Raw genomic sequence first — 72089 nt, 5'->3', positions numbered from 1 at the left:
GCATTGAAGGGTTAACTAGCAATCACATGCGGTGATGATGCTTTTACGTTTGTTTCAAAGATCCAGAGAGAAATATTTCAACCACCAGCTAACGCATAAGTTTCACTGAAATGAGGCATTGAGATTTGTATTTTGATTTGGTCCGGGTACATATTGGTTTCTTAGGTAATTGGATACATATCAGTACCGGGTTTTGGTACCCAACCCTAGTAATAAGCAGATTGTACGTGCGTGTTGGACCTGCCTATACAGTATGCACACATTACTAATACGCTGTTTAAATAACAAAAACAAAAAAATTGCGCATTTGACTTTAGGTCAGGTTTCAGTTGGTAAATGGCGCAGATTATTTCAGTTCCTCAAAATACCAACGCTCCAGCAATTCGCCTGATCACACCTCGTTTTCAGAGCAGCAGCCTAAGGGCGCACAGAGGAATTTGCCATTTAAACAATGTGGTGTATAGGACGAGAAAATGAAAACTGCGTTGTCCTGAAGTAAAAACATTTGTGTTGCGCCTGGCATTGCACTGAGCTGGGCCTTTATTGTCAAATTGTGTATATTTTGGCCTATGACACAATTTAAATAATGCAGACATTTTAAAAAGTAATACAATTACATGAACTGTTCTATATGGTGTGTAAAAACATTTATTAGAAATGTTAGTATTGTACTTACCGACTGCTTGGAGTTCGTGGGCTTTATTTCAAGTATGGTTAGCGAAGCAGTGTCTTTGGGAGGCTTGTGAGGGAATGGTATTGTTGTTACTTCAATGGTGGTCTGCTTAACACATTGCACATCGAAGTCGTCTTTGTCCTTGAAGCCTGTTGTAAAATCAAGGTGTTTGTTATTGTATTGTTGAAATTTACATGTGAAAAAAGTATTAAAAATTCTACTTATTATTATTATTGCAAAAACACAATATTGTTGTATTGTTATTATTCAATTATGTATGTTAGGTGTGGGTTATACTTACTGATTGTTACTGATTGTCTTCTGGGTCTGCTTGTGGTTTGTTGTCCATTTTGCACTTTCCCTGGATTGATTCACAGGATTCAATGATCAGGGTCCCGTTCTTTGTACGTTGCTTAAAACATCCGAGATCAAATTGCGCGTTCATGCGCTGGTTTAAAAGGGGATATGTATGATAGTAGAAACATTGATGGCTGCTCACCGTGGCCAAATAGCGCGCTCAGTTTTTCTCATAGATATATGGGTGATTATATAATTAGGGGTACATTTCAAGTCCATGGGTTGTATTTATCATTTTTACTTAATATTCACTTCAAACAATGATCACTTTTATATTTAGGCACATATTTATATTCTCTTTATTTCATGCAGAAGAGTAAACCAGTTCCAGAAGTTAATTAGGAGAAAATGTATATGCTATACTGGAAATTGCAGTTTTTGTGCTGTCCGATTTGCTAAAAGTCAAGTTTTGCCTTTCAAATTAACACTAAAATACATGTTTTTGTATATTATTTTCATCATTATTTGTTAATAATAATCATTAAAACAAGGCAAATGTATTTTAAAAACTAATTCACTCATTTATATCTATTAAATTATTAACTTTGTGTGTGTCCGAGAAATCATTGTCAACTATGTTACCCATTGACAAAACCCCCATAAATCAGCAATGGTTTATTCCAAAGTCACATGTCCAACATCATGTGATGTCACGTCCTTCAGTGGCGGGAATTTTAAATACAGTGTGGTAAGTTTCTACTCCTCCTCTTCAATTTTTAATCATTATTATTGTCTACACATAGAGTAGATGAATTGCTCATTAACTGTGTTATCAACATGGTCTTGTGTACTTACTTTAGATATTATATTTACCAAAATGTATAGAAAATGTATAAGAACACAAGTTGATCAAGGTAATGTGGGGACATGTTCAAGGTCTAGTTAGCACAAGGTTCTAAAATGGAAGAAATGTCAACTGTGTTACTCGTCAACTGTGTTACCCATCAAGTATAACACAGTTGACAGGGATTAACATGGTTGACAATGTTGGCTGGTTTCTTGTCATAGTTAATGCCTATATTGAGTATTGTTGATAAAAACATTCATTAACTATTGTTATTACACAGGAATGACATGGTAAAATATGAACAAGTGTAAATGCATAGTAATAGTTATTTTATAAAAACATGTGATTCACATTAAGGGATTAATTTAACTAATCTTAACACTATTATATTATATTACACTGAATAAATAATTACACTCCTAACTAGACTTAACTACATATGATTAAAGGAGCATTCCATAGATTTTTCAGCAAAATTTATATCATCTCTAGAAATATACACTCAAAAAAATGTCTAAACATAAGATTTAGGTATTTGAAGTAGTGTTGAAGTTAATGAGATAATTAAGTGTTGCTTGAGCATTAATGATGAACACCTGCTGTTAACAAGCAGAACCACTGAAGGAAAGAGAAACGCAAGAACTATAACTGACTTCCAGACAGTCTTAGATGAAATCAACTGAAGATAAAATAAGATGTTAAATCTCTGAAGATCTCAGCAGAGGAGGATTAAACAACTCCATAAACAGCATTACTTGCTTCACTTATTACTAACCAGATTTCCTTTAATTAATTTCCATTTTAATGAAATCAATAGTTGTATTTTAAGTCACCATGATGGTTGTCAGTGTTTGCTTTAGTTGGTGTCATGATTCTGCCCTCGTGTCCTTGATTTTCTCTAGTCTTGAGGCAGGATCATGACAGAATCATGTTTTGTGTGCAAGCACATGGTCTTGTGTTTTGAGCCATGTGCTTGTGTTGTCTCGTCACGTCACCCCGCCCCCTTGTTATCCTCGTCTCGTCATTATTGTTTAGTCAGTTTCACCTGTCCTTGTCTAGTCAGCTTCACCTGTCTTTGTCATTAGTGTCTCCCTATTTAATCCCCTTGTGTTTGCTGTCCTGTGTCGGTACATTGTCTAACTTTGCGTGTTAATCCCTGTGAGTATATTGTCTGAAGACCTGTTTAATCAGTATTGTGAGTTTGTTTCCTGTCAAGTCAGAGTCTTTGTTTGTCATCGTGTCTTAGTCTTGTTATATTCTGCTCCAGTCCTGTTTTACCCCCTCGTGGGTTTTGTTTTCTGTTTTGGTCCAAAATAAATCATTTGAGTGTCATCTGCTGTCTGCGCCTGGGTTCTCCTTCCATCTTCATGACAGAATGTACCGACCAAGACAGAACCCAGCAGACAGTATGAGCTTTCCTGCCAAGCAACCTTCGGGCCCCTCTGATCAATGTTGGTTATCAACTTCCCGCGACAGGAAGAGCGTCAATCTGCCATGCTCGCCTGAGGGTGAGTGGATCCTAAAGAACTACGCTCAGGTTTTTGATCATTTCTCCCGGGAGGAGTCAGAGACGGCTTTCCCGTGGTTTGCGCCTGCCGCCTGCCTGCCAGCTATTCCCGAGGGTCGTATGATCGGCGTTGCGACGCTCGGGGACCAGGCTGGTTCTCTCACGACTCCTGGCACTCCATCTGCACCTGCTGACCTCCGTGGGAAGCGAGGGCGGCGGACCTCGTGGGACTCTCCTTCTGAGTCCTCAGCGTCGGAGTCTATCCGGCCAGAGATATCCCCTCCTTCGCCCAGCACAGTTACCACCGTGCTTCCCCAACCGGTCACAAACCCGGCTACGGCCTCTGCTTCTCGATCTAGGAGAAAGAGGAGAAAGAGGGGAGCCTCCTGTCCTTCGTCAAGTGTCGTCGCCGAGCCCGCTGCAGTCAGCGCAGTCGCCGAGCCCGCTGCAGTCAGCGCAGTCGCCGAGCCCGCTGCAGTCAGCGCAGTCGCCGAGCCCGCTGCAGTCAGCGCAGTCGCCGAGCCCGCTGCAGTCAGCGCAGTCAATGAGCCCGCAACTTCAAGCGCCGCCCATGAGCCCGCTCCAGCTAGCGCCGTCCATGAGCCCGCTCCAGCTAGCGCCGTCCATGAGCCCGCTCCAGCTAGCGCCGTCCATGAGCACGCTCCAGCTAGCGCCGTCCATGAGCACGCTCCAGCTAGCGCCGTCCATGAGCACGCTCCAGCTAGCGCCGTCCATGAGCACGCTCCAGCAAGCGCCGTCCCAGAATCTACTGAGAGACTTGCGGCCGATCTAGCCGCAAAAGAGGTTCTGAAATCGGTTTCTGCTCGTCAGGAGATGCCCATCTTCCTTGCTGCCAAGACCCTCTCTGATTATTTGTTGTGTCTAGCTAAAATCCTCGAAGTCCCTGTTTGTCCTGTCTTGTCTCCAGCCCCCGAGCCTGCCGCTGTGATCGCTGCACCCAGTCCTGCCCCTTCGCCTGCTATGTCCGCCGTCAGGAGTCCCGTTTCCTCACCCTCTGTCTCTGAATCTGTTGCTGCTACCACTGAAGCAGTATCCCAGTCTGTCTCCACTAATTCCCGGACTGTTTCTCCGTTCGTCCCTGTCTCCACCAGCCCCCGGACTGTTTCTCCGTTCGTCCCTGTCTCCACCAGCCCCCGGACTGATTCTCCGTTCGTCCCTGTCTCCACCAGGCCCCGGACTGTTTCCCCGTTTGTCCCTGTTACCACTAGTCCCCGGACTGTTTCCCCGTTTGTCCCTGTCACCACTAGTTCCCGGACTGTTTTCCCTGTCTCCACTAAGCCCCGGACTGTTTCCCCTAAGACCTCTCCTTGTGTGTCTCCGTCTAAACCTGCCCAGAGTCCTCGTCCTCAGCCCTCATCCCGTGGACCCAAGACCCCCAGTCCTCCCATCCACCCTGGACCTCCCCCCATGAACTCTGTTTTTCCTCCACCTCCTTTGCCTTGTATGTTGTTTTTGATGTTTCATCCTAACCCGGTTGTTGTGTTTTCGTGTTTGCCATTACTGTTATTTGTCATGTTTTGTTGGTTTGTGTCGATGTCTCAGTCTGTCATGTCCCGTGTTTGATGTCCCCTTGAGGAGCGTCTGGTAGCCGCTCCTTAAGGTGGGGGTTCTGTCATGATTCTGCCCTCGTGTCCTTGATTTTCTCTAGTCTTGAGGCAGGATCATGACAGAATCATGTTTTGTGTGCAAGCACATGGTCTTGTGTTTTGAGCCATGTGCTTGTGTTGTCTCGTCACGTCACCCCGCCCCCTTGTTATCCTCGTCTCGTCATTATTGTTTAGTCAGTTTCACCTGTCCTTGTCTAGTCAGCTTCACCTGTCTTTGTCATTAGTGTCTCCCTATTTAATCCCCTTGTGTTTGCTGTCCTGTGTCGGTACATTGTCTAACTTTGCGTGTTAATCCCTGTGAGTATATTGTCTGAAGACCTGTTTAATCAGTATTGTGAGTTTGTTTCCTGTCAAGTCAGAGTCTTTGTTTGTCATCGTGTCTTAGTCTTGTTATATTCTGCTCCAGTCCTGTTTTACCCCCTCGTGGGTTTTGTTTTCTGTTTTGGTCCAAAATAAATCATTTGAGTGTCATCTGCTGTCTGCGCCTGGGTTGTCCTTCCATCTTCATGACAGTTGGACTCTTTAATATTACATTTTCTCTGGCTGTTGTAAGTATGTTTATAAAGCACTGCTGATGCTGATCCTGAGAGAAGGGCTGCGTATTTACAGAAACACAGAGAGACGTGGCATGAGGACAAAAGCTAGGAAAGGTGAAGACAGTAAAAGATTTAAGTGAGAGGGAGAAGAGAAGGAAACGAGCATATTTGAGAAAAGCCCACCACCAGTCCAGAGAGAAAAAGCAAGGGATATAGAACCAGGTTACTCCGAGTCTTGAAGTTGATTCACAGCCTCAGCATTTTTTAAAGTTGATGTTTGTTTTCTCCATTGTTTCAAGAGAGTTAATTAATTACTTGTTACTGACACTCTTTAAGGCGAGACACTACAGGTGAATAGGGTAATTTTTTTAACTATCAGATATCACCATGAAACTTTGCCAGTTGATTACCTACATTAATATTAGAAAAAAATGTATTACAAGTTTTCTGTAATTTAATGTTTAAATATGCAAATGAGGCATTGTCTAATTAAATATGCGCTATTTTGCATATATTTTAAAAAACGAAATCTGAGTATTGGACAAAGCCAGGTTCAAGATTATTTTTTCATTGTGTTTACATTTTAGATGGGGAAAAAATTACAGAGGGATTTATGGATATCTACTTTTGTTATCCTGTAAATCAGAATATACTGCCAATAGCATTAAAAAGATGATTTTCGCCATGTTTTTTGGAATAAAATGCTATATAAATCAGGCTAGGAATAATATATTTACAAATCCCTCTGTAAATGTCTGCATAATATAACTAGGTACAAGACTGGAAAGTTTGGTGTAGGTGCTACTGAACTGGAGATTTCGGACTTGGAGTATGAGAGAAAAGTCATTTTGAGAAAACGGGCTTTAAAGATTTAGCATCAGCCAATGAGATTGCGCATTTAGAGTAAAATCCCCCCTTTTACTTTCACGATTGGTTGCTGATAAAAAGGAAATGACCATATTTGGATCCGGCAGTACTGTACAGCAGAGAGCGAGCTTTCTAACGATGTGTGTGATGACAGGGTGCAGATCGCGATCGTGGAGCAGAGGGATGATTTATAACGACAACTTTTGATGAATTTATGAGAAATCTACAGACGCAAACTGACAACGTGTAGTAAAATCAAGACCTAAATGTGTATTTTGGACTTTTTTTCACCACAAGTCTGAAAGAAGACGTTATTGAAGACAAATATCCCAAAATCTCAAAATTGACCAGTGAAAAAAAAACAATGTTTTTGCCTGCCGTGTCTCGCCTTAAAATAAAACCTTTTTATTTTGACAAAAGGTTTCTCTTTTTCTCCTAATGCATCCTGTCAACTGTGTTACTCCTGTCAACTGTGTTACTTTGTCAACTGTTACACGTGTGATTTTTGCATCATAAATCTTTAAATGTAGACTAAAATTTAATAAAATCATAAAAAGGACATCTCTAGAGTGAACAGTATTACATAAAGACGTTTAATAACTCTAAATTCAGTGTAATGGAGAATTATGTTGAAAAAATATCCATCCTTGATGATAGTATACCAAAGAATATCCGTTATTCAGTTTAAAATTCATATTTTTTAAATCTGTTATAGAGACAAGCTCAAAACCCCTGGTGAATAGACTCAAGAACTTTCAAGCAAATGTTTTATCATATGTGTAGTACTTCATTTATGTCTTCTATGACACCACTTTTGTCTGTAACACAGTTGACCAAACAATGAATCGAACATTTATTTTCATTTAAATATTTAAAAAGTAATTCGAGCTTAAGCTTGGCAACTAATGAATTTAGAACAATATGGGGGTATATTATGGAAACAACTCGATTATTTAGCAAAAAGCACACTGATTTCTTCACTTTTTTGTTGATCTGAAATGTACCCCTAATTATATAATCACCCATATATACCTGTGAGTTTTTATCCGCAGCAGAGCAAGAGTTATTGCTTGAAGGTTATTCTGAATTTGAAAGCTTAAAGGCCATGGTGCAGGTTAAACACCACTGTCGATTAATGGGTACATTAACTACAGTTTTTGTAGTTTTTGGTAAGTGACGGTTATTTTTTACGCAACTCGGCGATGACGTCACATAAGGTAGACGTGGTGGAAGGTAGCCTCAGCCTTTCGTTTTGTTTTTGCTCTTCTGATGATTTTCAGCTTTCACTTTCTGCAAATTGTGTAGTTGTGTATAGCGATATGACCCAGCACCCAAAATACTATCAAAACACTCCAACACAGCTTCCATTCTTCGCGAAAGATGGATAAAAAGGCGCACATGAAACAAAAACCTTGAAAAAATATACGGATCCGCCCAAATCACAGAGATGCCGATTCGCACGGGACTAATATTATCACTGGACCTCGGTATTCGGCAAAATATAGTAGGTAATTTGCGGGGGAATTTTTACTTTACAAATTACAGACATGGCCGATTCGCACGGGATTAAGATCTCAGACAAACTCCGCAATTATTACAAATGACTAGAGGTCACTAGGTAATACTTATCCCGTGCGAATAAATAAATGCATGGTCAGAGGAGAATGACTGGAGAGTTGGTGAAGTCTCCTGGTGAGTTGCTACCATTTAGAAACGCAGCAATGACCACTGGAGCTATTAGTCTATGAACAGCAGTGCATTCAATAACAACTTTTTTTTTTACTGTCAGTGAATAGCATCGAGTGAAAGTCAACATTTTCTTTATATCTAGTGACAGTGATTATGTCGTTGACTCAGATAAGTACCCTAAACTTAGTCAGAAGATCTATAAATAGAAGGTATATTATGCTAGCTATGGGCTAGCTCGACAGTCCCACCTGTGAACCCCTAGTGTTTATTTCTAAGCTTTTACCTTTTTCTCCGGTGAAAATGTTGTTTGCAAACGTAGCCGACGCCGAGTAGGCTGGTCATGTCTTCAGTGTGATTATTGTTGATTGTGCCAACTCGTTTTCCTCGTGATTGATTGTCATTGACACAGTCAGGCTTACCGGGAGAAGGAGTGAGTAGTAAGCGTCTGTGTCGCTGTGTTTGGCAGGTGTCTGTGTGGGCGGTGTCGTCCCATGGAAACTGTGGTGGAGAGCTTCTGTTGTAGGGAGGTGAGCGCGTTTTGGTCGCTGGTTGAGGCCTGCAGAGAGGTCTGCAGAACCTGCAGAATCGCAACACACCCCTTCCAACTCCCAGCGTTATCCATACCGTCCAGATCCAATGCTACCACATCTTTAAATTACTATTAGTATTATTTGAATTTTGAAGTTTATAAATATATTTTATATTATTCAACATAATAAAATACGTAGACCTTCACCACAAAACTAGTTGAGGATAAGTTATTTAAAATTGGGGAATTCTAGCGATATCGACGTGACAATTGCAGCCAAAACTTGAAATATAAATTCTCAGAAAATGCATTTAATACCAATAATATTGAAACGTCTGTTTATTCATAGGCTACCCCCTTAAAAGAGTCCAGACATTAGAAAAATATCAGTCTACACATGCGTTTTATATTTAATATGAGGGAAATACACACGCATCCATGTGTGACAAAAAAAATATAATATATATAATAAATATATAATATATTTTTTTGTAATTCTGTGAATTACACTGCGCAAATCAAAAGTAATACTACCCACCGGATTAAGAAGGGTTGGCCCTCCACAGAACATAAAATATTCATTTTATTTTATTTTTCGTGTTCGCATTTATGAGGAAAAAACAATGTTACGGACGTGACAGTTCTCCGTTACGGACGCGACCGCTCTGAAGCGGCACTAAAATACTGTTTTAAAACTTTCACAGAGACCTCAAACAGAAGACACAAAGCCTTTCTTTAAAGTGAATTTCGATTTGTACTAATTGTATCTTAATTTTAATAAATGTTTCATCAACCAATTGCCTGGATTTAATAAATAAGAAGGAAATATCAGACAATAGATCTAATCACGACGCGGAGGCGCCTGCGCGTGAACTGGAACTCGTCTAGTTGAGTAAAGTTGGCGATAAATTCACAGATTCGAAATTCCCGGGTCAATAACTCGTGAGCTAAACGTTGTTACTACACAAATAACCCCTCTATTTAATCGTAGTAACGTAGATAAGCAGCTACAACCTAATTTTCCTCGAAACGAGCTTTCCTTCGCAATGGATAAAATACATTGTTCTCTATATGCGCATGCGGCTGAGAGACAGATCCGAAGGGACCGTCTGCAAAGTGCAAACCCCGAAAAGCGTTACTACGAAAACAGTCAATAACTTCACTGTCACACACTATAGTGTCACCAAATTCAGTTTACACACAACACTTATTTTAGGGAAAAAATATTTGTAATTGAATATACTATTGTAAATGTATAATTTTAATGATTTTTATTATGACAAATATTCAATAACTTCACTGTAATTCACTGTATTGTTGCCAAATCCAGTTTACACATCACTGCTGTCCTGATGGTTATACTACAACACTTATTTTGGGGGAAAAAACTATTTTTAATTGTATATACTATTGTAAATGTATAATTTTAATGATTTTTATTATGACAAATATTCAATAACTTCACTGTAATTCACTGTATTGTTGCCAAATCCAGTTTACACATCCTTGCTGTCCTGTTGGTTATACTACAACACTTATTTTCGGGGGGAAAATATTTTTAATTGTATATACAATTGTAAATGTATCATTTTAATGCTTTTGATTAGGAAAAATATTCAATAACTTCACTGTAATTCACTGTATTGTTGCCAAATTCAGTTCACACATCACTGCTGTCCTGATGGTTATACTACAACACTTATGTTTTTATTAGATTTTTTATTATTACAAATATTCAATAACTTCAGTGTTACGCACTGCATTAATGCCTTATTCAAATACATCACTGATGGACAGTAACTTGATCTTTGTTGGAGACAAAGTTCAAGTTATTGCTTTTGCAAGAAACACATTCTTTTTTTTTTTTTTTTTTTTTTGAAATGCATCATAAAAGAGCTTAATTTTTCAGTAATGTTTATTCATTGTTTATACAAACATGAAAATCTATGAATACAAAACCTTACATTTTCTGTATTTTTCTATATTTTCCAAAATTGTAAAAACTACTTTTTTTTTTAAGTGTGCATGCTTGTCTCATGGCTACTGCCTATAAGCCAATCAAATGATAGTTGTAGGGGGTGACTAAACCTTTTAGCAACTTTCAATTAATCTCTATCTGTATTACTGCATGCCTACATCAATATTGCTCCTGATTGGCTAGTGAAGTCTGGTAGAGATGGACAATTTTTTTGTCTGTAAAAACTACGTTCGAATCTTTTCATACATTTTGAATCGTCTGACATTTTTTTCTTCGGTCAAGTTCCATCGGTACATGTAAGTAATCTTTTGTTTTTGTAGCCTATGTATTAATGTAGTTAGTTGAATTACTCTTATATACCTGTTCAGACTTAGACACAAGTTTTGTCTAACTATCTTTTGTCTATCTTTAGTCATTAATCAAATTATATACTTGAATTGGGGCTGCCCATCTAATGTTAATTTAGTTAGAAAATAACACAATTAACAAAATAACTCGCTAAAAAAATGAATGCGTTTTTCAATTCAGAGGGAGTGGGAATATTATATTTAAAGGGAAATTATCTATTGTCATTTGCAGGCTCTTAACGAGTTAATGACGTGTGCTTGACATTTTCATTGATATTAGCACTTCATGAACAGGAGTACCAGTAAGTGATTGACGTTTCAGCACTTCGTGAACAGGGACAGCGACCCTAGCGTAACACAAATTCCTGCCGCGCATTTGTCTTGTTGAAAAACAAGCGTAAAAAAACTTAGTTAGAAAGCAGTTGTTTTTAATTCAGTTGAATTAATAGCAACAATTTGCAAGGCAGTGTCTCGTAAATAGGCATTTCATAAATAACTAATTGTACAGTAAAAAGAGGAATTTAAAAGCTGTTTACTAGTAAATGTATTAATCATTAATGCACTAAGTGACAAAGTAATTTATGTTTGGATATTTTAATTGATAATAAAAAAAGAGTAAATTTAAAATGGGTTAATAAATGAGATATTAAACAATCAAAAGCAGTTCAAATAAAAAAAGAATACAAAAAAACAAACAAAACAGGTGCACCATAAAAAAAGCATGAATGCATTCATAATTAAATAGTGTAATTTAATGTTGAAAATGCATTTTCAAAATATTAATAAATAACTGGATTCTCAAAATGGATCACCATTTTTTTTTGCTCTGCATATTGATAAATAAACGTGCATTTATATGTAGGCTATATAAAAAGGGACATATGATCACCCTATGTATGAACAGGTCCTTGCACAGTTATGATTTATTATTATAACATTTGGTATTAAATTAATAAAAGGCTTTTTTGTGGTATCTAAATGATTCTGTCTGCAACAATAAGGCAATGTAACGTATTTTGGGACGTTCTTTCAGCAAATATCAATATGCAATTGTCATCATGTAATGTAATCATGTTGACTACTGAGTAATCAACATGAATTAATAAAAAATATATGTACTTTATCTGATGAATGATTTAAATCGATGGACAGCCCTAAATCATTTAAAGATTTTTTTTTAAAAGTGCCTACTGTATCTTTACATACATAGGGCCTACTTGTCTTATTGGCAAAATATTTTACAGCACAAACTGACTGTATCTTGACGAAAGGTTGAAGGTCTGTTCCCTTTGTCCTAGCTCCGAAAGGCAATTTGAAACAAAATGGGTCGAGTTAAAAAAGGACAGAGAGTTCAGAGGAAAAACTTGTGTGCAATGGCTGGTGGAATGGATGCTTTGGTCAGAATAATGAAGAGTATTAACATTTCAAAGAGAGATACAAGTTATTCCTCAGAAATCTGGTCTGAACTCTCTCAGACTCTGTTTGGTCAAGATCATAATAAAAACCGTCATTGGCTATGGGTCATGTGGACAACAAATCGAAATGGAGTAAGAGATTTAGTTAGTAAAACACAGATGAATGATGCTCAGGTAATGGATCAAAAAGCAACTGATTGTAAAACTGAGGAGCCATCAGTATGCAACACAGACAAAACTAATGAAGAGAGACATGTTACAGAAGCATGTACTCCAGACAGTGGGACGGAAGAAAGGAAGCAGTCACAGATGTTGAGGAAGTATCAGACAAAACTGATACAGAAGATGAACAGCAGAATGTGTCATTAGAGAGCAGAGTCCTATCTGAATGTGGAAAAACAGGGAACAAAAAACAATCGAGAAAGATGACAGTGGTTTCAAAAAGGTTCATAATTACAGTGAACAAAAAGAAATGGCAAAAAATTGTTCCACTGCACGGTTCAACGAAACTGAGACAACCGTGGACCCATATATTGTACAACAGTTTCAGACAGAAAAATCCCTGTTGTACCCTTGCCTTCAAGAGCCAGCATATTATAACTCATCAGAGCCGGAAAATTAATAGTCCATATTTAATTACAGCAGTTTGTACATTTCCATCCTGCAGTGCAAAATACTTCTTTAAAAAGAAAAAGGAGCCAGTGGGAGACAACCCAGTGAAGATATCTGTGCTACAAAGAGGAAAAATTGCACACAAAAAAAGTGAAAGAAAATTCAGACCAGCATCAAACACAAGAAGAGGGAGAATTGCAAGAGCCCTACACAAAGGAGTTAGCCAATTCTTCTACAGAAAACTTCAAAAAACACCCGTTCCTGAACTAATTTCAGGAAACATAACCCGAAGTCTGAACAAAAATGTCCTAAAAGTGATAAGCTCAGAGTTTAGAAAGAGTAATAGAATTCATGACGACATGTTCATTGAGATGTACCTCACTCAAAATATCATGAAGGAATGTGACATCAAATTTCACAAAATGCCTGGGTACACTTTCAAGTAGACCCCTTCGGTGTGCACATGTACACTGAAACAGGAGTAAGCATAGTTGTGCAAGACCTAAGAAGGAAGACTCCACTGGCCTTATACCTAGATGCTACAGGAAATGTTGCATCAAAAGTTACTGGTCAGACCAAAAGAGTCCTTTACTACTCTCTCACTCTGCCTGGATGTGGTCAAAATGCACCTTTCCTCACCGTCTGTGAAATGCTGACAAATGAACACTCTATACCACCAATCACATTCTGGATTGAAAACTGTCACAGTACACAAAACTAAGAGTTCATCAGATAGAAACAGACTATAGCTGGACACTACTCCAAAGTGTTCTTCTGGCATTCAACCGGGAGAGCATTGTCAGCTACTTGGACAGGGCTTTTGACATTTGTTCAAAACTGAAGACATGGAAGGATTTCAGAGCATTTACAGTGCTACACATTTGTTCTGCACATGTGCTGAAAGCTGTCTCTCAGTCATTTGGGAGAAAAACGGCAGACAAAGGTTTGAAGGATTTTGCAACATCTGCATTTGCCAGGTTGCAAAACATTACCTCAATGACCACAGCCCTCAAAATCTTCCGGTCACTGTGCACTCTATTAATTGGGAAACACAACACCAGTACTGTCAGAATCAATCTGAAGGCCATGCAGGACTTAATAAAAGAAGGCAAGATTCCCGACATGGAAGAGACTGACAATTTACAGAACAGCCCCTTAACTCAGGAAGAAAATGATGTGGACAGAACAAATGCCCGCACAATTGTTGGTAGATCTCCCTTCACATACGAATTCAAGAATGTCTTGAAGGAGGTACAGGAAGAGCTTGAAAAAGAGGATTCCTACAAATGACGAAGAAAATGCGTACTTCTGCCCAGGCATTGTTGATGTCCTTTTTGACAACTATCTTGGCATTTTTCCTTATTAATGTCTTATTAATTTATGTGAAAACAGTTATGTTTATGGAGGCCGAAACTATCAAAAATTGACAGTATGTGAGCCCTTTACTATGTTAAAAGGACCAAATGATAATAAGTCATGGGATAACTTAAACATTTTAATTATTACTTTATGCATAAAGGTACCTTGAAAATGAATTATGTATCATAAATCAACAAAAACAATATTTGTTACTTAGTAGAGAAGTGAAGATAAGTATCCTCAGCTGAACAGAGCTGATCACACATGTTCTGTTAAAAAAAAATAATAATTGGTAGGATTACAGAGAAAATTGTAACAATTATACATTTAAATTATACAGACATTTTAAGAAAGAACTTATTTACCTGTTGAGAGTGTGTTGACAGTGTGTCTTGAGCTGTAGAAAATCAGCTTTGACACCTTTGGATTAATGGTCCCTATTCATTTAAAGATTTGAGTCTTAATGGAATGGTATAATGATATGTAATTTTTTTTTCAACAGTATCTTCATGCCCTTTCAAACCACATTTTTGTGGTTGACCCTATGCATGGGTCAAACGAAGTGAAGGACTCCAAAAAGGCCTGCTACAAATTTGGGTAATATAAGATGGATTATGGAAACTATTGGAAAGTTATTAAAAATGGAAATGCAAATCACTATAATTTTTCTTTTTAGAGAGTATTTCAAGATGCGACGGAATAGACTTGGAAAGGAGGACTGGGTTAACATCAAGTGCCAGCCTGGAAAGATAACCCACACTTTCCAAAAAGATGCTACCAGTTGTGGGATCTTTGTGATGCAGGTAATTCTATGAAACATATTAACATTAGGATAGATGTGATAACACGTACTGTATTTTTACTGTATAAGACACAATACATGTTCTTATGCCATCCGTACAGATGGCCGAGATGACAGTGATGGAATTTCCAAACGTTCCACAGATGTTTGAGATTGACTCATCAAGGCAATCTCTTCAAAATCTAAGAAGAGAAATGGCTGAAGACATTCTAAAAGGATCAGGTATCATTGTATATATTACATTTATGTATACTTCTTTCAAACTTACAGTTCATATGTATGTATGTATGTATATATATATATATATATATGTATATATATATATATATATAACATTTATTTTGTCAGTTCCAAACATCGACTTCTGTTCCTTCTGTGGGAATAAAGACGTGCCAAAAACTGTGGATGCTGTTTGGGTGAGATTTATACTTTAATTGTTTTAAACTGTACAGTAGATAATGTAGTGGATAATATGTAACTACAGTAACTATTCAGATTCTACAATGATTTACCATGTTATAGAATGATTTACCTGTTAAGGAATGACAGAAGAAGGATGCAATTGCAAAGAACGCTGTTTAATATCTCAAAACTGTATCAAGGTACACACACACACACACACACACAGGACGCAACACAGAGGACTGGTCGAGCGGTCACCAGCGCTGGATGGGAGGTGACGCAGGGACCTCGGTGGGCAACAGGAGGTGGTGTTCTGTGATCCAATAGTAGTGCTCTGTGATCCAACGGTAGTGCTCTGTGATCCAGTGGAAATCCCAATGCGGGGCTCTGTGGTTCAGTGAAGGTGAAGACAATCCAACGATCCGACACGACGAGAGACACGGGGAATCCACAATCCAGGAAGACAGACACGGGAACAGGACCAGGAACAAGCCAGGGAAACCATACAACGATCTGACAACATGAGACAGCAGTTACTGACATATAAAGGGACAAACAAGTGGAACCAGCTGGCGCCGCTAATCAAGGTTAATCAGCGGCCACACCCACACTCACGCAACAGCACGCCGGACGAGAGAGAGACAGTGAATTGATCAACCGTGACAGTACCCCCTCCCCTAGGAATGCCTCCTGGCATTCCCAGATGGACTTACCTGGCGATTGTAATCATCGATCAGGGAGTGATCCAGAATGTCCCTAGCAGGGACCCAACTTCTCTCCTCCGGACCGTAACCTTCCCAATCCACCAGGTACTGGAATCCGCGTCCCCTCCTTCTCGAGTCCAGAATGCGATTCACCGAATAAGATGGTTCCCCATCTACGAGTCGCGGCGGGGGGGGGAACCGGGACCGGCGGATTAATGGGTGCATAAAACACAGGTTTAATTTTGGACACATGGAAGGCGGGATGAATTCTCCTGTACGCAGGAGGAAGTTTGAGTTGGACTGTCACCGGACTAATGATCTTGGTGACAGGGAATGGGCCAATAAATTTAGGAGCAAGCTTGTTAGAAACGGATCGGAGAGGGATGTTCTTAGTAGAAAGCCACACTTTTTGACCAACGACGTATATCGGAGGCTTCGACCGGTGGCGATCAGCCTTAGCCTTGGTGCGCGCCCGCACTTGGAGAAGAGTCTCACGGGCTCTAGTCCAAGTGTGGCGGCACCTCTGGACGAAGGCGTGAGCAGAGGGGACCGCGACCTCGGATTCCGTACTGGCAAAAACTGGTGGCTGGTAACCTAAGCTACCTTCAAACGGCGTAAGGCCCGTGGATGACACTGGTAACGAGTTGTGTGCGTACTCCACCATAGAAAGTTGTTGGCTCCAGGAGGAAGGATTCTTGGAAACCAAACATCGCAACACTCTCTCCAAATCTTGGTTGGTTCTCTCGGTTTGACCATTGCTGAAAGACTGACAGTCGCCCCCAGTAACTTACAAAACTCTTGCCAAAATTTGGACACAAATTGGGGACCTCTGTCAGAAACCACGTCTATCGGGAGGCCATGTAAGCGAAATACGTGATCAATGACAGTTACCGCTGTCTCCTTGGCGGAGGGTAATTTGGGCAAGGGAATAAAGTGAGCCGCCTTCGAGAACCGGTCCACGACGGTCAAAACGACCGTCTTGCCCTGGGAGGGCAGGAGGGCGGTGATAAAATCTAGCGCAATGTGGGACCAGGGTCTCGAAGGGACAGACAGCGGTTGGAGTAACCCATCTGGGGGTCGATTGGAGGATTTACCAGTGGCACAAACCGAGCAAGCCAAGACAAAACTGCGGATGTCACGAGCCATAAGTGGCCACCAGAATCGTTGCCTTACCAAAAAACTGGTGCGATTAGCTCCTGGATGACAGGCCACACTAGAACAATGCCCCCACTGAATCACGTCGGACCGACACTCCTCTGGCACAAATAAGCGATTCGGTGGGCAATCGGGCGGAGGCGTTACCCCTTCTAAGGCCTTCATGACCTTCGATTCGACCTCCCACCTGAGAGTGGAGACGACTAAAGTCTCGGGTAAAATACACTCGGGAGTAGACAGGCGTTCGGATTGGTCAAAAATACGAGATAAAGAATCGGGTTTGATGTTCTTGGAACCCGGGCGGTACGAAAGAGAAAAGTCAAAACGTCCGAAAAAAAGTGCCCATCGAGCCTGCCTAGAGTTGAGTCTTTTGGCGGTTCTAATATACTCAAGGTTCTTGTGATCGGTCCATACGATAAAAGGTACCCCTGACCCTTCTAACCAGTGACGCCATTCTTCCAGTGCTAACTTGACTGCCAACAACTCTCTGTTACCAATGTCATAGTTACGCTCAGCAGGTGATAAACGATGGGACAAAAACGCGCAGGGATGCACCTTGTCGTCTGTGGAAGAACGTTGGGAAAGAACTGCTCCTACCCCCACCTCTGACGCGTCAACCTCCACCACGAACTGACGTGATGGATCAGGGGCAACGAGGATGGGTGCCGAAACAAAGCGGCTCTTAAGTTTAGCGAATACAGTCTCAGCTGTATCGGACCACCTGAACGTCGTTCTGGGGGAGGTCAAGGCAGTCAGAGGTGCGGCTAGTTGGCTGAAGTTGCGAATAAAACGCCGATAAAAATTGGCGAACCCCAGGAACCTCTGTAGGGCCTTACGGGAATCTGGACTTGGCCAATCAATCACAGCCTTAACCTTGTCAGGATCCATACGCATTCCCTCAGACGAGACGATGTATCCTAGAAAAGGAACAGACTGTGCATGAAAAACGCATTTCTCCGCCTTGACAAAAAGCCCATTCTCTAACAACAACGTTCGACAAACGCGGCGGCGCGTTCACTTTAATTTATTTTTCTCATAACAGCTAAAAGAACTTAATAGGCTATAGCCTACTCCTTAATTTTTGGTCATTGTTGTGGAAATTCTTTCAACACCTTATACAACAGTTGAAGAACAAATGAAGATCACGAAAGTTATAAGTATACGTATTTATTTCTTGCAAGAAAGGCAGTTCACACACAGACAGAGTCTGACATGAGAAGGGCAAAAGTGTTCTCTTTTCACAGAGTTTATATACCCAAAAGATCACCCCTCCTCTGAAGATCTTTGGACTAAGGCCCCTGCACGTGGACAGTTTTCAGTTCCCCTACCCTTATCAATGCATCTCCACAGTCAGCACAAATGTCACTTTAAGAAACACCTAACCAAACATGTCTCACTCTTGATGCACTCTAAATTATCTATTGCTAATAAAAACTAATCATTCTGTCCCCTTGCACTGTCCCTTTGACCTCTTTGCAAAGAAGACACTATTGAACTATTTGCAAAGAATATTAATGCATCCTGCAACTTCCTCAACACATCTATGTTTTGTAAAACACACAAGCAGATATAAGTTTCAAAAGATACATTCAAAAGAAATTTCCATTACATTCCACCCCTTTTTCATATCTTGAAAATAAAAACAAAACAGAAATTTCATTTATAAACCATCTGGGGATCACCATGACCAAATTTAGAGGTATATTCAGGATTTTCACTTTTCCCTGCATTTTTTAACAGCCCGTTCTTTATGGCTTCTTGGTTACCCCCATAAACATCTTTCCAGGCACATGGCTTCTTACAAAAATACATAGCCTTTCCCCACTCTCTAATAGCTTCTTCATGTGCATACCCTGATGCTGAGATGGGGTCACATATTATTGTGAGTTTAGATCCTTTCCATTTTGTCATACCCAATTGGACACCTTCCTGTCCGAAATACCTGGAGGCACCCACTAATTAAGAGGATAACTTTTAGTAACATATTGCCACCTGGTATTACCACGCCAGGCCAAGAAATGTTCTTGTGAAAATGCTATGAGTCCTGTTTCCCTATGTATCGTTGGTCTCAGGGCAGGTCTAGTAGATATTATTAGACAGTTAACTGCAATGCCCACTCCGTCAAAACACCACAGAGTTCTTGACGCGGTACGTACTACTCCTAAAATTGCAGAATCGTCCTGTACTATTGATTCGTCCTCTCTCCAATGACGATGGTCTTCTAGTGAGTAACCGACAGGCTGACAAGCAACTTTGGTTAGTCTGGCACCTGTTTCGTACTCGTCAGCTGTGAATGGGATCCTCCTTCCGTTGCAGCTACCGCATGAGCTGGCACCGTTGCAGCTACCGCAGGAGCTGGCACTTTTCGACAGTGCGTCCCATGGATCCACGGCACCTTCTCTGCGACCTTCACAGCAATGTGAGTGACCAGTAGCACCTGGTATGGCCCTTGCCACCTCTTTTGTTTCCAGTGCTTCCTTCTAAAGTCCTTTATGACCACGAAATCTCCAGGCCGGATGGAATGCAGAGGTCCGTCTGCCACCTCCGGTACAGCTGCCTTTACCTGTCGAGATATATCAGAGAAAACCTTATCCAGTTCAACACAATAATTCAGCATATCTTTTTCACACAAAGCAGTGTCAGGCAATGTTCTTTGATCGTGTGGTTCCCAGCCCATATGTGGTGGTCTCCCAAAGAGGATTTCAAACGGGGAGAGATTTACCCTCCCTCTGTGTCTCATTCTCATGTGTGTGAGTGCTATGGGCAGTGCTTTTGTCCATGACAAATTCGTTTCTTCACATATTTTAGACAATTTTGTCTTGAGGGTCTGGTTCTCCCTCTCTATAGCTCCCGCTGATTCCGGATGGTAGGAAGTATGGTACTTCCATGACACCCCTAAATATTTTTCTACTGCGGAAATGGCCTGATTCACAAAATGTGTTCCATTATCACTAGAAATTTTACCTGGTATTCCCGACCTGGGAACAATTTCTTGTAGTAGAAGCTTAGCCACCCCTTTGCTGTCTGGGTGCTTTGTTGGCATTGCTTCGACCCATTTGGAAAACATGTCTACTGCGACCACACAGTATTTTTTCCCTTCACTTGGTGTTAATTCAATGTAGTCAATCATGACGTGACTAAAAGGTTTGTCTGGGCTGGGATGCCCCACTAGTTTCATTGCCTGACCCTTACCCACATTATTTGTTGCACAAATCATGCATCTGCTGCAATACTCCTGGGCCACTGTGGAAAAATCTTTTGTAAACCAGTTATTTTGCATACATTTCAGCATCCCTCCTTTTGACGTGTGGTCCAATCCATGCGTCAACTTAGCAAAAGCTGAAAAGAAATGTTTAGGTAAACATGGTTTGTCATCAGGTCCCCTCCAGATACCTGCAATGTAAGTAGCCCCTGCCTGCTTCCATTGTTTCTTGTCAATATCAGAGCTAAATTGTTGCATGGCTTGAACTGTACCCAGAGGTTCTGGGCGCACAGCCAATTTAACTGCACGAGTCACAGAAAGAGGAAGCAGGACTGCAGCTTTTGCAGCTAAATCAGCTTTTCTGTTACCCTCTGAGACCTCGTCTCGGCCTGTAGTGTGAGCCTGGCATTTGCAAACAGCAATGGCAGAGGGGAGTAGAAGAGCATCCAACAAATCTTTTACCAAGGAATGATTCAGGATCGGCTTACCATCAGCTTTCATGAACTTCCTGTGTTTCCATAATGCCCCAAAATCATGCACAACACCAAAAGCATACCTGGAGTCCGTGTAAATGGTGACACGTTTGTCCTCAGCCAGGGTACATGCAGTTGTGAGTGCTACCAACTCCGCCCCCTGAGCTGAAAAGGAAGGAGGCAAAGCTTCCTGAGCCAGAATATCAGTAGATGAGACCACAGCAAACCCAGCTCTATTTTTGCCAAACTCGTCCCGACTCGATGAGCCATCCATGAATAGGATGAGATCGGGGTTCATCAAAGCCTCACTCTGCAAATCCACTCTGGGGTTGCAAACTTCCTCCAGAACACTAATACAACAATGGGGCTCCCCCTCCCCCTCAATGGGGAGAAGTGTAGCTGGATTTAGCACTGTGCATCGTTTGACATGAACATTTGGCATTTCTAGCAACACAAAATTGTACCTCAACTATCGTGCTGTTGATAGATGTGATGTCTTTTGTTCTAGCAAAATCATGGCCACAGCGTGAGGGACTAATAAAGTCAATTCCCCAAACCCCACAAACTCATTTGAAGCCATGACAGCTTTTTCAGCAGCAGCTACTGCTCTCAGACAGGGAGGAAGTCCCTGTGCAACACTGTCCAGTCTGGAGGAGAAATAGGCCACTGGGCGCAGTTTTCCTCCATGCTCCTGTAATAAGACTGAAACCATATGCCCTTTTCTTTCATCCACAGTTTGTGTGAAAGGTCGGCTTGGGTCCGGTATCCCAAGAGTAGGGGCAGTTTGCAAAGCATGTTTCAAATCAACAAAAGCCTGCTCAGCCTCAGGAGTCCATGTCAACGTATCTTTTGCAGCCATACTGTTACCATAAATCATTTTTGTTAATGGTGCCTCTTTATCAGTATAACCTGAGATGAACGTTCTACAATATGATGTCATACCCAAAAAAGACATCATTTGTTTCTTTGTTATAGGTTTTGGAATATTCTGAATGGCTGTCACTCTTTTGTCTGAGAGTGACTTCCCTTCAGCTGACAGGACGTGTCCTAAAAATACGACAGATGTCTGTGCCACAGACACTTTGCAAGGGTTAACCTTGTGACCCTGCTCAGCCAAATGTGTCAACAGAGCCATTGTTGCAACTTTGCATACTTCCACTGACGGACAGCATAGCAAAATATCGTCGACGTATTGCAACAAAGCGACGCCTTCCGGCAGGTATAATGGCTCTAAGCTTCGTTTCAGCGCTTCGTTATAAATTGTTGGGCTTTCGCAATACCCTTGACACAATCTTGTAAACGTATACGGTTTTCCATTGAAATTGAAAGCGAACCAGAATTGAGAGTCTTTATCAACTGGTACACTGAAGAAGGCATTTGAAATGTCTACCACAGTGTAACAGACTGTCTTGGGCGGAATTTGAGACAGTATTTTATACGGATTTGGCACGTTCGGAGCTCTGGCCTGTACAGCGCTGTTGACCGCTTGGAGATCCTGGACGAATCTCCATTCAGTCGGCTTCCCGCTATCCCTGATTTTCTTTACTGGGAAAATAGGTGTTCTGACAGGTGAATCTGGACACGGCACAATCACGCCCTTTTCCAGTAATGAATTAAATACTGGAGTGATACCATCAATAGCCTCTTGTTTTAGAGCATATTGCATCTTTGGTCTGTAATCACTTTTTGGAGTGATTTTAACAGGGTCACACCCTTTAATCAGACCTACGTCGTATTTGTCACGTGCCCAGAGTCCCTGTGGAACTGCTTCTAAACCCTCAGGAATAGACATTTCCTCATTTTTGGTCATTGTATTATCACACAACACTTCAACAGTCCTAATCCCCTTTATTTGTTTTCTTAGTGGCTGTTTGTAAAACCCTGTGCTCTCAGATTGCCACACATTCTTGTCAGTGGCTGGAAACCAGTCTGTTAATGAGTCACACTGTTTCACAAAAGGCCCCAAATCTTGCCACTCAGCAGTGTGTGGTTTTGCAAGAGAGATGTGTGGGACGGCCCCCACCACATCATACAGTGCAAGCTGACTATCAGTCAATTCAATCTTTACAACACACCACTTATCTGACCAGAATAGCTCTGAGGACTGCAGTTCCTCAATCTCTATTTCAGTCAATTTTTCAGCAAAAATTTCATCTGGCTCACTGCTGACGTGACATGTACAATGCAAATCACTTTCTTCCATGAAAACATGGTTAGGAGACATCCTATTTGTGGCTTTGATTTTTAGCCCACTTTGAGGAGTGCTCCATTCAAACACATACAATATTTCAGCAGGCATTTGTATCATAGTCATATCAGCAGTGAGGCCATTGTCATCACAGTACAAATTCAACTTCAGCTTACACATTAAATCTCTGCCCAGCAGATTACACGGACAAGTTTTTGTCACAAGAAAAGCGTGCGCAAATAAGTGATCACCAATCTGACAAGATAAATCTGTAGTATATGGTTCCCTCACCAGATGCCCTGTGGCACTCCTGGAGGTTGCCCGTTTACCAGATAATACAGTTAAATCAGGCAATTCTGTATGCTTAATTACGGAGTTTGTTGCTCCTGAATCAATTAAAAACTTAACTTTTCTGCCCTCAACCTTTACTTCAATCATTGGTAATCTAGCAGATGCTTTATACATTTGTACAGTGTTTGCAAGCAAGATTTCTTCATTGCAAGAAGCAGAAATAGAAATGAGATTAGACATATTTACCACCTGGGAGTCAGACCTCTCACCGTCGCTCCCCTCCCCCTCTCAATCTCCTTGCTTCTCTGGTTGTTGATGTTGCTGAACTCCTTTTTGCCTTGGAGGATATGGACAGTCATTTTTCCAATGTCCCTGTTGTCCGCAGTTAAAACAGGCTTCAGAGTCTATTGCGGGTCTGTTACCCACTCCTCGTCCTTTTCCTCCTCGCCTTCTTCCTCTTTTACCTCCATCTCCACCTCTTCTCGGATGATTTTCCATCATCAAACTTCCCATTTTCAGCAGAGCAAGTTGAGTGTCTTTGTCAGTCTTTTTCTGCTTAGTCTTGGCTTGATCTCTTAGCAGCTGTTGTTGATGGGTTGCGTGTCGTCGGATTTCTTCCAGGCGCGCTTGATGATAGCCCACACAAGATGTTTTCACCTTTTTCCCTATTTCAGGGTCCAGGCCATCTAGGAAAACAGTTTTTAAATATTCTTCATACGTACTTATGCCGGGCGGGACCACAGCTCCCTCGGCTGGTGGACCTGGTTCAGTCAAACCACTGCACTGGTCAAATACTGCTTTCAGTCTTTGAAAAAAATCTTCGGTGTCCTCTCCGTCTTTCTGCTTACACGCTCTGATCTTGTCGGTGTGGACGTGAGTTGGAAAAGCTGTTGCAAGTGAGGTTTTTAGCGCGTTGATTTTGCCCACACAGGCAGCGTTGCCCGCGTCCTCCCAGATTGGGTTCACCAAGCGTGCGTTTGTGGGCCAGCGCCCAGTCATTTTTGACAGCTTGGTAGGACCATGTTTCAGTTTCAAAAGTCTTATCAGTTTATCAATGGTTGGTCTGAATTCTTTGCAGAATGCTTCAATTTCCTCACCCAGTTGTTTTCCTCCTGCGTCCAGTTCAGACAAATGACAGGCTGCTTCTTTGACGTCCGCCTGTGTCCATGGTCTGTGGATCAGGATTGGACCTTCGTGTCCCGCGACTTCGATCATGGGTGCTCTGATCATCATCTCCTCATACTCCTCATCTTCCTCCTCCGCTGTGTTCCAATCGTCCTCCGCATTCAGGATCAGGAATCTTTTTCCTGAATCACCTCTTGTCAATGATTTGGTTTGGGGTCTAATAACTCCTTTACCTCGACCTGTCCTTGGTGGTTTTTCCTGGAGCCCTCTTTTGAGTCCTCCTTTTGTCGGTGATTTAGAATCAGCAAAACTTTGTGTTGGAGGAGCATAGGCAGGAGGGGCAGAGGGAAAAGTACCTGAAGCTGTCAGGTTTGGATATACGGGTGTTGACTTGTCCTCTTCTTTGTCATCTTCGTCAGGGTCTTGTCCTCCAGCCGCCTCTGGCTGTCTTTGCGGTTCATTGTCGACTGGCAGTTGCGGTTGGAAGGGGGAGCGGTGAGCCGGACAGCGGTCATCCTCAGCCAGGCGGGTTTTCATGCATCTCATTTCCTCGGAAGAATAAGAAACAGAGTTTAGTAAAGTTTCTGCCTTTTCATTTTTATTATCTGCATTTCCTAATGGTGCTAATGCTGCATTTATCTGTTTTCTTTGTCTGATAATTGCCTCATTTAACCATATATCTATAATTTGACCATCGAGGTCATAATCATCTTTTTCTTTTCTTTTTGGACTTGTTTTTGTCCAATTTTCTTTAGTCTTTTGCAGATGGCTTACACTCAAACCCCCATTAAACCCATATTTTTTAATCATTTGTGGTATCCTGTGATGCCACCATGTTCCATTTTTCTTTGTCATAGAACTATAATTTCCTTTCGAGAAATTCACTGTCTCCAACGACTTTTTACTATTACTACTACCCATTTTTTACATTAATTAGCCTTTTTCCAGAGTATACCGTTCCGGAAATTTTCCGGTGTGGCCACCACACCCTGCCTAGTAGTCCGTCACTACTTGGTCTTTACTTTGAGACTTTCCCAGTGCGGCCACCGCACCCCGCCAATAATCGTCACTATTGGTCTTTACTGAGACTCCCACGTCTCACTGGCCCTTTTGGGAAATGTGCACGTCTCACTGGCCCTTTTAGAAATATCGTATTAATGTAAAAAATGTTTCTCACCGTGCTTTTTGCAGCGTGATTTCTTTTAATCAAGATCGCGTCCACCTAGGCCTTCCGTGGTGTCCACAATTCTCCCGTCCCTCAAAGTTGGGGGTTTGGAGCCATAGACTTTTTGTCTTTGGGGTGATCAGTCAATTGTTTCTCCCACGGAGGTCATCAGTTTTGCGACCCCATCCTCGTCGCCAGATTGTTGTGGAAATTCTTTCAACACCTTATACAACAGTTGAAGAACAAATGAAGATCTCGAAAGTTATAAGTATACGTATTTATTTCTTGCAAGAAAGGCAGTTCACACACAGACAGAGTCTGACATGAGAAGGGCAAAAGTCTTCTCTTTTCACAGAGTTTATATACCCAAAAGATCACCCCTCCTCTGAAGATCTTTGGACTAAGGCCCCTGCACGTGGACAGTTTTCAGTTCCCCTACCCTTATCAATGCATCTCCACAGTCAGCACAAATGTCACTTTAAGAAACACCTAACCAAACATGTCTCGCTCTTGATGAACTCTAAATTATCTATTGCTAAGAAAAACTAATCATTCTGTCCCCTTGCACTGTCCCTTTGACCTCTTTGCAAAGAAGACACTATTGAACTATTTGCAAAGAATATTAATGCATCCTGCAACTTCCTCAACACATCTATGTTTTGTAAAACACACAAGCAGATATAAGTTTCAAAAGATACATTCAAAAGAAATTTCCATTACAGTCATACAGATAAGATATCATCTTTTAAAACTGTAAAGGTATACAATAGGCTAACGATAAAATGTTTTCTCGCTCATGTGAGCGAACACACAAACGTTTGGACATTTCACTGAGACTTCATGGCCAAGTGCGCAGCTCTTTTTATCAATCTATCTAAAGCTTTTGATACTGTGGATCACAAAATATTAAAACAAAGACTTCTCAGTGTCGGGTTGTCAGAACAAACAGTTTGCTGGTTTGAAAATTATCTATCAGGTAGATCGCAAAGCGTATGGGTGGATGGTCTCACCTCCAGCCCTCTTAGTATATCCAAGGGTGTGCCCCAGGGGTCAGTGCTGGGACCACTCCTATTTATATTATACATCAACATTCTTGATCAAAATGTCTCCAACGCAAATTTTCATTTCTATGCCGATGACACTGTGATATACTGCTCTGCTGCAACACCAAACCAAGCTCTTTGTCAGCTACAACTTGCTTTTGATACTGTACAATGTAACTTGTTTGATTTAAAACTTGTTTTGAATAACGACAAAACTAAACTTATGTTGTTTTCAAATGCGAAATCAAAGCCACAAAACCTTCTACGCATTACTACTTCTCAGGGCTTCGAGATTGAGACTGTGTCCCAATACAAGTACCTTGGTATTCTAATCTGCTCTGCTGCAACACCAAACCAAGCTCTTTGTCAGCTACAACTTGCTTTTGATACTGTACAATGTAACTTGTTTGATTTAAAACTTGTTTTGAATAACGACAAAACTAAACTTATGTTGTTTTCAAATGCGAAATCAAAGCCACAAAACCTTCTACGCATTACTACTTCTCAGGGCTTCGAGATTGAGACTGTGTCCCAATACAAGTACCTTGGTATTCTAATGGATGATTAAAAAACTGAAGCTGAGACTGGTTTTTTATTTTAGAAACAAGTCATGTTTCTCCTTTGAGGCAAAAAGAAGGCTTGTTTCTGCCACTTTCATGTCAGTGCTAGACTATGGTGATGTTATATACATGCATGCATCCATTCAATGCTTGAAATCATTGGATACTGTCAGAGCCATATAGAGAGAGAGTTGCGACAACGGAAGTTCTAAATGCTTGGTTGTCACGTGATTCGCGTAGACCTCAGATAGTTCCAGGAAGTGCTTCGGCGCCAATTCAAATCAATTGAGTTAGAGAGCAGAACTGTGATTTTTGGTAGTTTGTAGTCAATAAATGCGTTGGTTTACAATATGTATATAATACATTGACATTTGGATGTAGTATGTGTATGTAGTTACAGCAATATTGTTTTTAAAAGATACAAATCTGCTAATATTTAATGTTTATTGTGGTCAACCAGCGTTGCCTGCCTTTGTTAACATATTTTCTGGCTAACTTTACCTTGGTTAAACACCGTTTTGCAGTTGTTTTGAAGTATTTTTGTGTTCTTAAACGTGTATGTTATTTAAGGGTTATCACGTAATGTTCACTATGGTTTCACAAGGACAGGAGACTTGTAGGAAACAGGTGATTGTAAAATGTAAAATTGCATTAATCTTAATGTTTACAATGCTTATGCACTTATTACTATATAAATAATGAATACATAATATATTTTATAGTCCTGTTATATCTTAAACCCCCCAAAATATCAGGTTGTGCAACTGTCCGCACAAATGAACAGACTAAAATACTAATTTAAATGGTGTTTTAAGAATAAAAAAATAAAAATGAAATTCTATGGTATCATTTTCACCGTTCATATAAACAAATGTTATACATTTCAGTAGATTTATAGCTGTTAAGATAATTGAAAACCTTTTCTCAAGCAATTTGCATGTCAGAATGGCACAACTGCAAACATGGCTCTCTTATTATGGTAATTACTGTATGCGTGATAAAGCATTGTCCAGAGGAGCCTTAATGATCCTTGTAGATCTCTATCAAATACTGGTAAAAACTGCTTTCAAGTATGAGTAGGTTGGTACACTTTCAGGTGAATTAAAACACTTAGAAATGTTCACAACTTAAACTTGTTTAAATACATTGTTCATGACACAAAAATATACATTACATCAGTTTTGAAAATATTTAAAAAAACATTTATTTGTCAATGACCTTTATATATATGTGTGTATATATATATATATATATATATATATATATATATATATATATATATACACACACACACACTTTTGCACTGATTTAGCACAAAGGGATTTATAAATGTCTAATAAACTGCACGTCAAGCATGTTGTCTGTCCTTTCCTCTATGTTGTTCTTGTACTGTCCGACACAGAGAGCAGAAATATCAGAATCAGAATCAGAATCAGAATCAATTTTATTGCCAAGTAGTGTTGTGCACATAAAAGGAATTTGCTTTGGTAATAAGATGTTACCGAGGCTGCTATATCAGCGCCAACTTGAGAAAAACATACAGCATGACATGAGGAGAGGTGAGGAGAAAAAAAGGCTCCTGTAAGGAGAACAGTCTGGGAACAGGAAAAAACACCTCAGCAACATTAGCACATAAACAGTACACTCTACAAACAAGACATTGCAACATGGTGGGGAGTGGGGGATGGAGGTAGTCCAGCCCAGGCAAGCAGCATCCGGTCCTGCAGCCATTATGGCGCTGGTCACAGACCCGCCTGTCAGACTGGGGGTACGAAGCGGCGAAGGCGTGGGATGGGGTGTGGGTTAGGTGCATATCTGTGTATGTGTAAGTTCATGTGTGTGTAGGCCTGGAGAGAGTCGCTAAGCCAGCATCCAATCGGCAGAAGACCTGTTATCATGGTGCCGAATAGGTAGATATCTTCAACGTCCTCCACGGAAAGAGCCGCCAGACACACGACCCGCCACCTCTCCCACGCGTCGATCGTGTAGCCAGCTGCGAACGTCCCGGCAGGGCAGTCAGGTTCCCCCGAACCCAAGCTTCTCGTCGAGAAGATGGTGTCAATTGCGTTGAGAGACCAGTTGATCAAATCCATAATTTCTTGGTTTTGGAGAGCAGTGCAGCGAGAGTCTCTCAAAGTACAAGACAGTAGACGTGACGAGAGAAGCAAAGCAGGAGAGGTGAGGGGAGGGAGAGGGAGAGAAAATGCGACCGCCTTCGTTGAGAGCCAAGAGGGAAATATGCTCAAGTCAGGAGCAATCTAAATAGAACTAAACATTTTGTGCTAATCATACTTAGGTGTATCTGCACTTTTTCACAAAGACCAACACTGGGAAGTTTAATGTTTATTAAAAATAAGGAGCAAGTAAAGTCTTGCAAAATCCAAGGATCTGAGACTGAAGGTGAGGTACAGCTTCAGTGCAGGAGTCTTCAGGATCCACTGAATCCCCTTTGTGCTTCTTGTGTTGAAAGAGAAACAAAGGAAAGGATACAAAAACGGGATCATTTGTATATAGTAGTCGGTATATAATACAGTTATGGTATTTATAACACCCCATTTAGCCTAGTGTGATTTGATCTAGAAAATGGCTTGCTGCCGTTTTAAGCATGGTTTTTAATCTTACTTATAAACTTCCATCTCCCTTTCCCATCAATACAAATCAGCTGAGCTGAAACATAATAGACAGGTAATAGTCAACAGAAACACAATAAATAAAAAAGTCTAACCATACGTTTTTGCTTACTCAAATATGAAATCTAAAATAAGGATTTTTTTCCCGTTATTGCACGCTTAATATGGAATGAAACCGCTATTCTCATTTTATCAATTACAACTATCACACTCCCCAATGTTATATTTAACCCCTGTTTAGAAGTCTTTCCCTCTTATTACACAACAAAGGATAAACATGCATTAATAGAACGGGTTTAACCATTAATAGGCTCTTCGTGGTTTGTTATGCGGTATTAACTTTATCCAATGACCTTTATTTTACCTGATAACGTCCCCTAAAACTACTAATTTAGAGAGCAATAATCAACTAGCATGCTTTAATACATAAGTTAATTTGATTCAGATGTACTGATAATACACAATCTTATTCTTTAAACGTCTTACCTTTTAAAAGTGCATCACAAACGGTCTGTTCTGCTGTAACTCTACCGCGCTGCTGCTACCTCCGGGAACTATTGAGAGGCCGCCATTGCAGTAAAAAAAACGTTCCATTGAAGTCAATGGAGTTGTCGCAACTCTCACTATATATGGCTCTGGATACTGTTTACCACGGAGCCCTTAGGTTCATCACAAACTTTAGAGCACTTACCCATCACTGCTCTCTGTATGATCGGGTTGGTTGGTCTGCATTGTCCACCCGTAGGCTTAATCACTGGCACATTCTTATTCATAAAGCTATTCTTGGTCTGCTTCCCCCCATACCTCCAATCTTATATTAAAAAGAAAGGCATAGGTAGATATTGTCTTCGTTCTGAGGACTTATTGTTGTTATCTGTCCCTCATGTCCGGACTGAACTGGGAAAAGGGTCGTTTATGTATGCGGCCCCCAGCGCTTGGAATCAACTCCAAAATGTCCTGAATCTTCAGGAACTGATATCACTGGTTGCTTTAAATTTCTTTTAAATGACATAGAGGCTACACATACTGGCTGTAGTTGTTATGATTAATTATTTGGATGATCCTTGCTGTTATTTATCATTTGTGACTTATAACTCAATATTTCTTACAAACCTTTTTTTAATATGTTTTATGTTTATGTTATATGTTTTTTATGTCAGCAACTTTGTTAATTGTGCTGCTGCCTGTCTTGGCCAGGACACTCTTGGAAAAGAGATTGTAATCTCAATGAGTTTTCTTCTGGTTAAATAAAGGAATATATATATATATATATTTTGAGTTGAAAGTATAACTTTATTGCTGCAGAATAGAATGCAGACTATTTAATCTTGTTTGACTTGTTTGAATTTTCTTGCTCATTGTGTTCAAGTCAACTATCGAAAATGAGTCATCATCAGATGAGGATCTACTTGCCAAGAACTGGAGTAAGGTACAGCTGAAAATGAAGGAACTTAAAAGAGAGAACAAGAGGCTAAAAGAAGACAATGTTAAAGAGATACTTGATGCCATGAGAGGTAATTATATAAATAATAAAAAATAAAATAATACTCTGCCCGTTTGAAGACAAGAACACACTCACACACTCTCACACACACACACACACACACACACACACACACACACACACACACACACACACACACACACACACACACACACACACACACACACACACACACACACACACACACACACACACACAGACAGACTGACTCTCCAGTCATGGCTGACAGAGCAAAACTACAGAAAGTGTTGGCTTTTACTTTACTTAACTTAATGAAAATGCAGCTAAAAGCAATACATTAAAAACGGTATACTGTGTGTTGGGGTAAACACCTGCAACCTCATGAAACGCTTACAATTACAACATTCTATAAATCTGAAGCAGTGCAGCATGTTTGACTGCTTTAGCAAAGTAACCGCTGCAACTAACAGTGTCCTTACCAGACGTAACTCAAATTAAACCTTTTTAATATTATATAAAGCATAAACAAGTGTTGCATGGCAACGATTGAATCAGTCACTGAGTATTTATTTTGAATACAATTTAAATGGTTTAAAAAAAAAATAATTTTGTTGCGAGCGATTTGTGATTTATTTTTGGCAGTTATGAAGCTTTTTCACAATTGTCTTATAATCATTTATATCTCCATTCTTTTAACAGAGCTTTCTGCAGTAGTGACAAAGTTTGAAAAAAGTCATTGGACAAATCACTCTTCAGACCTCACCTCCTGCATCCACCTGTGAAACAACCTCTGTTACCAACGACTTACCAGTTTCTGCATGCGTTTCTCCTCAAGTGTTGTCTGATGATATGGTAGCTACTGCACATGCATATAACTGTTACGGTCCATGTGGGAAGGTGATTATACAATGTCCCAGTAAATCAATTTGGCAGTAATTATACACATTACCTGAAAAATCTGCATATTCAATTGTATGGTGAATGTGCATGTTAAGTGGTTATTATGAATATTGCCTGACCACAGGAAATCTAGGAAGCATTCCCATATTTCCCTATGAAATGTTTAATGCTGTGGAGTCAATAAAAAGCAGTGTGGACAAGCTTTCTCCAACATTGCACAGGAGCATTTCGCAACCTTGTTAATTTTATTGGGAAAAGTGGGAATGCCTCTCAGATTTCCTGTTTGGTTGGGGAATAATAACTTTTATTTAAACTTTTAAAAAAATGTTGCATTAATGCACTGATGATATACAGTATATCCCAGGGAATGTGTTTCATCATCATCTCATTAGTGTCTAACAATTATTTTTCAGGTGTTTCTCGTGCCAGGCTGTGATGTCAAGGTCCCCAAGCGAAAGCTTAATGCTCTGCGGACGGCAAATCCGTCAGTGTACATCGGGGACCTTGCCGTGCTGGTCTATGGCAGGGAAACCCTGTCTCATCCAAGCTTGACCGGGAGACAGTCAGGGGCACACAAAGACGTGGAATCTAAGCCACAGCTTGATGGCACAAAACTTGATGCTATACTTGGTGAGTGTATTAAATTAAAGGGAAATTTAATTTTAAAATAAATTCCTACACATTTCTCATACACTTCTATTTTGCAAAATGATGTTCGACATTGGAGGTGACAGTGATTGTGTTAAATTACTGTCACCTCCAACATGGACCAAACAGGAACATTCCAAACATAATCTATAAAAGTTTAATTGGGATCATCAGTTTGGATTTGTGAATGTCACAAAAGAAAAAAGAAATAATCACACAATGGTCCAAACAAAAGAACCAAGGCCCCTTAGATGATGCCAAAAAAATAGCCCTATATGTAAAGTTAGACATTTAAAGAGTATTGTCAGCTGTCTTTTTGTAAATATAGAAATTGTTATTGTATTCGTGTTCAGAAACTTGAATTGCATATCACTACATGCTACTTTGACTGTTCTGGGGTGACAGAAAAATATGTAAAAGCAATGTTTTTTTCTGTGTGTGTGTGTGTGTGTGTGTGTGTGTGTGTGTGTGTGTGTGTGTGTGTGTGTGTGTATGTTTTGGGGCATAGAAGGACAGATTTCAAGACATTTCAAAGAGCAATGAGGACCCTCTGGTATGTGAGGACAGTTGGCTGTCCTCATAAAAATAAACCTTATAAAACCTTTTCTCAGCATGTTTTATTACCCAAAAAGTGGTTTTCTCAAAAGTGTTCATGTACCAAAAACCTGACATATTTTGTATATTTGTGTGTCCGACACTGCCCCCTATCTGTTGTCGGGGTCCCTGCATGTTGCGACACACAGGCGCGGGAAATTATACACAACGCGGGAAATTATACACAACGCGCGAACTGCGCATGCTCACATTTGAAAACTCATTTTGATTGGCTGGATAGGAGAGAGCTACGTCTGTCATCAGATGATTAATTTTCCCGGGAGATCTGAAAAGCAAGTCGTGGAGAGCAGGTAAGAAATCAATAACTAAACGTTTTAATAGGTTCTAATGACAAGTATTGTTATGGTTTTGGTGTTTAGCAGACGCTTTTTCGAAAGAGACATACAAATAAAGACAATACAATGTTAAACTTAACAGTAAAACGGGTCCTTCCGCAAATTCAAGGCCTTCAACACATTAAAAAATATATAATAGCGTTACATTTTATCGATTTGTTTAAAATATCCATGAAATAAAGACAGCTTAAAAGTTACAAGAAATTGTATTGTGCCATCTTTTTTATTTTATGACTATTTATCTACCTCATGTTCTGATATTTTTGTCATGCCTTTACAGACGCATGCATTACTATAAACAATAGTTTTAAGTAGAACTATGTTATAGTTTTCACACATGAGCAGTATTTTAGTCCTTTTCACTGGGATTTGCAAATGTTGGATTTTTCTTTTCAATCTTACATTTTCCATGAGGGTGATCACATGTCAATTAATAAATATATATATAGACATATTATTCAGTATACACTGGGGATATTTGTTTACATAATTTTAAAGTTTAACATTTTTTAAATTGCATTATATTGTTTTTTGCACTCTTATAGTTGTATTAGTGAAGCACATTACATTTCTAAGAGATCTAAAGCCCTGTTTCACAGACATGGTTTACACCAGTGATTCTCAACTCCAGTCCTCACGACCCACTGCTCTGCATATTGTGTATGTCTCCCTTATTTAACACATCTGATTCAGATCCTCAGCATCTGAATCAGGTGTGTTAAATAAGGGAGACATACACAATATGCAGAGCAGTGGGTCGTGAGGACTGGAGTTGAGAATCACTGGTTTACACTAAGCCAGGATTAAGCCGTAGTTAAATCAGGACATTTAAGCAGCTTTTTTAAACGTGCCTTAGAAAAAAAAAGGCTGGTGTGCATTTTGAGACAAAACTATGACTCTGACATATTTTAAGATCTGTCAATGCAAGTTTTTTTGAGTTAAAACAGCTCAGTCATGCATGTTAGTCTGGGACTAGCTTAAGCCTTGTCTGTGAAACCGGGGGCTAATGTTTTAGGGCATTGAAATTAGACCCTTTTGTCCATCTGTCTGTCGTTGTCTATCTCCTCACAGAACTTAAAAGGTATACTGACAGCAGGGAAATTTTATGTGAATGTTATGAAAGCATAGAACTCAGTTGAAACTGTTTAAATATCCATGGTATTAGTGAGATTAAAAGTAGTGTTGAGATGTGAGAAGATGTGTTGTTTACATTTTTGTTCTTAATTTCCTCAGCAAATTCAGTCATGCCACGGAGAACTACTCCCCTTCAGGATGCCACTAATCACATCCTTGCTGGAAGAGACAAGAGTTCAATGTTAGAAATTAAATATATAAATCCAGTTAAAGGTAAGTGACTTTGACACACTGTAGGCTAGCCTGAGGGGTTACACGTCACTGGTTCTTGAATTGATATTATCACTAATTGTTTTCAGTTTATGACTATTAATTTTACAAACATTAATATAAATAAGGTTGTGTCTGCAGGTCGTGGTATCTTCACTTTAGCTGTTTTCAATCAAGGAGACTTTGTGGTGGAGTACAGAGGGGAGCTCATTGATGCAGCTGAAGCTGAACATAGACGTAAACTGTACCACAATGCATGTTCGACCTTCATGTTTGAGTTTAAATGGAAGAGGAAGACATGGTGGTAGGTTCAGAATGACTAATATGTTTAGATTTCTATTGTGAGAAGTCAGGATTTCTGAAGTAGGGCTTATGCGTTGCGACGTTCGCCTGTTATAGGTGGGATAGGTGGGGATATTCAAATTAATTAACCAATCATACCATTGATCAGCTCTACCAAACTTGGATGTCTTTTTTCCAGTAATAAACAAACATTAAGTTGTTTTGATTGATACTGTGAAGCAGCTTTGATACAATCTGTATTGTGAAAAGCGCTATATAAATATATTTGACTTGACTTGACTTGACTTATAGGACAACTGAATAAACGAACAGACACTGATTAGCTACTTGCTCTACGTTTATTTAAAATTAACAGCAAGACAACTTGAAGTGAATGTGCTTTCCATTAAATGAATCACACACAGTAAACAAATCCTTAACACCAAAAAAACTTTGCAATTTAGACGCGCAAACTGCGTGCCGGTGCTGTGAGACGTAACTACATGCTCGGGCAAATTCGGCTTGAAGCCGGTCGTCCTCGGACGCGGCGCCACGCGCTGTTACAAAAAAAGGCGTGCACACCGTCTAGCGAAATGGAGTCTTGCCGTTCTTGCGCACTGAACGCGTCATTTTTGCCGCGTGCACCTTCACGCTCGTGCGGACGCGTCGAGTATAAACAAGGCTTTACTCCGTGTCAGCGGTCAACCGTGTTACTCTGATCGGTAAAGCGGCAGAGATTTCAGACCTCCGTTTATTAACCGGTCACAAACCCCTAGGTAGAACATTCAACATTCATGTTTGAACATTCAAACATTTGTCATTTTTGCACAGTTTGCAGTGCTGTTGCATGTTTTGTCTCGAAAAGCATATTTGACAGTGAGTTGACAGTAAATCTGCATCCTAACTCAAGCTAATACTACTATGTTAAATTTATGTTCATTAACAAAAACAGTAACATCTGTAAAAAAAATTAAATAAATAAATAAATATATATATATTTTATTTGGTAAAATGTAATATTCTGACTGTTTGATTTTTATTAAAATTAACCATTGGTCATTCAACATCATGCATTTAGATCATGAAAACCACAGATAAAGCCAGGCATAGCCTATACTTAGCACCTCACTATCATGGCAAATTGTAACTTTATGGTTTCTATGGTATTTGTATGAAAAACAGTAGCCTAAATACATTATTAAATACTGTAATTATATTTTTATTAGTCATTTAATACATTGTCTACATTAATAATATAATACAATTCAGTATATCCCACATTTCATGGTGCAGTTAATATTACTAGGCTAACATTACAGTAAATCTATGGAAAATGGATTCAGTATCAATTTAGATTCTGACTGTACCGTTGCGCACAGTGTTTCTCCTGTTCGTCAGCGCTGTTTCATCTGCCTTTAAACTGGTTTAAATCACTGAGACATTAGTGTTCTTCGCTGAACTCAAGCGCTTCTCACTGGATCTCGTGAGCAAGATGATGAGAGTAAATGCGTCTGCTCTGGTGAGCTTGCGCAGCGCTGCTGTTTGGACTTTGAGCTGAGCGGATAAATGCTCCGTGTGGTGCGCAATTCAAGTAGCCTGACTACGTCAGACTTCGTACTTCCGCTCAATTTCATTTCGCTTCTGTACATCGACATCTCTCAGTAGCGCCCCAGCGAGAAAGAAAACTTTTTAATTATGCCATGCCAGACTCTGTCTACGAAGTAAAGCGAATTCGCAGAGTTTGGTATTACCAGGCTATGGTTCAAGTGAGTTTCTTTCCGCTTTTGGCGCATAAACTTTATCGAACTGTTGATATCGTTTTATCGAGAAAAAATGCATCGAACAACTGTACTTGTATAATACAATTGGATGTTGGCATTAGTGCAGTTGCTTACAAATTAAAGTACAATTCAAAAGTGTGTCACTATAAACGTCTGTTTAGTACATGATGTTTGTATATTTTCAGTATTGATGGAGCTCTTGAGGATGGGTCTTTTGGACGATTGGCAAACGATGAACACAAGGCACCAAATTGCAGAATGAAGTTGATAGAAGTAGAAGGGAAGCCACATCTCTGCCTTTTTGCTCTGAAGGAAATTACGGCAGGAACTGAAATCACTTATGACTATGGTGGGAAAGAATGGCCCTGGCGTAAAGAGGTGGGTCACTTAGAATTTTTTTTTTTTTCCTATGAATTGGTGTCATGGTTTAAAGCCTATATTTTGACATCTTGATAACAATGCAATCATCTGTCTTAAAATCTACTGTGTGTTATGCTGTGTCAGTTTCATGATGCCACAGAGATTACACAATACCTATTGCTTGTTAGTGACAACATTTAGAACCAAAAAAACAGAAATCACTGCTTTGTGGTATTCAATCCGGTTTTCAGTCAATCTTGTCAGGTTAATCTCGACTTTGCATGACTCTCCCAGCTGATGCCACCAAGCTTATCTGTATGTTTTGTCCTGTATGTTTTTAGATTCCCCCTACTGTTACAAGCATTGCTGCCCAAGAGTCTATTAAAGACAGTGTCCAAGACCAAATCATGTCATCCACAGTCTTTATTGAAGGTCAGTGACTTTTTGACTTAATGTTTTATCTAGTTGTCAATGGTATGCTGTAGATGAGTAAGAAACTTTTATGCCACATATTGCCATGTTAACTGAGATGGTTTTACATTAGTTATGGTGGGCATATAAACTTATTGTGTCTATAAAGGATGTGAACCAGTGGTTGCTTCTAGAGTGATCCACAACCCCACACTCCCTGGCCTTGCTCATATTCTTTCCTGTATTCTACAGAGACCAGAGAGAGACCAGAACTCCAGTCCTGCAATATGACATCAGGCTGTTCTGCTTGTGAGGTTAGGTTGAATACAGTGTCTGTTAACGCAACATGTCCCATTGTTTTACAATGGCTAAGGAAAGGTCACAACACAAAGCACCACCACGTACACGTGGTATAGTTTTATTGGATGAGGGCACAGCAAAATGTAATTAATTATTCGTAAGTAACAGTTCTTCCGCAAAATATATTTTCTGTAGCTGAATTGTAGGCAAGTAATTCAAAAATGCAGACAGCGTAACTTTTCTAAGTTGTACTAACAAAGGAAAAAATGCAGCCAGAGATGTGATGTTATGGGAATTTTACAACATGATCTAATGTGATCCAGCCAATCATATTCAAGGGTCAGAACATTTTAAATTGTTAGTTAGTCTGTCTTAGTCAGGTCAACTATACAATAGCACAGTTGTGTAGGTGATGTCCAAGTTCACATGTGCATTTTCTGTTTAACTTGTTTAGACACAGCTCAGTGGTGCAAGCTTCCCTTCTGGCCAACACTCCGTTGCAGTGCTTGGTGACCACACCCATGACTTGGAACCCAATGTTTTCTCTACAGATTTATTCAGAAGTGAGTCCCTGCTTGAATAAGCAATGCCTGGTAAATACTGGGGTCCTGTAAAGCACTGTGCCTTCATGTCCTGTGTTCTCTTCAACAGACACCGAATTGAGAGCAGAGTGTCAGTCATTCAGTCCCACACAAGACAGCCTTGAGCATGAGGTTAGTTTGAATTCAGCTGTTTATTGCGGGATGTATGAATGTTTAGAATTGATGTATTTTCTTAAGGGACATATTTCTGAATTCATTATAATCATACTGCAGATACAGTCTGAAAATCTTTGTCTGTAAAGATAGATATTATTTAACATTTTGTTTCCCTGTCTACATCATTTTGAGTGTCATAAACTTAAAGGTTTGATTGAGGGTGTCCCTCTTAGGTGAAATGGACACTGTACCAGTTGATGCCTGTTCATCTTAGCATATTGCTGTTCTTTTTTTAGGTGCACCGTGTCAGAGGTCAATGTGACACTTCTGAGAAAGAGGGGATTGGTGAAGTTGATGTCCAGCCCCAGGAGGGCTCGCCCCCTGTGTCGTCAACAGACCCTGCCAGTGGTCAGTTATAGTTTTGAGTAAATGTTAACTTCTGGGAATGCATGTCATGCCTGCTAAGGGTTTACAGGGTCACCGTGATTTTGCCAAGTAAGACATGGTCCTGGATCAACATATTTTGTTGATCCTGGATTAATATTCCTGTCCCAAATTTAGTCATTACCCAATCCCTACCCCTAACCTAACCCTACCCATAATTTTTCCCTAAAATCATAGGGTAATGATAGGTGAAAAACACTGTTTAAGTACTTCACCCTGATTCTAAGCCTAAACTTGACATAAACTGTAAACTTGTCCCTCAAATCTGATTGGTTGATTGGAAAGTTGATCCAGGATCAACAAAGATGTTGATCCAGGAACATGTGGTACTTGGTGAAATCACGTTCACCGGGTTTACAGCATGAAAAACATCTGGCATTGTCAGGCTATTTTTAGATGATGATTTTATGGTTTGATGGATATTTTGAGTAGAACTTTGTCTATCAGGGATGCGAGTTGACTATGTTTTGCCTATATGTGGTTTTATGATATGAGGAAAGCCAAGCACTGAATCTCCCTGTGTTCCCTTGTACAGAGACCGAATCGAGATCAGGGTGTCACGCATCCAGAGCCGCGCCGAATGACTCTGCTTGTGCGGTGAGTTTGAATTCACCTGTGTTTTGAAATTGACCAATGGTTAGAAGTACTGGGATGTTCCTTGGAACAGTTTTCAGTGTTTTAATAAACCTCTTGCAGCTACGGTGGTTATGTCCTCTATTCAGTATGGATGGTCTTTTCTAATCGCGGTGTCCCCACAACACTGGAGTTTTTCTGAGTGTGCCACACACTGGGAGTTCAATAGTGGAAGTCTTAAAGTTTGAGCATGGATGTCATTAATAGTCCAAAGGAAAGTGTCCTTGCACACTTAGAGTTTGTCTGTTACAAACTGTCCTCACACAACATGAATATTCCTGTGTCACACACAGATGTAGAAACTACAGCATGTGCTTGTAAAGTGGCTAGTTAAGGAATAGGGGTTTCCCTATTTTATATACATTCTTAGTTGTGGCATCTATGTGTAACTATATGGTTCATGGACCATGGTCAGCTGTTTCTTGCGGCTTGATGGTAAAATTAGTTTTTTCAGTGACATGTCTCCCCTATACAAAATGGTTGCTAAATTGTTAAATATTCTGTCTTTGCATGTATGCAGTATTATCATCTGTACCAGTTGCTGCCTGTTCATCTTTGCATATTGCTGTTCTTTTTTTAGGTGCACCGTGTCAGAGGTCAATGTGGCACTTCTGAGAAAGAGGGGATTGGTGAAGTTGATGTCCAGCCCCAGGAGGGCTCGCCCCCTGTGTCGTCAACAGACCCTGCCAGTGGTCAGTTATAGTTTTGAGTAAATGTTGTTGACTTCTGGGAATGCATGTCATGCCTGCTAATGGTTTACAGCATGAAAAACATCTGGCATTGTCAGGCTATTTTTAGATGATTATTTTATGGTTTGATGGATATTTTGAGTTGAACTTTGTCTTTCAGGGATGCGAGTTGACTATGTTGTGACTATATGTGGTTTTATGATATGAGGAAAGCCAAGCACTGAATCTCCCTGTGTTCCCTTGTACAGAGACCGAATCGAGATCAGGGTGTCACGCATCCAGAGCCGCGCCGAATGACTCTGCTTGTGCGGTGAGTTTGAATTCACCTGTGTTTTGAAATTGACTAATGGTTAGAAGTACTGGGATGTTCCTTGGAACAGTTTTCAGTGTTTTAATAAACCTCTTGCAGCTACGGTGGTTATGTCCTCTATTCAGTATGGATGGTCTTTTCTAATCGCGGTGTCCCCACAACACTGGAGTTTTTCTGAGTGTGCCACACACTGGGAGTTCAATAGTGGAAGTCTTAAAGTTTGAGCATGGATGTCATTAATAGTCCAAAGGAAAGTGTCCTTGCACACTTAGAGTTTGTCTGTTACAAACTGTCCTCACATAACATGAATATTCCTGTGTCACACACAGATGTAGAAACTACAGCATGTGCTTGTAAAGTGGCTAGTTAAGGAATAGGGTTTTCCCTATTTTATATACATTCTTAGTTGTGGCATCTATGTGTAACTATATGGTTCATGGACCATGGTCAGCTGTTTCTTGCGGCTTGATGGTAAAATTAGTTTTTTCAGTGACATGTCTCCCCTATACAAAATGGTTGCTAAATTGTTAAATATTCTGTCTTTGCATGTATGCAGTATTATCATCTGTACCAGTTGATGCCTGTTCATCTTTGCATATTGCTGTTCTTTTTTTAGGTGCACCGTGTCAGAGGTCAATGTGGCACTTCTGAGAAAGAGGGGATTGGTGAAGTTGATGTCCAGCCCCAGGAGGGCTCGCCCCCTGTGTCGTCAACAGACCCTGCCAGTGGTCAGTTATAGTTTTGAGTAAATGTTAACTTCTGGGAATGCATGTCATGCCTGCTAAGGGTTTACAGGGTCACCGTGATTTTGCCAAGTAAGACATGGTCCTGGATCAACATATTTTGTTGATCCTGGATTAACATTCCTGTCCCAAATTTAGTCATTACCCAATCCCTACCCCTAACCTAACCCTACCCATAATTTTTCCCTAAAATCATAGGGTAATGATAGGTGAAAAACACTGTTTAAGTACTTCACCCTGATTCTAAGCCTAAACTTGACATAAACTGTAAACTTGTCCCTCAAATCTGATTGGTTGATTGGAAAGTTGATCCAGGATCAACAAAGATGTTGATCCAGGAACATGTGGTACTTGGTGAAATCACGTTCACCGGGTTTACAGCATGAAAAACATCTGGCATTGTCAGGCTATTTTTAGATGATTATTTTATGGTTTGATGGATATTTTGAGTAAAACTTTGTCTATCAGGGATGCGAGTTGACTATGTTTTGCCTATATGTGGTTTTATGATATGAGGAAAGCCAAGCACTGAATCTCCCTGTGTTCCCTTGTACAGAGACCGAATCGAGATCAGGGTGTCACGCATCCAGAGCCGCGCCGAATGACTCTGCTTGTGCGGTGAGTTTGAATTCACCTGTGTTTTGAAATTGACCAATGGTTAGAAGTACTGGGATGTTCCTTGGAACAGTTTTCAGTGTTTTAATAAACCTCTTGCAGCTACGGTGGTTATGTCCTCTATTCAGTATGGATGGTCTTTTCTAATCGCGGTGTCCCCACAACACTGGAGTTTTTCTGAGTGTGCCACACACTGGGAGTTCAATAGTGGAAGTCTTAAAGTTTGAGCATGGTTGACATTAATAGTCCAAAGGAAAGTGTCCTTGCACACTTAGAGTTTGTCTGTTACAAACTGTCCTCACATAACATGAATATTCCTGTGTCACACACAGATGTAGAAACTACAGCATGTGCTTGTAAAGTGGCTAGTTAAGGAATAGGGTTTTCCCTATTTTATATACATTCTTAGTTGTGGCATCTATGTGTACCTATATCAAGGATGGGCAACTTCTGTCCTGGAGGGCCACTGTCCTGCAGAGTTTAGCTCCAACCCTGACAAAAACTCTTTTCTAGTAATCCTGAAAACATTGATTAGCTTGTTCAGGTGTGTTTAATTCGGGTTGGAGCTAAACTGCAGGACAGTGGCCCTCCAGGACCGAAGCTGCCCATCCATTACATCCTCTATTCAGTATGGATGGTCTTTTCTAATCGCGGTGTCCCCCCAACACTGGAGTTTTTCTGAGTGTGCCACACACTAGGAGTTCAATAGTGGAAGTCTTAGTTTCAGCATGGATGTCATTAATAGTCCAAAGGAAAGTGTCCTTGCATACCTAGAGTTTGTGTGTTACACACGTACAAAGATTTTTACCTTTTTTTCACAAAATTACTTTAGTTTCTTAGAATTTTTTTTACTTTTCTTGCTTTGCCTAATTAGATAGTCCAGGTTTAATCAACCTATTTTCTTGCAGTTTGAGGTTATGTAGTGCTGTGGCTAGAAAGAAGAGGATAATCAGTTTCCTTGCCCCTATCAGTTAGTTGCCCGCTTTTTCGCTAGTGGTCTGTATTGTAGATTTTTTCATTTATTTTTTCCAACCTACAGCACTCGCTGTCTTCAAACAACAGGGCTATTGGTTGATTTACCCTGGACCTGGAGGTTAACTTTTAGTGTTAAGCAAAGCCTTTGATTGGTAGAGATCCCTGTTGTCATTTATTTATTTATTTATTTATTTTTTAACAGATAATAGAAGTTAAGCAGAGTAAATCTAAATTTGGCTTTGGACACAGGTTCAGAAACTAGATGTGTTGGATTTTTTAAATGCCAGATGAAGGTTTACTTCATTATTTAGAGGAATTGTTGTTTTTGCCATCGTTCCAAGTAGAAGTAAATCTTTCTCTTTTGTGTGTGTGATGAGTGACACCCCAACAGTTAACCAACCTAAACATAAGTCATATGAATTGAATAGATTTGCTTCGCTATTATATCTCAAAAGTAACTTATTTCCCCCTTTTTTATCTCTCCTGATTTAATTCCCCCTTGGTTGTGTGAAAGTAAAAAAGCCACACAAAAAAAATTAATTCAAGATATAATTTGTGTGTGTAAAGTTTTTATATTCATGTTTTAAAAAAATGTTTTCACAGTGTACAGTCCATAAGCTGGTTTTTGAACTGGTGAGAATTGACAAATGCTGGATATGCCATTCACCTTTGACATCTATCAAATGGCACGGTTTAAGATGCAAACGTAAGTGTGTTATTCATCTTCTCCTAATTAATGCATTTCTCAGTACACCATAAGTTGTTTAATTTCATGTTATCGGTCAGTTCCAGACTCACACCTATAAAGCATGTTGATTGAATGTTTTATCAGTTCAAAAACCATTGCGGTGGAAAACACTGGAGTGGCAGATACTATGACGTACCAGGCAAGTGAGTTTGCAAGCTGAGGCACATAGCAAAGAACAGAGAGCATACCTGCAAACTAGTTGCCTTTTGGCTAAATTTACCATTTTGTAATTAAAATAGGCCATTTACGTGAAGCAAAGGAGTTTTTTTGGGGGGTGGGAGGGGGTTGTGGCGAGTCGGAGAAGCCGCATTTCAAATCAGATCACGCAGGGTTTCCCTAACCCCTTGAGACTTTCGTCTTTGGATGTTGACCAAGTTCTTAATTCCTTTGCTATGATCATTTATATTATTAGGCTATCTATACTGTCCTATTGCTCTTTGTTGATTAGACTTCGGCCTAAGTTAGGCTACAACCTTAAATTCTCACAAATGTTTTGATCTTTCATCCGGTTCGCTGCAGCTCGGCTAAACGCGTCTTTAATGGACTTTATTCATTGGTGTGACTGAAATAAAATTACAACTTATAGATGAGTTGTTTGCAATGTTAACCCAATCGCACAATAAGCAAAACATCGCTGTTTGAATTTGTTGTTGACAAATTTCAACGATCCCATATTTGCGACGATACCAATACAAAAAAGGCAGTTCTTTGTTTGATGTGCTACGTGAACATAGGCCAATGTTTGTGCTTCTTCAGCAGCATTTTTAAATATTCGCTTGTCTGAGAAGCATAATGCACAAACATTTCATTATGTCTAATGAGTATAAACAAGCAAAATCCCCTCAAGTCCGTGGTGCACTCAGGTCATTGCTAAAGTCATTCTGTAATTACGCATATGCTCACAAACTTCAAAGATGATGTTAAACCCTTTGAGCAGAAACTATCAAACTTGCAAATATCTTTTTGTCTGTCCAATAAGCATTTCCAAGTGTGTTTTTTTTCTAACTTTTTTTTTACTTCGTGCCTTCCAATAAGTCACTGGGCCTTATTTACGCATCTGAGTTGATGATAGTTTCAGTGGGCTTTTCAAGTGGAATTAGAATTTAGTTTGGCTAATTGAGATGATAGATATACTGTATATAAAAGCTCATAATGAACAAAAACTTTAGGGCTAATAAATCAGGACCTAATTCAATAGATCCACCAAGCAATTGGCAATCCAAATGCTTGGAGGTGTCTCCACACCTTTCCAATTACTTTCCTTTTATTCTCACTAGCCTTATTAATTAATGTAGGATGAACATTTCATCATTTCTGTTCCCCGTTAGACTATTCTGCCAGAACTCTTTGGGCCAAGGATGCATTCTGAATCATAGCTTATGTGGCCTCACACCTTCCATGTTACACATTAAAAAAAGAATGTGCTTTGTCAGGTCAGGCTGTTAATGTGTCTGTTTTTACAATAACAGTGTTTTAAAATCAGAATCTCAAATCTCTTGATTGTTCGGACAATGCCATATATCATTTGTACGTTTAATTCTGTTTGGATCTGTTTGGAAATCCCATCAGAATGCACCATTTGAACAGTCATTTTTCAAAAAAATCTGCTTTTCATTCTGAACTCACTTTATGCTTCAGTTTTCAGTTCACTTCATGCGTATGTTTAGTGGTGTTGCTGAATTTATTGTGTGGGATCACTACATACATTTTTAACTTTGACTTTGAATGGGTAATGTAAATGCTCTGCCACTCCAGTGAATTCTGCCTTAATGGTCGAAACCTGTGTACTTTTTTGTCTAAATGGAAAATTTTAGCCATCACTCAAACTGTGCATTTGTACTGAACAGTTCATTTTGTTAGCATTTCTTGATCATTAGTGTGAAGCTGTTTGCATTTAATAAGAAAATTAGTATGTAATTGGTCAGCATGGGGAATTGACCAATTGTTGTCTAACCCTGCCTAATTTTGTCTGTAAAGAATGTTCTGGTGTGTGGCATAAAATCTGCCTCCAGAAATCCTCAGAAGACTGGGATATATCAGATGTAAGTGTGCATTGAAGTATAATATGCTTAATATCAATAGGATGGCTCTTAGCAGTTTGTTTTTGACATCCTTCCCATGTGTATTTCTGTTAAAGTATGCTGTTTTTAATTAAATTTAATTTCATTCATTAATTGAATGTACTTTACAGGACGATGTCTCATCTGGTGACGAGTACATCCCAGCATCTGTATCGGATTCAGAAAGCTCAGGGACAGAGTTGAGTGTTGAGTTGCCTGGACCATCCAAAAAGTCCCATGCCACTAATTTGCCTGATTTAGGTGTTACTTTTTCTGAACAAGAACAGACCATAGATATAGAGGACAACTCAAAGGATATCTGTAAGAATATCTTGATGGATCTAGAAACTACTGGTGATCTCCAAAGTGACCCCGAACCAGAACCAGAAAGCTCAGAGTCATACCTGCAGAAAACAAAAGATGCGAGTAACGAAAAGGGTACTGTGGATGTTCTTGGCCAAAGTAAATCCCCAACCAAATCAGCGAAATTCATTAAAAGCCAAGTCAATTATTGTTTTGTATGTGAAAAACCTCAAACAAAATTTGCACGTCATCTCGAGAGGCATGTTAATGAAAATGCTGAAATCGCACAGGCGCTCCAGTTCCCCAAATCATCAAAGGACAGAAAGGTTCTTCTTGAGAAATTCCGAAACCTTGGCAACTTCAAGCATAACTCTATTGTTAAAACCACAGGGTCAGGCTGTCTTAAAGTGAAAAGGAGTTCCAAACAGAGCAGCAGCTCTGAGACTTACGATTACTGCTTGTACTGTAAGGGTATGTTATCCAGAGCCGAACTTTCTCGACATATGAGCAGATGTTCCCTGAGACCCGAGAATAATGTTGAAGAGGGACCTAAGTTGAGAGAGAGAGTCTTTGGTATAGCATCTGCTCAGTCTACAATGTCCCAGCCAATTTCAAGTGAACTTTGGTCAGTTTTGGGCAAAATGCACAGGGATGACGTGTCCACTGCAATAAGGAATGATCATTATATCATGCAGTTTGCCCAGTCCCTCTTTAATAAGCATGGGAATGACAGATCAAAGCATGAGTATATAAGACAGAAAGTAAGGGAACTTGGGAGATTACTTGTGACTTTGCGCCACACAACTAGAATCCATAACATGGAAGAAGCAATAAAACCAGGCAACTTCTTTATTCTTACTAGTGCTGTCAAGAGAGTTTCAGGTTTTGATCATGAAAACAACACATTCAAAGCCCCAAGTTTGGCCCTGAAAATTGGGCATTCTCTCAGAAAGATAAGTGACCTCATCATGTGTCGTGTCCTCATGGAAGAGGACCAAGAGGCGATCGATTCCATCAGGAGGTTTCATGCACTTCATGAAACAAAGTGGTCTGAATTAGTTTCCCATTCTGCCTTATCTAACCTGAGTGAGGCAAAATACAACAAGAGCAGCAGGCTTCCACTGGCCAAAGACGTTCAGAAGCTACAGTTATATCTTGGTCAGCAAGTGGAATTGGCTAAGGAGAAACTAGCCGATAACCCAACAACAGGCACTTATGCAGCACTAGCAAAGGTGACCCTCTGTCAAGTCATTTTGTTTAATAGGAGGAGGGAAGGTGAAGTGGCACGGATGACTGTAAAAAATTTTGAAGGTCGTGACATGTCACAGCTAAACGATGACATAAGCACTGGGCTTACAGAAGTTGAGAAGAGACTTTGCAAACAATTCGCCAGAGTAGAATTGAGGGGGAAAAAAGGACGAAAGGTTGCTGTGATCCTGACTCCTGATATGACTGCTAACCTGTCACTCCTCATTAGTAAGCGGAAAGAGTGTGGAGTAACTGAAAACAACAATTACCTGTTCGCTGTTCCTTGTAGTGATGGTCACTACAGAGGGCAGTTTGGTAAATATGCAGATGCTTGTGGAGCCGAAGATCCTCAAAACCTCAGATCAACTTACCTTCGCAAACAGATCGCCACAATAAGCCAAGTCATGAACTTGAAAGATAATGAACTGGACCAGCTGGCCGATTTTCTCGGCCATGACATTAGGGTGCATAGGGAGTACTATCGACTGCCCCAATCAACAATTCAGCTGGCTAAGATCTCAAAGCTGCTTATGGCTATGGAGAAGGGAAGTGTGAAGGATATTCAAGGAAAATCTCTGGACGAAATTGGTGGTTTGTATCATTTACATGTTGTTAAATCTACTTGGTGTATGTGTAATAAAATGTGTTAATTTTTACAAAGTAATTTAATAGATGGCATAGACGATATGGATACAGGATCACAACTACTCCTTAATGTTTCCACATTGCAAGGTACTGTTAAATTGGGTACCAAGGCTACTGAAATTGTTGCATTCCATGTTGCGGATTTTGTAATTGTATTGGTGAAATATTTAAAATAGGCTTTTTTTTATATACATTTAGATAACTGCCTACTGTTATTTAAAAAATGAACTTTTTAAAATGAACTTTTTATTGCCTACCCTCCTTGCTGTGTAATTGATACCAACGTTTTTTTGTTGTCTTGTTTTGTTTTTAGACAATGAAGAAATGTTGGCTTCTGGCACTTTTGAATCACCTCACCTCTCCGAGACTGCAGCTCAAGGTATAATCTGAATGAAGGACTTAAAGTTTGCCAAACAAATCTCATGTAGTTAGCTGGATCTATGGGTTCATTAGAGTTTATTAAAACGTTTTAGTCAGGAATTTTCCAGTAGTACGATGGTTATAAACTTGGCTAGTATTTTGATGTGTTCAGTAGTTTGCATGATCATTTTAAAACAACAGCGAAGACTTGGCCTGTATAAAATCTACATCATTTCCTAGTAAAATTATCACTCAGGTATTGTTGCACAGTTACGCTCTCCTGACTTTATCCGGTTCAACAACTTTGCCATGAGTATACTTATTATAATATAGAATTGGCTGTCTACAGTTCTACATGTATCCCCTCCATGCCCATGGTAGGCAGACAGGCTCTTTAAGCCCATACATTTATACTGTGCAATATTTTTTTAGATGACCAGGGGAACGCTGCCTGTGTAACTTCTGGATCACCTCATCTCCCCGACTCAGTTACTCAAGGTATTGTATAAATGCGATGTCATGTCCATCACTAGGCACCACTAATGTGCAGTCAACGCTTACATTGTTTGGTTAGACATATAAGGCATAAAAAGAAGCTGGATGTATTGTTTTTTTAAATAAGGAGTGTAATGAAATGTCATGTTAATTAAAACAATCTAACTTGATTTTTAGCAGAACTAAAGTCAATTTATTATCACACACATTGTCTACACAAGTTCCAGCTTGTTTGTCAATTTTGAACAGCAACATCCCTACCTACAAGTACATCTTGAAGGATCTTTTATCTTTTTTTTTAATCTTCTAATATTTTTTTAATTGTTCAGGTTTCCATGTTTCATCAAGGCGGTGTGTGAAGAGACCATGGTCTGAGGAGGAGATACAAGCTGTGATGAAACATATGAGGCCTTTTATTGAAAACGGTGTCACTGCCACCACTGAGCAGTGTCTGAAGTGCAAGGAAAAGGAACAACCTATCTTGGAGAAAAGATCCATTCAGAACATTCGAGATTTTGTGCGCAACAGGGGCTTGGCCTTTAAAAGACATTCAAATGCTAAACGCTAAATGCACTTTTGGATAGCCTTAGCCTTTACCTTTCTAGGCATGTTTTGCAAGTTGCTGTCCTGTGTTCAGAAATGGTTTAGGTCACTTAAAGGTTAGTTTAAAACGAAAATGATGTCATTAATGACTCGCCCTCATGTCGTTCCAAGCCCGTAAGTCCTCTGTTCATCTTCTGAACACAGTTTAAGATATTTTAGATTTAGTCTGAGAGTTTTCAGTTCCTCCATTGAAAATGTATGTACGGTTTACTGTCCTTGTCCAGAAAGGAAATAAAGACATCATCAGAGTAGTCCATGTGACATCAGTGGGTTAGTTAGAATGTTTTGAAGCATCGAAAATACATTTTGGTCCAAAAAAACAAAAACTACGACTTCATTCAGCATTGTATTGTCTTCCCGGCCTGTTGTCAACTTCACAGTGACCCTGCTGATGACGCGTTATCTGGTGCACCCGAGCGTCGTTTACCGTCTGGGGGAGACGCACACTGTATTCAAGCTATTCTACATTGTTTGTATTTTAGTATTGCTATATTTTTTTTTTTTACAATGGTGCGTAAGTGTGCATGTCGCGGATCCTAATCGCCAAAAACACTCGGGTGCACCAGATAACACGTCATCAGCAGGGTCACTGTGAAGTTGACAACAGACCGGGAAGACAATACAATGCTGAATGAAGTCGTAGTTTTTGTTATTTTTGGACCAAAATGTATTTTCGATGCTTAAAAACATTCTAACTAACCCACTGATGTCACATGGACTACTTTGATGATGTCTTTATTTCCTTTTTGGACAAGGACAGTAAACCGTACATGCATGTTTAATGGAGGAACTGAAAACTCTCAGACTAAATCTAAAATATCTTAAACTGTGTTCAGAAGATGAACGGAGGTCTTACGGGCTTGGGACGACGTGAGGGTGAGTCATTAATGACATTTTCATTTTTGGGTCATCATCTTTTAATTTAATTTAATTTATTTTATAATTAAATACATTTTATTTATTTTATTTATTAATCCTTTAATTTATTTTGCTTACAGGTAGTTTTTTTGTTTTGTTTATTTTGCTATGTGGTTACCCTGGGCCTTTTAATGTCAGGATTCACTTTTATTTTTATATGTATATTTTTACAATGCTGTCCTTTTAAGGAACAGATTCTTGAGGTGACCAAATCAAATATATTTCAGTAAATCAACAAATGTTGTGTTGTGTGTTAATAATGACAAACGTATATTATTTTCAACATTTTTAGCTTAAATGCAGATGAATTACGTTTAGTAGTCAAACATGGTAGATTTTTTCATAAACCTATCTACATACCTATAATATTAATACACCAGCGCATCTAAAGTCGAGGTCAGCCGAGTCTAACCCTATACTCTAGCACGTCTACACATCGACAGCCGCTAAGTGCTAATCCTATACTCTAGCTTAGAGGTTTAGTTCCAACCTGCTTCAGCACACCTGCCTCTGTATTTTCAAGCAAACCTGAAGAGCTTGATGAGCTGATTCAATTTATTTTTAGAAGGCATCTCACGGAAGCAGTAGGGTTGGCAGTTCTGTAATATATTCCATATTATTATAATGGTGTGCCTCAGTCACTTTGGTCTTATAATCCATGTGTCCTTTCAAAGCAGGTTATATTTGGTGTATGTGTATGGTGACTTGGCCTTATACACCTTGTGTCCTTTCAAAGCAGGTTATACTTGGTGTATGTGTATGGTGACTTGGCCTTATACACCTTGTGTCCTTTCAAAGCAGGTTATACTTGGTGTATGTGTATGGTGACTTGGCCTTATACACCTTGTGTCCTTTCAAAGCAGGTTATATTTGGTGTATGTGTATGGTCAAATCATTGACCTTGTACACCACAATGTCCTTCTAGCCCGTGTTACAGAAATGTCTTTACAAACCACCAGAAAGTCTGAAAAAGAGCCATTTTTTATATCTCAGCTGTGCAAAGAAAATCTTTTAATTTTAAGTCGTGTATAGGTTCGCTGATTTTTTTCAAGATTTTTGATATATATTTTGTAGCTCTAGCACCACTGGAACCCGGTGTCCCCGTAGCCCTATACCCAGTCTGATTTGCCAAAAATTTCAAAAATTGTCCCTTTAGCCCGACAAACGGGTGTGTGTGTGTGTGTGTGTGTGTGTGTGTGTGTGTGTGTGTGTGTGTGTGTGTGTGTGTGTGTGTGTTTTAACTCGCAGACCATGCTCTGTCAAAATTCCCTGACATCACCATGCAAGATGTGAGACGCATCATAAGAAAAAAATGCAACAACGAAAACTACATCAAGCAAGCTGCTGCAAAGAAGACCATTGGAATAGAACATTTTTTGTTGTCATGAACAATTATTGTTTGGATTTGTGGTTTCTCCAGGAACTGATTTCTTGCATGACCCTACCTTAAACATTGTGTTTACTGTTTTGTTTTGAACTGGGGTGTAAATGTGAGTGTCATTGTTATTTTATGTATATGTGTAATCCAATACAATAGATTTGTTTGAAATTATTGATTTATAAAGATAACGTATGCTCGTAATTCTGAGTATGTGATTTTTTGTACACTGATAGTGTACATAAGAATTTAATTAAAATTTAAAGTACAATTAAAGGTATATTTCAAGTATAATAATACCTAAATAGGAACGTTGTAATGTACTTAAAGTGAAAAAATAATTAGTAAACTTTGATGTTAAGTCCACTTAAAGAAAATTTGTAGTATAAAACTACTAAACTAGTAGTTTACTGGGAGTACGCTAAAATAAACTTGCAAGTATTCTTGTAGTATAAAACTACTAAACTAGTAGTTTACCGGGAGTACACTAAAAGAAACTTGCAAGTATACGTGCAGTATAAAACGTACTCGGTTACTAACGTAACCTCGGTTCTCTCTAGAGAGGGAACGAGTACTGCGTAATATCTTACTCTATGGGGAGAACCTCTTTTCCACGAGATATTGAAGCCAAAAATTATCCTTAATTTTGAATTAATGTAAAACGCTGTGCGGCAGCACAGCGGGATCCGACACCAAAGTCCCAAGGGCAGTAGCGCGGGGCACGTATAGTGCACAATCACCATAGACTCACAGAGAGTCGGAGAAGAGAGGCTGCAAGCATCATTCCCTATGAAATAGCATCCTACAGGAGCTAGTTATGTTAACAGTGTTTCACGCAGACAGGGTGAACGTGTTCAGCCTGAACTGGGTAATAGTATGGGTTATTCAACACCCATGGAGCTGTTCTATCGATCAGTGAGCGATGCACAAGCAAAACTCAGCATCTGGGCCGGCGCAGCGGGGCAGATAGCACTGAATTCTAGACCGACAGAAGCTTGGCTTGTAAGGCGGGAACCTCTAGGTTATAAAACCTTATAAATGTAGACGGCGAGGCCTAGCCCGCGGCCGTACAGATATCTTGCAGGGTTAGCCCGCGGCCGTACAGATATCTTGCAGGGTAATCCCACTATACCACACCCACGACGAGGCCAAGCCTCTCGTGGAGTGCGCTCTGATACCCAAAGGACACTGCAGGCTCTTAGAAGTGTAAGCCAGCGCTATGGCGTCGACTATCCATCTGGATAGGCTCTGTTTTGGCCAGTCCCTTGGAGCGTCCGCCAAACAAAACGAAGAGCTGCTCGGTCTGTCTGAAAACAGACGAGCGGGACACATAAGCTCTCAGTGCCCTGACGGGGCAAAGGAGACTCGCATCCTCCTCCTCATCATGAACCGGGAGGGCGCACAGGGAAATAACCTGGGCCCTGAACGGTATGTTGAGGGATTTGGGCACGTACCCGTGCCTTGGTTTGAGTATGACTTTTGAGTCATTAGGCCCAAACTCCATACATGACGCGCTTACTGAAAGCGCTTGTAAGTCCCCTATGCGCTTCACTGAAGCGAGAGCCAAAAGAAACACCGTTTCGAAAGACAGATGCTTCATGTCTGACAAATGGATTGGCTCGAATGGGGCACCTTTCATGGCTTCCAAAATCGTAGAAAGGTCCCATACTGGGACTGAAGGAGGTCTGGGAGGGTTCAGCCTCCGAGCTCCCCTGAGGAATCGCACGACTAGGTCGTTTTTCCCCAGTGACTGGCCAGACAGGTTTTGCAAACGTTGCTATGGCCGCCACGTATACTTTGAGCGTGGATGGTGTCCTGCCCTTATCCAGCAGCTCTTGAAGGAAGGAGAGTACTTCCGTGACCCCGCAGTCTACGGGTGAAAAGCCCTGAGCTTTACACCAGGCAGAGAACACAGACCATTTCGAGGAATAGAGCCGTCTAGTAGACGGGGCCCTCGCCTGCGTGATCGTGTTTAACACTCCCCCCGGGAGGTTAGCGGGTACCCGTTGATGGCCCATGCATGTAGGGACCATAGTTCTGGGCGAGGATGCCAAATTGAGCCCTTGGCCTGAGAGAGGAGGTCTTTCCTCAACGGTATTGGCCACGGCGCAGTGCTGGTCAGCTGCATCAGGACTGGGAACCAAGTCTGGTTTGTCCAGAGCGGAGCCACGAGCAGCACTGGGCATCCGTTTTCCCTGATTCGTTCCAGCACTTGAGGCAGGAGCGAGACAGGGGGAAAAGCATAGAGGGGACAGCGGGGCCAGACGTGGGCCAGTGCATCCTTGCTTTTGGAGAAATATTTCGGACAGTGAGCGTTCTCGTGGGACGCGAACAGGTCCACCCGCGCTCTGCCGAATGTCTCCCACAGCAGTCGGATCGTCTGCGGGTGCAGCGACCATTCCCCTGCTGGGACATTGTTTCTGGACAGTATGTCTGGTCCCAGATTCAGGTGACCAGGCACATGCGCCGCTCTCAGTGAAAGCAGGTTGTGCTGAGCCCAGACCAGGAGGCGTTCCGTTAGCCTGTAAAGGTTTCGGGACCTGATGCCGCCCTGGTGATTTATGTATGCCACCACTGACATGTTGTCCGACTGGACCAAGACGTGGTGACCCTTTATCTGGGGACAGAATCGCCGTAGCGCGTTGTCAACTGCCATTATTTCCAGACAGTTTATGTGCAGGAGCTTTTCCCGTTCCGACCACTGGCCAAAGAACGGTCTGCCCTCGAGCAGCGCTCCCCATCCTGAGGTGGAGGCGTCCGTGGTCACCACCTTCACACTCGAGGGAGTCCCCAGACTCACACCTGACTGATACCAGTCAGTTAATTTCCAAGATTCCAAAGCTGAAACGCATTTTAGATCGACCCGGAAGCGAAACCGACCAGCGGTCCATGCCCGGGGCGGAACTCGTGCTCTCAGCCACAGCTGCAGTGGGCGCATGCGAAGCAGACCCAGCTGGAGTACTGAAGCTGCTGAGGCCATGAGGCCCAGCGTATTCTGAAACCTTTTGAGCGGGACTATCGAGCCGCAGCGGAAGGATTTCGCGGCGCGCTGAATGTCCAGTCCGCGCTCCGGCGACAGACGCGCTGTCATGGATAGCGAGTCCAGCACTGTTCCCAGAAAAGAAATTTTCTGGCTGGGAGACAGCGAACTCTTCACCCAATTGACTGTGAGACCCAGAATCTCGAGATGCTCGAGTAATGTGGTCCTGTGTTCTATGGGCTGTGGCATTTTTAATACACTCATAACACCATCGGCTGTGGCCGGAATACCAGAAAATACACTGCTTATATGATTTTTCTGGGTCGCTGTGGAAACGGCATTTGCGTGCAGGCAAGCGGGCCATGGTACCAGCTTGTTTACTGCAAAATACACTGGAACAGTCGCATTTTCTTGGAATTGAACGAGTGAAATGTTTGGATGCAAGTCTGGCCGTGGCGAGACTAGATTTTATCTGCTGCGAGAGCTGGGATCGAACACAGGTCTCCCGTGCGAAGTCTTTGGGTTTCGCCACTGAGCCACAGGGGGAAACGACAAAAGCTTAAATTAGCCCGAGCGGATAAAGAGCGTCATCACAGTTTTGTGTGTGTCGGCGTTTGTTTGCAGGCGTGCGTTAGAGATGCGCGGATGGGTTATTATTTCATCCGCAACCGCATCACAAAACTCATCATCCGTCCGCCATCCATCCGCACCAACGTTTTTGACCAATTTTCAAAACCGCACCCGCCCGCCATCCGCTGATTGGGCGATACAAGGCGCTGCTGATGACAGCCGCGAGACTAGAAAGCTCTCAGAATATCAGCAGTGAACTCCGGCTTCCGATCGGCGCGCAGGGACAAAAATAATAGTCAGATAACAATATTTAACAATGTATACATCAGAGTTTCCGCTAGAAAAAAATGGTGCCGGTCAAAGTGACCAGCAGAGGTTTCGTTTTACGGACATTTTGATGGTATGCCGGTCAAATATCGCCTCTTAATTAGTCAAGTTGAGGAAAACTGGAGGCAGGCTATGTAACTTAAAAAATGACATAATCAGGCCGTATAGAATGCAACATGTTTATTAGCCAAACTTTCAAAATAGACAGAAAAAAACATGAACGTCCAATTCATTCAAAGATGAAATTGACTATCACCATCTCACCTAGAGAGAAATGCATGTAATGGATTACATAATCAGAGATTAGGCCTAACCTATTTCTTTTCGTTTTTAATTGTTTCGTTTAAAGACATTTCAAGCTTTCTATATAGATATATTTCTCATGTGTGAGGCATACGCTGAGTTTCGGTTAATTTATGATGAGATGCGCTCCAGTTCACGTGCAATGCAAGGGACCGCGCCAGCGCCTCCATGTTATGATTATATTGTCTATTTGCTTCCTATTTATTAAATCCAGGCAATTGGTTGATGAAAAAAATATTAAAATTAAGATACAATTTATACAAAACGAAATTCACTTTAAAGAAAGGCTTTCTACAAAACAAAACTTAATTAAGTGGCCAAAATCATGTCTGACCATGTCTCCCACCGATATATTTGATTTGAATGCATTTTTAACATTGTTGTATTTAAGGACTGGTATATGTATGTGTGTTATCTTTAAATTTGTTTTATGTGGCGGACAATATTGGAACGTGACATTGGATATATTTATTTTATTTGTACTATTTAGTTTATTTTACTATTTATTTTGTTTGGCTTTTATATATTTCATGCATTTGCACTTATTTAATTTATATTCATTTATAGTATTCATTTAGAGTCCCTGATTATATGTTGCATGTTCTCTTGTTGTTGTTTTTTAAAAGACAAACCATCAATTTTTGGAAAAGAATATACAATAAATGCATCTAGTCTGGGATAAACAGTCACATCACTGGCCCAAAATACTGAAGTCATTTTTTTTTTTTAAATGGCATTATGTAATTGAAACCATATAATGAAGGTTGACATAGTGTTCTGTCTCATCTGTGTTAAGTTAAAGTTAAGTTTATGTTGTAATCTTAATTTAATGCTGTTTAGTAGACCATGAAATTATATTTTAAAAATGTATATCCAAATTAATGTAACAATTAAAGGAACATTTTTGCATTCTAACTTTAATTTGTTTTCACTTTCTCTCACAGAAACACACACCAAGAGCACCAGTGCAGATCACAATTGATAATTTGGATCTCACAGTGACACCACATACAATGACCATCAGCCACCAACGTCTGGACTACCATTGGTTGCTAATGGTGGGGAACCATGAAGGAGTGACTGCTGAGTTCTTACCCAGAGAGAGATTTGTGTCTATAATGGATGTGCCACTGTTGGAACTTTTACCAAAACTTGGAGGACAGACAGATGCTTCCCTCTGAATTTAAAGAACTGGTGGGTCGTGTAGTGGTTCAGCGTTTCACCGCATTCAAGCAGTTTTCAAACGTTTTACTGTGGCACATTCCTCATATGTACAGTGACGTTATGGCCCAAAAAACTGAAATCACTCCCCTGGGACTTCTTGAGGTGGATGAGAAGGTTTCTGCAGATATGGTGAAACCAATGCAGTACATCAGTCAGCGATATGTTCCTTACACTTCTGATCTAGAAAATGGAAACAACATCTCTCAGTCCACCTGTCCTGACGCATAAAAACAATACTGACGACCAGTGTAATAAATTCCTTGATTTTTTCACAACAACAATAACTACCATCCGCGCTGACCTAATACAAAGCAATGTCATTCCATCCACCACCCCAACCTCTGCACCAACACTCTTTCATTTCACTCTTCCTACACATAGACAGGTTGAGACTCTCATACACAGTATGAGACCCTCAACCTGCTCATTGGACCCCATTTCCCACTGACATGATCAAATCAAATACTAATTCTTTAAGTCCTCTCATCACTACTATCGTTAACTCTTCCCTGCAATCGGGTCATTTTCCAATCTCGCTTAAAACTGCCCGTATCAACCCTCGGCTTAAGAAACCATCCCTCGATCCGGATATCTTCTCAAATTATCGGCCCATTTCCAACCTTCCATTTCTCTCCAAAGTCATTGAAAAAGTTGTCTCAACTCAAATTCATAATCATCTTCATCTACATGGTCTCTATGAAAAATTTCAGTCTGGTTTCCGCTCCGGCCACAGCGTAGAGTCAGCCCTGGTCAGAGTCACAAATGATCTTCTTGTGGCTGCTGACCAGGGCTCTCCATCTCTCCTTATTCTCTTGGACCTCACAGCCGCCGTCGACACTGTTGACCATACTATCCTACTCCATCGTCTGCAACACTTCATTGGCATCTCACATACAGCAATTCAATGGTTTCAATCCTACCTGACTGATAGAGTTGAGTATGTGGCCCTGGGAGGAGCCAGGTCGAGGCCCTACACAGTTACTTGTGGAGTGCCCCAGGGCTCCGTTCTCGGCCCTACTCTGTTCTCCATTTATATGCTCCCACTGGGCCACATCATCAGCAAGCATGGCGTTGCTTTCCATTGCTATGCTGATGATACTCAGCTCTATGTCAGGCTGGACCCCACTTCATCTACACCTTCACTCTCCACTCTAAATGCCTGTCTGGAGGAGACGAGGGCATGGATGACGGATAATTTCCTCCAGTTAAACAGCACCAAAACTGAAGGTCTCCTCATTGGGACCCCACACCAACTCCGATCTTCCCCCTGACAGTCTACTCATTTGCTGGCCATGATATTTCTTTGACATCCTCTATAACCAACTTGGGGGTTCGATTTGACGCCCATCTATCATTTAACACTCACATCCAACACACCTGTAAAACCGCACTTTTTCATCTCCGGAACATTTCCAAACTCCGCCCCTCCCTCTCTTTTTCTGATGCAGAGATGCTGGTGCATGCCTTCGTCTCCTCCAGGCTTGACTACTGCAATTCACTCCTTGTTGGGATCCCTGGCAGGAGCATGCAAAGATTGCAATACATTCAGAACTGCGCTGCCAGGGTCCTGACGGGGGTTCGCAAATTTGAGCACATCACACCCATTCTCCAAAAACTTCACTGGCTCCCTGTTAGATTCAGGATTGATTACAAGATCTGTCTCCTGACCTATCAGTGTGTCTACGGTAGTGCACCAGTGTACCTCAAAGACCTCATTACTTTGCACAATCCACCCCGACATCTCCGCTCTTCTGACAGCCACAAACTTCAGGTTCCTAAGTCATAAACTCCGTACTATGGGAGATAGGGCCTTCCAGGTAGCTGCACCTCGAATGTGGAACGCTCTCCCTAATCACCTGAGGGCGCCACAGTCTATAGAGGTCTTCAAAAATAAATTAAAGACCCACTTATTTTTAACTGCTTTTTCTTAAAACATATCTTGTTCTTGTTGTCACCAACTGTTCTTAATTTTGTTATTAAGTGTTTTAATCTATTTTATTGTTTTATCTGTGTACTTGTAGCACTTTGAGATATGTTCCTTCAAGTGTAAAGTGCATTACAAATAAAAATTATTATTATTATTATTATTATTATCTCAAAGCCTGTAGTACATGTGATTTTGGCTGGTGATCAACTGACCAAGCAGAATGCTGATGCAGCCATCAGAGCTAAAGCAAATGAAGACTCATCATTTGAAAGATTGGAAGGACTTGTTCCAGTTATTGCGGATTTTCATTGTTCCATGAACTTCAATGATGTGATTTTTAAAAGATTCTACAGTCCCAGTTCACAGTGTGATTTTGGTTCTTTTTTCCACCTGAGAAATGTTGTCCACAGGACCAATGTGACTAAATCAGCCTTGGGGGACAACTATAGGCCATGCAACACTTTCATTCAAGATGTGCTGGACGCATCGATCATTGCCGTTGTTCTCCATCATTTCTCTTTACACACACAGGATGACATGCCAGTATCCATGCCGACCTCTTTTCTGTCAAATGAGGAGAAGCAAGATTGGTTTGATGAACAAATCCTAAACATTGTTGACACATACATTCTCAATGAATCTCCAGAATTTCATAACATGTTGAAAGGAAATCTCCAGAGTCCTCCACAGAGTACAGTTGTACCTCAACCATGTCACATGCAATGGTGCAGCCATCCACCTTTTAAAAGACAACATGATCTAACGGAACATTTCAAGAAGGACCATGGCATTTCTGTGTGTGATCACGAAGACAAAAATGGTGCCAGTGCTGTAGAACAGCACCAAGAAGAAGATTGTGTTTTCAATTATCACAGTGCCTTTCTAAAGATGGGGCTTTTGGAGCGTGACTTCCTAGACTCTGTGAGAGAGGGTGATGGAAAAAGGACCTGCCGCCTTTGGAAATTTAAAATGCTTCATTTTAAAGACGCCCAGAGACACAAGTACAGCTTGGAGGCACTGAAATTACAATTTGACATTCAAGCAATGCAGAGTCCACGAGTGGCCCACAGAATGATGTGGAACAGAACTGTAAATGTTACTGGGGGTGCTGGCAAAAATGTGGCATTGGATCTGAATTGCGAGCATTATGTTCGTTACACAAAGGATGCCATCTCACATTTGGTTGCGAATGTGAATTTTCAAACTGCGCAGCAAATCAGTACAAACACTTCAAAGGCAGAGACAGTTAATGGATAACTTTGATGCTGATGTTCAACTAAGTCCAGAGTCTGGGAAACACACAATGGCATCCAAGGAAGAAGACATCGATGCAATGGTCGCTGTACTAAAACAACAAGAAATCTACAAAATCACACCTGGTAGATGTTATGCTGCATTCCCATCATTTAATGGCAATCCACTTCACAATCTCACGTCCAAACATTTAACTGGCTGGATATGGGAACACATGAGAAAATGTCATCGCTTTCAATTGGTCCAAAAAAAAAATCCTGACCTAGAACATGTAGACTGTCACAGTCCTCGTCTGCACCTGTCTGTCCTTGTCTGCACTACACTACCCAGAATCCTCCTTGTCTCCACACCTGAACTCACTCCCTCACTTACCAGCCTGTTCCTCGTTATCATCATCTGTGTCACCTGTCTTCACATCATTATGGTTCATTTGTCTCTGTATTTAGTTTCTTCTGTTCAGTCTGTCTTTGTCGGTTCTCGTCTATGTTAACTGGTGTTTGCATCCGCTCTGTCTGCCTGTACCTGTTTGTTGTTTTGACTTATAGTAAAGTTTATTGTTTATTTGAATTCCTCGTCTCCTCGTGCTTCCTGCCATACACCACCCGTGACAGAAGAACCGACCAAGACAAAAGATGGACGAAGCTGGATCAATTTTGTGTTCTATTACCCAGAATGGCCGTGGGATAGAATCTTACGTAGAGGAGTTCATTAAGTACAGCCATCAAACCTCGCTCTCTGATCAGCAGTTGGGGGATCTATTTTGGAGTGGACTCGATTCACACTTCTACTCGTGGATCCCGCCCAGAAATCCCGGTGAGACCATTGAGTGGTACCTGGATCTTGTGCTGTGGTTGAGTGGCTCAACCCTCACCGTAGGCGAGGTTGATGACATCGCCACTCAACCACCGTCTCCAGCCATCTCCACCACGCCTACCATCAAACCAGCCTCCGGATCAGTATATGGACGTCCTGGACTGGTTTCCTGCATAGCCGATCCCCCACTTATATCAGCACGTGCTGCCAGGAAGGCCATAGTCCCAGAGACCGTCCAGCCCGAGACCGTCCAGCCCGAGACCGTCCAGCCCGAGACCGTCCAGCCCGAGACCGTCCAGCCCGAGACCGTCCAGCCCGAGACCGTCCAGCCCGAGACCGTCCAGCCCGAGACCGTCCAGCCCGAGACCGTCCAGCCCGAGACCGTCCAGCCAGCTCTGGAAGATACAGTGCTGATTACGGCGATCTTGTGTGTGTGGGCTACACACACAACGATCATGGCTCATTCGTCCAGTCCAAAGCCCTCTTCGCCGCTGGTCCCGTCCAGCCCAAGGCCCTCTTCGCCGCTGGTTCCGCCCAGCTCAAAGCCCTCTTCGCCGCTGGTTCCGCCCAGCTCAAAGCCCTCTTCGCCGCTGGTTCCGCCCAGCTCAAAGCCCTCTTCGCCGCTGGTTCCGCCCAGCTCAAAGCCCTCTTCGCCGCTGGTTCCGCCCAGCTCAAAGCCCTCTTCGCCGCTGGTTCCGCCCAGCTCAAAGCCCTCTTCGCCGCTGGTTCCGCCCAACTCAAAGCCCTCTTCGCCGCTGGTTCCGTACAGCCCAGCCGAGCCTTCACCGCTGGTTCCGTACAGCCCAGCCGAGCCTTCACCGCTGGTGCCCGTCAGCCACACAGAGACTGTTCACGTCAGCCACGTCCAGCCAGAGCTTCACGTCAGCCACGTCCAGCCAGAGCTTCACGTCAGCCACGTCCAGCCAGAGCTTCACGGCAGCCACGTCCAGCCAGAGCTTCACGTCAGCCACGTCCAACCAGAGCTTCACGTCCTGTCCCCGACTCTATTCTGGAGTCGGGGTCGAAATCTGTCACGCTCTCCAGTAATTTTTTGGGGGGGGGCCCAAAGGCCCTCGCCGTGGTCGCCCGAAGGGTCCTCACCGCCGTGGTCGCCCGAAGGGTCCTCACCGCCGTGGCCGCCCGAAGGGTCCTCACCGCCGTGGCCGCCCGAAGGGTCCTCACCGCCATGGCCGCCCGAAGGGTCCTCACCGCCATGGCCGCCCGAAGGGTCCTCACCGCCATGGCCGCCCGAAGGGTCCTCACCGCCATGGCCGCCCGAAGGGTCCATGTAATTTTTATCATAATATTCCATCAAAATCTGTGCAGTAGAGGGTTAATATGTTAAATAGCCTGGACTATTTAGTGTGCAAAAATAATAAGAAAAAAATAATTTTCCTGTCATAAGATGTTTATATTATGTTATATTATAACATGTTTATGCATAACAGGGATTCCGTTCATACACTGTTTATTTCATAGTACTATGATTGTTATTTGTTTATACAAAATATGATTTACTGCAATGCTTTTCCCCCCCTTAGTTGATTAGAACAAAAGTGGATGTTACTTACTTGTTCAGACGTTATTTTCTGTTGAAAATTCTAATATTGGTCATACTTCCAAAAAGTATAATGTGTGATTCCGAATGCCCGTATCCACACCGGCACAGTGATTGAAAGCCGCACATTCACCTCAAAACATTGGATTCATCCGCGCTGTTTCATGCCGATGTACAACTCACGTAAAGTTGATAATTCTGCAAATAACTGCAATTGCGGTTTTCGAACCGAGATGGTGACAAAAAGGAAAAGCTACGCACTGCAGCTTTAATAATAATAAAAAAATATTTATTGCGGTAGAAGACTGTGGTGTGGCAATCAGATGAAAGGGGGCCCTTGGTGTTGCTATAGCCCCAGGGCCCAAAGTCCTCTTAATCCGGGCCTGTCTATGCTGTGGGGAACCTTGTGTACGTTTCAATTGATTGACGTTTCAATCCGTTCCCAGAGGGTTAATAAAGGGAAAGAGTGTTAAATGGTTAGTATTACATTTGGGGTCAGGGTTTGGGTTAGGCGATAGGCCTGAGCGACAGAAATGGTCTCCATTATTTGAGTGTAGTAATGTAGAGAACCGAAAATAATATTTCCCTCTGTCCAAAACGATGTTGAGTTGTTACGATTATTGTATTTATGCTCCCACCATAATCTGCACTAAAACCCCTCAGTTTTACACAAACTCCTAGCTTTGCTGAAATAGCCCGAGTCTGGGATTTTTTCAGCACATTAAAGAATGTTTTGGACTGGTGTTGGCTTTCTTCATGCAAGTGTTGGCCTAACCACGAGTACCCGAGGCTGGCTTACCCAGGGTCACACAGCCCGCCATGTGACAGCCCGGGCACTATTAGCCCCATTCTCTTTTATATATTTATTTATATATACATAACATACACATTTTATAAGCATTATATCTGGGCAAAAAGCCCCTTGTCGCCATACAGCCACATTGGGATAGACAGGATTTGAGCACGCCTCGGGTGCATTTATAAATATAATAAATACAATTATTAAACATAACTAATAAATATTACTAAAGTAAATATGGGTAGTAGATGTGTCTCCAGCGGTTGCTGGTAGTCGGCCATGGAAGAGTGCGGGAGTGTGTGCGTCTGTGACCTTGGCCTGGTCCTCGATTGCTCGTGGACGGATGTACTCTATGGATCTGGGCTTTGGGTTTGTTATTCACTTACCAGCTCGTGCCTCCGTCTCTGAGCTTCGGGCGGGCTCGGGACGGGCCTTGGTTGCGGCGCGCGTCCTCTCACGCTTCATTTGCACCTTCACCACTAAAATGAGGATCCAGAAAGACGGATAAGACAGAACTTTCAAACTTTCTTCTATATTTTATCTATTTTCTCACTTTTAGGATATTCTGATTATGAATTAGAAGTATATATGGGTATAGCAACTACAACAGTGTGCATTATAATTTTAATATAAATATAGATAACACAATTTCATGAACAAATATAAAAATATAGACACACGTTTTAATTTTTAAACTACATTCAGAAGCAAAAATAAAATCGTTTTCACTCAGATAACACTCCAATAGGATCTTGACTACACATTCAGGCCGATTATATACATTTATACCAAAAGGGCAGAGGTGGAAAGAGTACTGAAAATTTGTACTCAAGTACAAGTACAAGTAGTTGCTAAAATAATACTCAATTACAAGTAAAAGTACTGGTGTTAAAAAATTTACTTAAGTAAAAGTACAAAGTACCCCTCTCAAAAACTACTCAAGTACTAATTACTTTTTAGCCTGTGATATTTATTGAATAAACATCAAATCCATTGAATCAAATCAGAAATATGAATGGATCAAACACAGGCAATTTGTGTTTTATACGAATAAACACATAGTACAGGAATTAATGATTTTTAAACATGTATAAACAGCATAAACTTTTCACTGCAAACCAACAACTGGGCAAAGGCCTTAAACTCTAGGGTATTTCACTTTCTGAACCTTTTGTTCAGTTTCAGCAGAAGCTGATTTTCAAAGTTCACAGAGTCTATCCGGCTTCGTTTGGATGTAAAAAGTAGACCAGCACAGCTAAAAAGCCGTTCACATGCAGCAGAGGCAGGCAGAGCTGTGTTTAACTTCAGAGACAGCTTCTTGATGGCTGGGAAGGAGTGAAGCAGCTCCATGTTGTCCGAGGCACATGCAAGGTAACCATCAAGCTCAAATGGACTTTTTGTCATTTTGGAGAGTGGTCTGGAGAAGAAATCGTCGTCATCAGATGACTCTCTCTGAAGTTCACCCTCATTCTCTGAAGTTTCAAGATGTTGTTTCAAGTATGTCAAGGCTGTAATTTGAAAACAACTACTTCAATTTATGGGAGTATTTTTGTAAACCCACACTTAAATTATCTAAATCAAAACAAATGATACTTTAATAACAACCTTTTACATGCTTATACAGGCGTGCAGTTATAGACACAAATGAGATAATATAAATTTGAAATTACCAGCTTCTATAACATCTGCTCTGTCAGTCCAGGAGGTCTTGAACTTGGGTAAGAGGACTGCAGCAGCAGCCAATTCTGGATCCTCCATCATCTGTCCAAAACGCTTATGCAGGCCATTTTGCAGGGCTCTGATGAGTGTTGTGCAGGTCTTGCTTGATGTCTCTAGCCTGTTGAGTTTGGATAGAAGCTGGTGAATTACTGGCAGCAGCCATCCCATGTAAACACTGGACTCTGACTGGAGGATGTTTGACGCTTTCATCAGTGGCTTCATGGTGATGCTATACTCCCGGAGGAATGCAACTTCTGCAGGACTCAACCTGGAAGATAATACATGTTTATGGCAAACAACTAAGCCACATCATGACTATAGGGAAAGACCGCATACATGGTAACTAATATTACTCACATTTTCACCTTGAGCTCGTCACATACACCCCTAATGGAATCTTCACCTTTCTCATCAATGATGCGTATCATTCTTTCAGTGATAAGACAGGTGGAATTCCACCGTGTTGCATTGGGGCGAATGATCTGTAGCCCACACTTGTCCTCTACCACTTCACTAGCCAAATGAGATCGCCCAGTTTTGTTCCAAATGGCCTGGCATTTTGCAAATGTTGCACGGAAAAGCCTCTTGTAGGTGTCATTCATGGCCTCTGCAAGGGAAGCATCAGTTGTTGCCACAAGATTTAGCAAGTGACATGCACATCGTTGATGAGGGGGTAGTTGATATTCCATACCAGAGTCTTCATCAAGGATTGTACTTGCATCATGATACTCAATATGGTCACTTACGTCAAGAGCATCCATGTCTTCTTCATCGTCATCTACCTCTGCATCTTTCTGCATTCCAAACACATGGAAAGCTTTGAGGAAGTTGGATCCACTATCGGTTGTGGTCCTTACAACTTTGTCTCTAATCTTATATTGACAATGGACATCATCAAGAGCACCAGCAATCACGTCAAATGTGTGAGACCCCCTTAATCTTTTGCATGCTAGTGCTGCAGATCTTCTTTCTAAGGTCTCCTCATCAATCCAGTGGCAAGTTACACCAAGGTAACTTTTCTGATGAGCTGACCAACAATCTGTGGTGGTTGCAACAAATTTGGCTTTACCCAATTCTGCAATCAAAGTCTTCATCATGTCATCAGCAGCATCACAGATTCTGGTACGGACGGTGGATCTGGAGATGACTTTGGCTTGAGGTTGCAGTGTGGTAATTAATTCTTTGAAAGCTGGCTGTTCTACCACTGTAAATGGCTGTACACTTTCACATATAAAATTGATGATAAGCTTGTCAACAGTTGTTTGAGGGACACGTTTGCTTGCAGCTGCTAACATCACATCTGGTAACTTGGATTGCTTACTTGATGAGAGCTTGTTTGGTGTGGCTGTGGTCTTACGTTGACTACGTGCTGCTGCTGTCACAATGTCATCATACTGATCAATCTTTGATGGATGTTTCCTCTGAAAATATAACAGGAAGTATACAAAGGAAATTATATATATTTAATATTATTTAATTTATTCATATATTTTTTTATGGGAATCAAGTTAGAAAAATGGTCTATTATTAATGAATTATAATGCAACATAAATAAGCTTGTTGGGTTATTTTATTTATAAACAGTTTTTGTTTTGTACAAAAAAACTGACTTGACAAGAAAGCTTTCCAAAAGCACCCTACTAATATTTCAAAACTGATCAGCATTTAGCACTGACACATGCGCAATCTAGACAGTTACACTGTTACGCCAGTGGGTCGCGGCAAGAGACTGTTTTTATAAAAGAGTCATTATTAGAGAGTTTATTATAAGCTTAAAATACAGTTTCAATATGAAAAATCAATTTGTTGACAATGACATAAAATTTTACTTTGAGCGCCACTTTACAATGCTAAATCTTTTTTTTTTACGGTCTATGTGCTCGTCACCTAGGTAACGCTGAAGCAGTGGGTCGCGGCAAGAGACTGTATTTATGAAAGAGTAATTATTAAACCCTTGGAAAATAAATATTTGTGTGTGCTGTAAAGCGGTTAGAAAAAGTGAAACCGGAATCGGCTAAAATCGGCATCGGCAGCTCAAATTCAAACTCAATGAAAAATCAGAAATCTGAATCAGCCTAGAAAATTGTAATCGGTGCATCTCTAAAACTTTCCACTCGTTTCTTTGTTCAAAGCCCACATTAGCACAACCCATGGCAATTTAGCACTATTTTATAATTTTTTACATCGTTTTATTTGATATTTTTTGAGATGCCTGAGAATCCTAACCCTCTCTGACTGCAATAACTTCAATATATTTTCAGTGGTTATGCATATTGCCCTTGAATAACTTTTAAATGATGAAGCACCCTTAAACTCACTACACATCATAGTTTGGGTATAGTCATACTACTGAGTTCACTTGACTTTGATATGCTATAGCATGTAGAGCTCAACATTTTACAGGAGTGTACTGGCTGTTTTAAAATGTAATGTCTGTATTGTCTTTCTTTAAACATTTAACTGTAGTATTCAGTAAGGTCACCCTCAAATAAACATGGCAATTTTCATTTTCAGGATGACTTGTCAGTGGTTGTATGACATGTCGCTGTCCGTGTGTGGTGCTAAAGGCACACAGTTCTGCTTTGCGCCAATGTATTGCAATAACTATTAAATGTTTTGATTTCCTTTTAAGCTAAAATCTTTACAGTTTTTAATCAATGAACGAAATGTGTTGTACCAGGAACAGCAGTTCTAATACATACTTTTAGCTAATACATTCATCAAAATTAATTGAGTAGAGCGATCACTAGGAACATACTATAACCTTTGGAATATAAAGAAACACTTAAGGTGAATTACAGAAATTTTTTCATAAAAATTTGTACGTACTGTACTTACAGTAAGGGAGGTATTGGCAATATTTAATGAGTCAACATTTATATTTCAATACTTTATGCCTGGATTGAAATTAAGAGGATATGTAAAATCTCCTACCCGCACTTTGAAATTTTCAATAACTTTTTACTGGTTACACAAATGAACCCCAAACAACTTGAACATTATTAAGCACCTCCAAAAGACACACTCCAGCTCATAGTTTGGGTATTGTCATATGTACGCAGTGTTTCTGACTTTAATAAGTGGTAACATTAGTGGAAGAGATTGATAATGAAGAGAGAGAAGTGGATGCACCAGGTAGTTCAGACGCAGCAGGTTGAGAGGATTTTTTTTTCAGAAAGCCTCATGAAATGACATGTTCAAACAAACAGTGGAAGATGCGTTTCATAAATAGTAAAGCTGTTGTGTGGGGGACATGTTTAATCATGTAAAATAAAAAAATGTTGCATATATATATACTTTTTACAATACCTCCCTTACTGTACGTACTATTATCAAATAGGTTTATGAAAAAAGTAACTAATTTCCCTAAAGCATTCTTTTCCTGTTTCAAAGGTTGGAAAATGTTCCTAGTGATCGGACTAACTTACTAAAGGTTAATCATATTTTTAACATTATAAATAAGCGACAATCTTATTGTAATGATTTAAATCTGGAATCCATTGCTGCTTGAATGTATATCTAATGAGTAATTATAATCAAGGTATTAATCAATATTTTCCTTCTAAATATCAAATGAGTTGAATGACTTCTATAGTCTTATGAGATTGGTAATTTCTATAACAAAGTATAGTGTGATTATCGAAAACGTTATTTCATGTATTCTCTAATGTATGTATTGAATATCTGAGAGGTGCACTGTAAAACCCAATAAGTTAACTCATTTCATTTGAGACCTATTACCTCAATTCAATTAAGTTTTGTTACGTGTGGGTATATTGAACCATTAGTGTGTGTGTTATTTCTTTTGAGTTCGTAGGTGGAGATTTGAGAAGGGATTTTCCCTGCACAGCGGAAGTGAAGTGACATCATGGGAGTTCCTGCTATTTAAGCTGTGACGGCGTTGCTCTCGCTCTCTCCGCCTCTCTCGCCTGGTCGCCAGCTGGGGGTTTCTCGACTTGCGGCGAGATCACTCTTTGTTTTGCCTCGCCATGCTGGAGTGATCCTAATGATTGTTTCTTTGACTTTAGTTTATTTGTTTAAACCAGGTAGTGGTGTTATTTTCTTAGTACACTTTTTGTTATTTATTTAGTACAGTGAAGGTAAGCAGCTGCCCGGAAGATTCACCCGTTCTAGTTCTTTTCGGGAGTTAGGTAAGATCTCGCCTGGAACTACAGGGTTAGTTAAGGGTTCCTGTTTTTCCTGTAGCTGCCCTAACTGTGTTGTTTATTTTGGTTAATTTATGATTTATTGCTTGTTCATCTCATGAGGTGCTTTGTCTCTGTCATTAAAGCTTATGGTGTGATTAACATCAGAAACGCTACCCAATCGCCTGTGATTTTTGATATGTTCGGTCCTTGTCTGTTGTATGATTTAAACCAGCTGAATTAGATTAAGGGCTGTAACATATTTATAAAAACAATAGTTATGAGTACTCTAAACTTATTTTAATCAATTCCACTAAAACAAGGATATTTCTTAATACACAATTAAACTTTACACTTCATTCAAATATCTTATATAGCTGAAACTTCACTATATTGAGTAAAAAGAGTGAAATTACAAACTTTAAATGAACTTCTAAGTGCTTGTAGTTACTGCTAGCACACATTATCACACACAAAGTCAAATCCTTTAAGTTAAGCTAACTCATTACATTTGAGGACACCGATTACCTTAATTTAATTTAAAAAACTAAAAGAAGATACACATTGCAGTCAAGAAGTTAAGCGATTAATTAAGTGACTAATGAAGTGATGATTGAGCATTAGTGATGAACACCTGCTGTTACCAAGCAAAATCACTGAAGGAAAGAAAAACTTTAAATGCAAATGAGCTGCTGCTCCCAGCACAGGGGGCGGAGCTCAAGATGTTCTGTCCTTTTACCTCAAACAAACATGCACTGAAAATTTCAAAAATGTTTAGCCTTTTATTGTCAAACCGGAGTCAGACATAGATGGAGAGACACAAGAAGTGACAGAGGTTTAGAAGGTGATGATTTATTGAGGTTTGTTTAAGGTCACCATATTGGAGATTAGCGGTTGTTTTAGTTGGACTTGTGAATAATAAAAACTGTTGTTGCAAATTAAAAAGCAGGAACCAGAAAGATGGCTTCGACTTGGACCTGACATACATTTACCCAAATATCATTGCCATGGGTACAACATGGATGTTTAAAATGGGAAACGTAGTCTGCATGTGTAACGTTATTGTGTTAATAATAACTAAAGTACCTAATTATGTTACATAATTATTTTGTATGAAAACTAGCGCATTAGTTATGGATTAAAAAGTACCGTTGTATCAGTGCTGCGCTCTCTCTCTCTCACAAACACAGACAGCGCGCACACAGAGAGAGAAGATAATTGTAAATTGACGGGCTAAGTTTAAATTTTGTTCTTGGTTGTGTTTTTTTCTGTCAATGTCAGAAAGCAGTTTGTATTATCCATCCGTGTTTTTAAAATTCGTTAAAAGATAGACGTTTTATAATTAACACAGCCCCATATTTCGGATTAATCTCTAAACCTATACTTGATATTCTTTTTAGAATAAGTGATTCGTTTTGCTATTATTGGACTCCTGTCTATTCATTGTCAACTATTTTCTATAAATATGTTTGTATTGGCTAACATTTATTCAGCTAATGCGTGTCCTGTTTAAAATGTGCAATGTTCAAATGCAAAGACAGCACGTCACAAATAAAAGTCCTTTTTTCTGTGCGATTTAGTATCATATTTGGATATTGGAATAATAAATTAGGTAGCCTATCTTAAATGTACACATCTATTTATTGTTGTTTTTCACGGTTTCTAGGGGTTTCTTAATTTTAGAGTAGTTGACCAATACACATTGTATGCAATGCAATATTAATCATTACTAAAAAATGGTTTCGAGCAGTATTTTGGACTTTTACCGCAATTGCTAAATTGCTAGCTAAATTTTAAAACTTTAGAAGTCAAAACTACAATTATGAAGATAGGCACGTGTTTGATTGTGTCTTGCATTGTCTCAAAAAATATAAAATATAGAAAATCTCAGTCCCACGAGGGCCTTTAAGAAAAGCCAAACCCGGTGGTAGCTCAACAGAACCTGCTGAACTACCAACCCCTAAACTCCAGTAGAGACAAGGACCCAGGTCTTTGGTATTTTCGAACGCCAGGAACATGCACAAAACAAGTATGCCAATTGGTCCCCAAGTCCAAAAAAAACAATTCTGTTTCTGGGGGCATCAAACCTCTCTCACCTGCCCAAACTGAATAATGAGAAAATTCAGGTAGTTAGTTACCC

At 40.5% G+C, this 72089-nt stretch overlaps 1 protein-coding gene and 2 long non-coding RNA genes across 3 annotated transcripts; all 3 read left to right on the top strand.

Annotated features, from left to right (window-relative positions):
• The first annotated feature begins 31345 nt into the window (after positions 1–31345).
• LOC143726082 (uncharacterized) lies at positions 31346–32998 on the top strand. Its single transcript, XR_013198380.1, has 3 exons — positions 31346–31538; positions 32189–32341; positions 32803–32998. It is a non-coding gene; the product is annotated as an uncharacterized LOC143726082 (long non-coding RNA).
• Positions 32999–35507: 2509 nt separating this feature from the next.
• LOC143725653 (uncharacterized) lies at positions 35508–38164 on the top strand. Its single transcript, XR_013198291.1, has 3 exons — positions 35508–35635; positions 37580–37772; positions 38096–38164. It is a non-coding gene; the product is annotated as an uncharacterized LOC143725653 (long non-coding RNA).
• A 1983-nt stretch (positions 38165–40147) lies between these two features.
• LOC143725652 (uncharacterized) lies at positions 40148–50050 on the top strand. The gene is made up of 12 exons (XM_077218228.1): positions 40148–40204; positions 40821–40932; positions 41178–41239; positions 41856–41967; positions 42539–42600; positions 44176–44278; positions 46298–46362; positions 46512–48522; positions 48604–48663; positions 48890–48955; positions 49369–49434; positions 49761–50050. Exons 8-12 carry the CDS (start codon positions 46716–46718, stop codon positions 49997–49999), a joined length of 2238 nt encoding a protein of 745 aa, XP_077074343.1. The 5' UTR covers positions 40148–40204; positions 40821–40932; positions 41178–41239; positions 41856–41967; positions 42539–42600; positions 44176–44278; positions 46298–46362; positions 46512–46715; the 3' UTR covers positions 50000–50050.
• The last annotated feature ends 22039 nt before the right edge of the window (positions 50051–72089 follow it).

The sequence above is a fragment of the Siphateles boraxobius genome, unplaced genomic scaffold (assembly GCF_051911475.1).
Source record: "Siphateles boraxobius isolate OS27281-9 unplaced genomic scaffold, OSU_SipBor_1 77, whole genome shotgun sequence".
Classification (NCBI taxonomy): Eukaryota; Metazoa; Chordata; class Actinopteri; order Cypriniformes; family Leuciscidae; genus Siphateles; species Siphateles boraxobius.
Note: the sequence above shows the minus strand (reverse complement) of the source record. Positions and strands in the feature narration are given on the sequence as shown.

What these genes read in the sequence shown, in the direction of transcription:
- LOC143725652 (XM_077218228.1), top strand. Translation starts at nt 46,716, where the DNA reads ATGGATCTAGAAACTACTGGTGATCTCCAAAGTGACCCCGAACCAGAA. An exon ending in ATCTCTGGACGAAATTGGTG is followed by an intron (nt 48,523 to 48,603) that starts GTTTGTATCATT and finishes GTAATTTAATAG; the next exon opens with ATGGCATAGACGATATGGAT. An exon ending in TAATGTTTCCACATTGCAAG is followed by an intron (nt 48,664 to 48,889) that starts GTACTGTTAAAT and finishes TTTTGTTTTTAG; the next exon opens with ACAATGAAGAAATGTTGGCT.